The sequence below is a fragment of the Oncorhynchus nerka genome, linkage group LG4 (genome assembly GCF_034236695.1).
Source record: "Oncorhynchus nerka isolate Pitt River linkage group LG4, Oner_Uvic_2.0, whole genome shotgun sequence".
NCBI lineage: Eukaryota > Metazoa > Chordata > Actinopteri > Salmoniformes > Salmonidae > Oncorhynchus > Oncorhynchus nerka.
In genome coordinates, this window is record NC_088399.1 from 32,712,431 (window position 1) to 32,784,249 (window position 71,819).

The 71,819-nt window shown below is 43.0% G+C and overlaps 3 protein-coding genes across 3 annotated transcripts; all 3 read left to right on the forward strand.

Annotated features, from left to right (window-relative positions):
- The first annotated feature begins 950 nt into the window (after window positions 1-950).
- Window positions 951-9,550, forward strand: LOC115122348 (MAM domain-containing protein 2-like). Its single transcript, XM_029651557.2, has 14 exons — window positions 951-1,219; window positions 1,326-1,436; window positions 3,521-3,816; window positions 4,372-4,456; window positions 4,816-4,950; window positions 5,336-5,619; window positions 5,778-5,871; window positions 6,045-6,191; window positions 6,440-6,705; window positions 8,044-8,140; window positions 8,243-8,398; window positions 8,510-8,763; window positions 8,936-9,020; window positions 9,132-9,550. Exons 1-14 carry the CDS (start codon window positions 1,189-1,191, stop codon window positions 9,182-9,184), a joined length of 2,094 nt encoding a protein of 697 aa, XP_029507417.2. The 5' UTR covers window positions 951-1,188; the 3' UTR covers window positions 9,185-9,550.
- A 605-nt stretch (window positions 9,551-10,155) lies between these two features.
- On the forward strand, window positions 10,156-39,853 carry smc5 (structural maintenance of chromosomes 5). Its single transcript, XM_029651568.2, has 24 exons — window positions 10,156-10,380; window positions 21,963-22,104; window positions 22,247-22,299; window positions 22,391-22,553; window positions 22,674-22,808; window positions 22,939-23,079; window positions 23,557-23,718; window positions 24,128-24,199; window positions 24,319-24,574; window positions 24,708-24,862; window positions 25,665-25,778; window positions 25,953-26,047; window positions 26,134-26,266; window positions 26,415-26,588; window positions 26,891-27,060; window positions 28,917-29,040; window positions 29,154-29,276; window positions 29,359-29,487; window positions 29,588-29,683; window positions 29,768-29,872; window positions 30,175-30,294; window positions 38,546-38,725; window positions 38,825-38,920; window positions 38,990-39,853. Exons 1-24 carry the CDS (start codon window positions 10,226-10,228, stop codon window positions 39,119-39,121), a joined length of 3,225 nt encoding a protein of 1,074 aa, XP_029507428.1. The 5' UTR covers window positions 10,156-10,225; the 3' UTR covers window positions 39,122-39,853.
- Window positions 39,854-40,135: 282 nt separating this feature from the next.
- Window positions 40,136-47,815, forward strand: zfand5b (zinc finger, AN1-type domain 5b). Its single transcript, XM_029651579.2, has 6 exons — window positions 40,136-40,293; window positions 45,056-45,228; window positions 45,363-45,468; window positions 45,649-45,746; window positions 45,887-46,015; window positions 46,188-47,815. The coding sequence occupies exons 2-6, from the start codon at window positions 45,075-45,077 to the stop codon at window positions 46,334-46,336; spliced, it is 636 nt and encodes a 211-aa protein (XP_029507439.1). The 5' UTR covers window positions 40,136-40,293; window positions 45,056-45,074; the 3' UTR covers window positions 46,337-47,815.
- Window positions 47,816-71,819: the final 24,004 nt, after the last annotated feature.

Below are 71,819 nucleotides of genomic sequence, written 5' to 3' on the forward strand. Positions count from 1 at the left end.
CATCAATACAATTGCAGTAATGACCAGCATTATTAGAGACAAATAAAAATAGAAAATAAAAATAATTGCCATTATACTGAACAAAAATATAAACGCAACATGTAAAGTTTCATGAGCTGAAATTAAAGATCCCAGAAAGGTTCCATTCACACAAAAAGCTTATTTCTCTCAAATGTTGTGCACAAATTTGTTTACATTTCTCCTTTGCCAAGATAATCCAGCCACCTGACAGGTGTGGCATATCAAGAAGCTGATTAAACAGCATGATCATTGCACAGGTGCACCTTGTGCTTGGGACAATAAAAGGCCACACTAAAATGTGCATTTTTGACACAACACAATGCCACAGATGTCTCAAATCTTGAGGGAACATGCAACTGGCATGCTGACTGCAGGAATGTCCAACAGAGCTGGTGCCAGAGAATTAAATGTTAATTTCTCTACAATAAGCTGCCTCCAACATCGTTTTAGAGAATTTGCCAGAACATCCACCCGGCCTCACAACCACATACCACGTGTAACCATGCCAGCTCAGGATCTCCACATCCGGCTTCGCCTGCGGGATCCTCTGAGGAGGGGTGGTGCTGAGGAGTATTTCTGTCTGTAATAAAGCGCTTTTGTGGGGAAAAACACATTTTTATTGGCTGCGCTCCTGCCCAGTCATGTGAAATCAATAGATTAGGGCCTAATTAATTTATTTAAATTGATTAATTTGCTTCTATGAATTGTAAAAGTAAAATCTTTGAAAGTGTTGCATTTATGTTTTCGTTCAGTATAAATACAAAAGCAGTATACCTCAACGGCTACTTCCCACAATGTAAATTAAGACAAAATCTTGGGGAATCTGAGGTGAGGGAAGTGAGAGAGAGTTCTGGAGCTCTGTAAGAGTCTGGTTCAGATTATTACCAGAGTCTCCCTCCTTCCTTCCCTCCCTCTCTCTCTCCTCCTCACAGCACTGCTGTCTGGACAGAGTCTTCTTATCCGAGACTGTACAGTGTGCTGGCAGTTTGTGAGCTTGAGAGATTGATATTGATTGACAGACACAGACACAGACACACAGGACCAGACAGAGAAATACTGACAGTGTGGACCTTTGATTTTGGTTGGGATACACAATCGCTTGTGCATTAGTTTGAAGGTACTTCCGCTTGTCTCCTGTTTTTGGATTTTTTTAAATTTAAGACTGCAATGCTTCCATTCTACCTCTTCACCCTGTTTGGTGAGTATAGAAAACAAATCTACAGTGAATATGTGCATGTTTTTATACATGCGGTGGTGCTTGTTTTAGTGTCTGTATGATTCATCCATTTTCTCTCTTCTCCCAGCCACAGTCCAAGCCCAGATCCAGCACTTGCCAGGCTCCTGTAGCTTTGAGTCCAGCACCTGTGGATACACGTCAGACCCAAACTTTTTAAGCTGGACGCTCAACAAAGATGGTAGGAGACTTTGAAAAAGGTTGAAGACTATCCCCTTTAATAACACTGACAAGTGCCTATAATACAGTAGCTCCCCACTGCACACAGACATCAATTCAACGTCTATTCCACATTGGTTCAACTAAATTGGATTGAAATTACATGGAAACTACGTTGATTCAACCAGCATGTGCCCTGTGGGTCATCCCCCTTAAAGTGCTTGAAATACATGGCAACTTGTTGCTTGTTGAAAACATGAGAAGACTGTCCTCTCTTCTATACAGCAGAGATGATAGGGGCTTATTACAAGGATTTTAAGTTTCTAGTAGTGTCTGTAGTAGTGTCTGTAGTGGTGTCTGTGGTAGTGTCTGTAGTAGTGTCTGTAGTGGTGTCTGTGGTAGTGTCTGTAGTAGTGTCTGTAGTGGTGTCTGTATTGGTGTCTGTAGTGGTGTCTGTGGTAGTGTCTGTAGTGGTGTCTGTAGTGGTGTCTGTAGTGGTGTCTGTAGTAGTGTCTGTAGTAGTGTCTGTAGTGGTGTCTGTAGTGGTGTCTGTGGTAGTGTCTGTAGTAGTGTCTGTAGTAGAGTCTGTAGTAGTGTCTGCAGTGGTGTCTGTAGTGGTGTCTGTGGTAGTGTCTGTGGTAGTGTCTGTAGTAGTGTCTGTAGTGGTGTCTGTGGTAGTGTCTGTAGTAGTGTCTGTAGTGGTGTCTGTAGTGGTGTCTGTGGTAGTGTCTGTAGTAGTGTCTGTAGTGGTGTCTGTAGTGGTGTCTGTAGTGGTGTCTGTGGTAGTGTCTGTAATAGTGTCTGTAGTGGTGTCTGTGGTAGTGTCTGTAGTAGTGTCTGTAGTAGTGTCTGTAGTGGTGTCTGTAGTGGTGTCTGTAGTAGTGTCTGTAGTGGTGTCTGTAGTGGTGTCTGTAGTGGTGTCTGTGGTAGTGTCTGTAGTAGTGTCTGTAGTGGTGTCTGTAGTGGTGTCTGTAGTGGTGTCTGTAGTGGTGTCTGTAGTAGTGTCTGTAGTGGTGTCTGTAGTGGTGTCTGTGGTAGTGTCTGTAGTAGTGTCTGTAGTAGAGTCTGTAGTGGTGTCTGTAGTGGTGTCTGTAGTGGTGTCTGTAGTGGTGTCTGTAGTGGTGTCTGTGGTAGTGTCTGTAGTAGTGTCTGTAGTGGTGTCTGTGGTAGTGTCTGTAGTAGTGTCTGTAGTGGTGTCTGTAGTGGTGTCTGTGGTAGTGTCTGTAATAGTGTCTGTAGTGGTGTCTGTGGTAGTGTCTGTAGTAGTGTCTGTAGTAGTGTCTGTAGTGGTGTCTGTAGTGGTGTCTGTGGTAGTGTCTGTAGTGGTGTCTGTAGTGGTGTCTGTGGTAGTGTCTGTAGTAGTGTCTGTAGTGGTGTCTGTAGTAGTGTCTGTAGTGGTGTCTGTAGTAGTGTCTGCAGTAGTATATGTGGAAGTGTCTGTGGTAGTGTCTGTAGTAGTGTCTGTAGTAGTGTCTGTAGTAGTGCCTGTTGTAGTGTTTGTAGTAGTGTCTGTGGTAGTGTCTGTAGTAGTGTCTGTAGTAGTGCCTGTTGTAGTGTCTGTAGTAGTGTCTGTAGTGGTGTCTGTGGTAGGCCTAGCTGTACTAGTTGTTGTACTTGTTGATGTGGTTTATGCAGTTGTTGCTCTGATGGAGAGAAAGTGGGGAGAGAGAGAGCCATCTGGACTGCGTTTCCAGCACACATCTGGAAACAGTGAAATAACAGATTTAGGCATTCAAAGCTCTCAGATTTGGTACTTAGTAGTGCTATTATATCCCAGAATGATCAAAGGACACATAATAATGCAGATTTTATTTTTTATGACAACTACTATATGTAATCATTATGTTTGCCTTAAGACGGGGACTACTATATGTAAACTGTTTTTGTCTATTACTTGTGTCCTGTTGTGGCAGACCGTCCACCCTCCTTCCTCTTCATCATCTGTTTCCTCTCTTCCTTTTTTCATCCATCCTTCCCTGCCACTGTCACCCTAGGCATTCTTAGAAAAAAAGCCTAATGACAATGGATTAAGTAGGTCCTGTTATACCCTCTTCCTCTCTTGCTCTTTTCATAGAACCTCTATTCAAACTGTTTCTCTGTTCTCAGGGTCTTTCATCTCAGTGGACCCAGGCCTAGAGGACCAGGATGGACAGGAAGAGAGGTCGGAGGGAGAGGAGAGGTCAGAGGGGGAGGGCAGGGCAGTTCTGCTGGGCCCATCCATGGAGCAGGAGGACTGGAGCTGTCTGAGGCTGGTGTACCAACTTTCCGGGTCGGGCTTTCTACAGGTCCAACAGCGCAGAGAGGGCGAGAGCTTCGACCGGGCCCTGTGGAGCACCCAGACTGCCTCCGACAGCTGGCTCATCTCCAGCATTGACCTCCAGAACAGCACCGAGCCGTACAGGGTAAACAACACACCCTCAGGAACATGGGAGGCACATACACACTGTTAAAATGTATGGGCTAATATAAACACTGCCATACTTAGGTGGAGGAATGGGGCCTGGAAAATATTCTAAAGACCCCCCCTCAAAAGATAAACATTGATAATTCCAAACGTGAAATGACATGCATGTACTGTATCTGCTGTTCAATCTCAGGTCTGGTCTGATAACTGCTGCTATGTATTGCATGTGACATCTTAATGGTGCTGCACTCAACCTGACTGCTTTGATAGAAATAAGCGAGCATGATAGAAACATGCACTGCACACAGGCAGTCAGGCACGAGCATTACAGTAACTAACCATGCACTTGACCTTGAACCTGCCTGGGGGGACCTTCCTTGGCTACACTTATCTGAGAGCTGGGAACTGTACCATTAGCCTATGGTGGTATAGTCTATATGTCGTACATTCCCACCCAACATAATGGGGCACAGACATACTGTCCAAAACCTCCATATCCCCTCCTCATTCATTACCTATTGAGGGCTATTACTGAACATCTGTTTCCCATCAGATTGTCATTGACGGGAGACCTGGTGAGAGCAATGGTAGTAGTGTGGCCATCTTTGAGATACGCATCAACCCTGGATACTGCTTAGGTCAGTGAGTCACACCCATATCATATACTCTCGAGATTTGTAAGAATGCACACACACACACGCGTGCACGATGACAACACAATGACTGATTCCGTATCACTTTTCATCCAACAAAACATGTTCATTATGTGACAATAACATTTCAATAGTCACATTTATATTTTATCTAGTGTATATGAAATCTTAATGATATATAATGTATGTGCTTTCCTCTTTTACTCCTTTTATCATCTGCCTGTTTAACTTGCTCTATTTACTATAATAAAATATAACAAGAAGGTTTTAATGAGAGAAGCCCCTCGGTCCGCTTCCTCACAGTGAAGTGTTGTATTAATGGTTTACTGTCCTGTTGTCTCAAGAGTGTGACTACGAGGAGTCCCACCTTTGTGGCTACAGAAACCAGTGGAACACCAATGTCAACTGGTACAGGGGAGGAGGAGCTGCCCGGGACACTCAGAGCAACATACCTTACGTCCACACGTCCTCACGCACAGGTGAAGCCTTAGCAACTCACACATTTAAATGCTAGTAGATGTATAGCAGATATCGCAGCTCAACACTCAAAAAGAATATACCACTGCTCAACACAGGCCACAAGCAAATGACATAGTCAAAATGAACAAGAACCAAAACAAATAACTCAATAAAGTATTAACACTCAACAGAACAAGGGCATTTCGTACGTTCAGCAGGGGACACTCAACTGGCCTCCTGCTAAGTTCACAAAATCTTTTTTTTCATTTTTTTTTTCATATGGCAGCAGAATGCCAAAATATTGTAGCTTGAGGTAGTTCAATGGACAATAGAATCTAGGGAGTTTGGTTGGTATCATCCATAATGGCTTCAAGTTGAAAATCAAAGCTGCCATTACCTTCCCAGGTCACTACATGTATGTGGATTCTGTGCACGCCAAGACATTCCAGGAGGTAGCCAAACTGGTGTCCGCTATGACAACGGTGCCCATGTCGGGCTGCCTAAGCTTCCAGTACCAGCGGGGTGAGGAGCGAGGGAACCTGTTCTCTGTCTACACCAGGGACCAGGCAGGCCAGTACCAGGAGCTGTGGAGAGCAGACCCAGAGGACCAGAGCCTTAATGACTGGACTGCTACCACCTTGGAGTGGATACCTGTGCAGGTGGACATCAAGGCCCCTTTCCCTCTGCAGGTCAGTGGGGTGCAGATGTTTTCACAAGGAGTGCACATTGGATTTACATTCTGATTGAATACTGAGTACAGTGAGCAGCATGTTCACTTCTTCATGTGTTTGCCTGATCTGCGGATGTTCGATGAGTGTGATTGTATGTGTACACCGGCTCTCTACAGGTGGTGTTTGAAGTCACCTTCAACAGCCCCAGAGGGGGTCACGTGGCACTCGATGATATCGCCTTCTCTCCTGAGTTCTGTAGTGCAGAGACAGGTGGGTCTGTTTGGTCTCTCTCCTCCTGTTTCCATCACACAGTAGATTTACATTTGACTTTACATTAACTTTCATGACTGATATGGATGGAGTTGAAAGGTAAAAGAGGAGAAAAGCATTATGTTAAAGAGTATTGGGCTGCAGCGTCCTAATGTGTCCCATCTGTGCTACAGAGCCAACATTTGATCCCTCCATCGCCAACTGTGACTTTGAGGTGGGTTTCTGCCACTACACCCAGGATCAGATGGAAGGATCCCCATGGAAGAGAGTGTCAGTCAAGCCCAACATCTACAGGACTGGGGACCACACAACAGGGGCAGGTCAGAAATTATACAATGTTGATCACACAAAGATACAAGAAGCGCAATAAGTAAACAACAGATTGTTTCTCTAGCTGCTCCTGTTGACCATTTGCAATGCATTCAATTTGACTTTGGTAAAAAACTGAAGTGTTTTAAGTGTCAGAAAGACCAGTGCTTGGTGCAAAGTGAAAATGTTCCATGGCAAAACGATAGACAGGAAACAGAGCTGCCAAAGACAATATTGAGAGTTCTTTCTCTTCCCACAGGGTCCTTTCTTCTAGCTCACTCTCGGCTGAGTCCACGTGCTGGCTATATTAGCCGCCTGCTCGGGCCTCCTCTGCCCGGCAACATGAAGTACTGTCTGAGGTTCCACTACTCTCTCCGTGGATTCCTACAGACAGACCAGGCGCTCACCGTTTACCTTCAGGGTCAGAGTGGAATCATACAGGACAGGATATGGACCCAGAACGACAAGTCCAGAGGTGTCTGGATAGCAACGGACATCACCTTCCAGAGTCCACAGGCTGCAAAGGTAAAATGTATTAAAATATATTAACCCTCTAATGCACACATTTTGGTTTAAAATATATATATATATATATTCCATCTTATTTTTTGGGAAGATTTAGGCTTTCTGATAATGTATCAATAATAAGAATTTAAAAAAACTTTTACTCCTCCACACCCAGAAATGTATTTGTTGCCTCAGGGCAACGCTGTGCCGTAAGGGTACTAAAATACCAAGGAAAATCTGATATTTTCAGAACACTTACATTTCATTGCCTCTCGAACCTGATTCTGGGGTCCATTATTCCTTGCTGTCACTTAGGCGACATACACCCCCCCACCACCACCACCACTATCAGATGGTACGATTCTAACTCTTCGATTAGGCTACTTTCACTGATAGAATGTCCATGTGTCCATTGCCTGTGAATATCAGTAGATATGTTGGCAAAAACATTGACCAAGGTCATCATTTTACATTATTTTATTGAGCATGATATTGCCCTGAAAATTTGCCTAACTGCACAACGTTGCAAATGTTTTGAATATATATAAAAACAAAATATGTTCAAAAACTATCAAATATGCTAATTTAGAGGTCCCTACACAAGGACATATTTTTTTATTGTCAAGTTCTCTCTATTTAAACATGCAAAATAATGAAATAAATGTATTGCTCACACCATGCACTCACATCGCTCTGCTTCCTGAAAGAAGGCCCCTGCCCCAATTCATACATCATACCAACTTCTGCATCTCATTGGAACATTTGCAGACATGATATCACATATTGTCATGAATTTCAAAATAATGCCTGAGGGCAATGATGTGCCATAGAGGGTTAAGTAACCCCAGTAGAGGGTTAATCCCCTCTTTAGTTCGTCAGTTGTTTTCCTTCCTCGTCACAATTGATATCCTGTGTATGCCCTGCCTATAATGTTTTATATGTAACTGAAACTGTTGTGTTGGGGGCTTTGAAGTTTGTTCAGCCTTACATAGCTCATATCTTTGACATATTTTTTAAATTCTCAGTCCTTTGGTTTGGCTCCAGCTTTGTAAGCAGCAGCAGTTAGACGACCAGGTTTAATATGTTTGGCATAAAATGAAACAGGATGCCGAAGTCCGTAGTCAGAGATTCTCCTCACTGGGTTTTCTTTGTAAACTCTTTTGCCCTGATAAAACATGCATTATTTGTTCAAAATCTAAACATTACCCTATCACAGTTAATTACTATAAATAGGTGTAACTCTGTCTGCAAATGCATTATGCCGTTACATTTTTTCAGAAGCTATATCCTCTGAGAATATATGTTGTTGAAGGCTTTGCTCCTGCAAAAAAAATGCTAATTGCTCCTGCTGTCCAGGTGGTGTTTGTCAGCACATGTACAAACTTCTGGGACTGTGGTTCAGTTGCTCTGGATGACATCAGTGTGAGCCTCGGGGACTGTGATCTTACAGCAGGTAACTTCACCCTCACTGATGCCCACAGGATCTCTGGGAGTTATAGTGTCTCTATGATAAACACATTGTCCCTTGAGAGTCATTTTGTGTGTCCATCTGCAGGTTTACTCCTGTCTGTCCCTGGGCATTGTAACTTTGAGATGGGTCACTGTGGGTATATTCAAGACAAGGAGGATGATAAGGGTGACTGGGTACTGGTGAGAGGGCCTACCCCTACCTCCTACACCGGGCCGAAGGGGGATCACACCACAGGAGTCGGTGAGTATCCAATGCCCTATAACATTCCTTAAAAAGAGTAATTGTGACATTGTAGTCTGTTTTCATGTTATACTGTGATAGTTGGAATTTGACCCTGTGGAACTCTGTTAGGGTACTACATGCACATTGAGGCATCTAACATGCTGCCTGGTCAGAATGCCCGGTTACTCTCCAGTCCTCTGAGGGGGTCCAGTGGTCCTCAGTGCCTACGTTTCTTCTACCAGATGTACGGCTCAGGCACAGGTGAGCTTAGCATCCATCTGAGACAGGATGGAAAGGATGTGTTGCTATGGAAACACACTGGAGAGCAGAGCATCACCTGGCTGAAAGCAACTGTGGAATACCAGAGTGACCAACAGCATCAGGCAAGTGGTGAAAAATGTCACTTCTCCTCTACACACCACCCCCAAATTACAACAATATATTCAGGCAACGATTTGAAGAATTAAAGCACCCAGTCTTATTCACATGTGCTCAGGCTAAATACTGTTTTTACTGAGCATTAGATTTGTTGTCCTTTTTCTCCTATTGTTCTAGGTTGTTTTTGAGGCAATCAGGGGTTCCTCAATAAGGAGTGACATAGCCATCGATGACATTGTGTTTGAAAGTGGACCATGCCCAGGTATCTGTTGCCCGATTAATGTTATACAACCTCTACAAACAAGGATTGTGTTGAATTGTTTTGCTTTGTGCAATCTTTTAACTCATGGCTCATTTTATTTTTCATCCACAGATATTGAAGTCAAAATGACCCATTCCCCAGGAAACTCAAATGACATTGAGTGAAGGAGCAGAGGACAGGAAGAGTGCTGAATAAGATGCATGCATCAATACTATGTTGCACATACGGACAAAAATGTACACAAACATTTTATTTTATTTTTGCAACTGTACTAATAGCACTGAATCGTTTTGCACATATTGAGGTCAAACAAAAAATGCCTCGAATTGAGTAAAAGAGATTCTGCATTTACAACCAATCAAATTATATCACTGTACACGTTTTTAATTATCAGTCACACCTGACCCTACTTGCTCTTTGTAGAGAAATTGGTAGTAGTCAATCAACATTTTCCCAGTAATAGAGGCTGCGTTGTATTCAAAATAATATGCATTAGATTAATGCTGAAATAAAGAGGGATGCTTATTCAACATGTGTGTCCTTGTCTTGATCTTACTAATTAAATGTTTTATTTAACTAGGCAAGTCAGTTAAGAACAAATTCGGTATTACAATGATGGCCTGCAAAAAGGCAAAAGGACAGGGGCTAGGATAAAACATTTTTTAAAATAAAATATAAATATAGGACAAAACACACATCATGACAAAAGAGACAACACTACATAAAGAGAGACCTAATAAAACAACATAGCAAGGCAGCAACACATGACAACACAGCATGGTAGCAACACAACATGACAACAACATGGTAGCAACACAACATGAGCAGCAATAACAAAGCATGCCTTTGTCTTATGACTTTGTCTTCATTTTTAAAGGTCTACAAGAGTATTGGCACATAATATTCTCTGGAACTATAGCTAATATTTTAAGAATATTTGGTATTGGTGCACCTCTTACTGTATTCTGACTGACACTATTTGGCAGACAGAGATACTTCATTACTGTAATAAACTCTCTTTGCTGTAGGCATGAAACATAGGGCGTTACTGACACCTAGTGGACATGAGCTGCATGTTGTGTTGTTGGTGAACTACGCTACACGTGACCCACCTTCTCCAATCATCAATCGACAACCGTCCATACTGGGCGCGCGAATTCCACTGAAAGACTGCTAGCACATCTTCGAAGTTTTAAGTCAGCATCATGGCTTCTGCGGGCAAGAAAAAACGTATAAGTAACGTAACGAACACACAACCTTCAAATAATGGAGCAGGTTCGTCCTCTGGTACCGTTGGAGATGGCCAGGTGTCTGGATTTGTCGAAGGATCCATAATTCGCATCACAATGCAAAACTTCCTGTAAGTCAACTCAACTGTAACATGTTTCCAAACACGCTAGCTAGCTAGCTAGAAAAAAAGCTAGCTAGCTATTACGGCGTGATAGCAATGTACCTAACGTTAGATAGCATATAGCAGCGTCTATGAATGGGGATACTAACTAACGTTACCTTTAGCGCCAATTGACTCGTATCTTCTGGCGGTGAGAGTCGTAGAGCCCCGACGCCTGCGCTAATTAAACGCGTTGACATGCATTGCTTGCGGTGTGGTTTTGTAAACATTGGGGACGTATGTTTCATATCGTCGAGAAATAATTCCCCCCCCCCAAAAGTTACTACACACCTTTTAACATTACAGGGTTAGGGTTCCGACACGGCAATATTTCCATGTTATTAAAGCTCCTGTTTACGGAAAATAGGTCGGAAGATATTTGACAACCTGTTTGACGCGACGATGGTGTTGTCGAATTCACATCTCTAACGTTAATATCCTATCTAAACCGATATGACACCAATATCGATACATTCGTAAATCAACTTGTAGTGACACAACACACTTTTTCGCCATGAGCCATCCATTACCGAGAACCTCATACCGGATTTTAACAGGGTCGTTAACAGTTACATTTTTAAATCGGGTATTTGTTGCGCCTTCCTAGCTCAAATTCTAGACGTCCGATTAAAAGGAGTCTAGAGTAGGCTGGCCACATGACATTTTTAACAAAGCTTTTTTTTATACTAGTTAATTGCATCGGCCATGGAGCCCAGTTTCATAATATTGCCGTATGTTCCAACTGCTTGCCGTAGTTTCGAAGTAATCGCGAAAAAGCAGGCCTTATTTTATGATATTTTTAATCCTGTCAACAACTACTTAGTTATATTGAGCACGGTGGCACCAACACCGAAAATTCTATTCCGAGCAAATTGTTCTGTTTCGCTAATGCCGGTTTCGCTATTGTTAGCAATTAGATTTACCCACATAAACCTTGAATGTTTACCTCAGGTAAACTGACAGCGTTTTGCAGTTCTTAATCTTAAAATCTCTTCCCCCAGGAAGAATATTACACTTTAAAAAGCGACAGTCATTTTCATAAATTTTTGGAATGTTTGGTAAATATGTATACTAAGGCATTTGTGAAAATTCTATAGCAATATAGAGTGGGAAAGTGACCTTGAGTTTGGCCAATTAATAGACACTGCCATAAATACAAATGTCTGTCTTGACCAGGACCAGTCAGATCAGAGCTGCAGTAGGCCTTTATGCAAACAAGCTATTTGCCACACAGGCCTGCCATCATTCACTTTCAAGTGGACTGTGTGTTTACAGGCAGATGTGACTTTAGATCATTAGAAAGCAAACTACACCTCAATGGATTTCTGTCAATACCACGGGAGTCCTCTTACATTTGAACTTTAGTTATATTGATCAAACAACCATGAAAAGGTAGGCTCTCTCCCTTATTTATGCACATCAACAAGATAAGCAACTAATGCTAGCCAGAGCAAGATGAGATGATTAAATCTCATGAAGGAACATTAGAGAAACTTCTACATCTTTTGCAGCTAGTTGGCCATCAAAATTTCACTGATAAACGATGGGGAATTCTAGCCTACTCGTCCTGCAGCTTGCCTGCCAATGCATCCTTGTCCCAACCAACCACCGAAGCTGACTGGTTAAAGTTCAAGCTAGCCACTTCCAAACATAAATGAGCAAACCCCTCACTCTGACCATTTTACATTCCCTAGGAGAGCTTGTTAGCTAGGCTGTTTACAACTTATCTAGGGCATTCATGACTAACTTTTTTTTTGTGCCTACGTTTACTAACACCAGTAATATTCAGCGGGTGTTGCACGTTTGTAAATTCATCAGTTATTCTGCGCTCTGGCACAATGACGAGTGCTCTGAAATCGGAGTAGATAGCCAGAGTGAATTTGTGAAGGCAAGAGATATGCTAACTGGATAATGTTCAAGTTCTTGCTTGCTAACCAAATGACACCTGCATCTAGCTGTGTTTAGCCACCAAAAAATGAGGGGGGGAAATTCTGTCACTCACTCCACTCCTCCAATTACATGACATCCTCGTAGCAGCTAGCTATCTAGCTAACGTTAGGCTCTGTGTTTTTAGCTTGCTACATAAATGGATACGCTAGCCTATTAGCAACGTTATGACTGACTTGTGATCATTACCCTTGCTAGTTTGATTGTATTGACATTCCCAGCCTTAGTTATATTTATCAGTTGTTGTCCAAAATATTGAGTCATTGACACTGAAATCTGAAATGGTGCATCCCGAATGGAGGCAGTAAACAATGTACCAGGCCAGCTGTGATATACAACCTGTTAGTAATATTTTCTTTGACTACCAACAAATGTATTTGAGTTAAACTACATTGCAAACTGGATGCATGTTTTGGATAATAAAAAATTAATTGTGCCGGCTTCTCTTTTCACTCTGCCATTTAGGATAGTATTGTGGAGTAGCTACAATGTTGAGCCATCCTCAGTGTTGTTCTGTCACATCCATTGAACTCTGTAACTGTTTTAAAGCCACCATTGATCCCGTAGTGAAATCCCTGAACAGTTTCCTTCCTCTCTGGCAACTGAGTTAGGAACGATGCCTGTATCTTTGTAGTGACTGGGTGTATTGATACACCATCCAAAGTGTAATTAATAACTTTACCATGCTCAAAGGGATATTCAATGTCTGCTTTTATATTTATTTGACCCATCTACCAATAGGTATCCTTCCTTACGATGCTTTGGAAAACCTTCCTGGTCTTTGGTTTAATCTGTGTTTGTAATTCACTGCTCGGCGGAGGGACCTTACAGATATTTGTCTTTGTGGTACAGAGATGAGGTAGTCAGTCATGTCAAGCACTATTATTTCACACGCTTATGTGACTTGTTAAGCACATTTTCATTCCTGAAATTATTTAGGCTTGCCATAAAAGGGGTTGAATACTTATTGACTCAACATTTTGTTTTTAATTCATTAAAAACAATTCCACTTTGACATTATGGGGTTTTGTGTGTAGGCCAGTGACACTAAATCTACATTTGAAATTGGTTGAACACAACAAAATGTGTGAATACTTTCTGAATGCTGTGTGTGTGTGTGTACTTTTGGTCACGTAGTGTATGTGGACACCTGCTCATCGGACATCTTATTCTAAAATCATGGGCAATCATATGGAGTTGACCCCCCCACCCCTGCTGCTATAACAGTCTTCCAAGAAGAGTGGAGGCTTTCTTTCCACTGGATGTTGGAACATTGCTGCTTGGACTTGCTTCCATTCAGCCACAAGCATTAGTGAGGTTGGGTGATTAGGGACATTGTCATGTTGAAACAGGAAAGGGACTTCCCCAAACTGTTGCCACAGTTGGAAGCATAGAATTGTCTATAATGTCATTGTATGCTGTAGTGTTAAGATTTCACTTCACTGGAACTAAGGGGTCTATACCGAACCATGAAAAACAGTATTCGATCATTATTCCTCCTCCACCAAACTTTACAGTTGGCACTATGCATTGGGGCAGGTAGCGTTCTCCTGACATCCACCAAACCCAGATTAGTCCTTTGGACTGCCAGATGGTTAAGCGTGATTCATCATGCTAAAGAACGTGTTTCCACTGCTCCAGAGTCCAATGGCGGTGAGCTTTACACCACTCCAGCCGACGCTTAGCATTCCGCATGTTGGTCTTAGGCTTGTGTGCGGCTGCTCGGCAATGGAAACCCATTTCATGAAGCTCCCAACGAACAGTTCTTGTGCTGTTGTTGCTTCCAGAGAAAGGTTGGAACTCTGTAGTATGGGTGGTAACTAGTGGTGCAACGGATCACAGAACTCGTTAAGGATCGGATCCCGGTTTTGAGTCAACGATCTGATAATTTTTTCGGATCAGCATGAAACTGGGGGAGACAACTTTTGCATTCCAATTATTACTTAAAGAACACTTAACGCAAGGAACTTAAGTGTTTAAGTAAATACTTAAAATAAAATATTCAATACTCAATTGTTAAATTAAAGTGCAATATGAGGCACGATACCTTCTTCCGAACAATAATGAATGAAAAAATTGCCTGTCAACATCATTAAAAAAATAATTTTAAAAAGTAAAGTAAGCAAAGCAGACCTGAGCTTATAACTTCAAATTCTTTTTCAAAAAGATGAGGATGTCTACATTGTCTGGGGAGAGTGTAGAGCCCCTTTGCAGTCACTATGTCCCCTGCCCTCTCGCAAGTACCTGTAGTGCCAGGCTCAGCCAGGTAGCGTCTTGCCATCATGGCAATGTAAGGGTATTTACACTCATTGCTTTCCACCATGCCAGTGGATCACCATCCACTGGAATGCCGCTTGCTGCCTTGTAGGATGCCTCTGCATCTTTGATGGTGTTGGCAAATGTCTTGCCTGTGTCCTTGTTCGCAGAGGTCTCCCCGAAAAGCCCCTTCATCGCCAAATTATTTTGTGGATATTATTTGTCATATTTCATAGAACTATAATTGTGGCAATAACATTTAATAAAAAGCCATTCTTATTCCAAATAAAAAATGGATGATTCTAATACCAATAGCATAGACTAAGATTAGACTGCAGTATATTTATTAAGTAATTCACTTTTATTTATTTTTCCTCAGTGGCCACAATCTCAGTGGTGCGATCACTGTATGTCCTCTGGTGTAGGTTAGGGTCTAGGTGAGACAGGGACTTGAACCTTGGATCCAGTGCAGGTGATCTATGAAGGTAGTCCTGCACGTTAGGGGGTTATCTGGGGTTCAGGTCCTCTCTAATGGCAGCCTTGACATCTCTAATGTTGGTGCTGTCTTCCTCACTTGGGCCCATGGATTGTAGAATCCTTGTTTTCAGAGGTTAGGATCATGGACACAGACGGTGGTGCAGTTTCAGTGCTCAATTTGGATAATTTCCTGTTCATAAAGATCTGGCATGATCTTCATACTGAAGTGGATGTGCGATGGGATTTCCTAGCGTGGCTCAGCACTTTCACCATATTTTTAAACCCTTTGTTTTCCACAACAGAGTATTGCCTCATGTCTGCAGCGATAAACATCCCAATAGATTTGGAGATGGCTTTAGTCCGGTCTGATTTTGCAGCAAAGGGCTTCTTAAATTCCGCGGTGAGAAGTTGTCTCTTGGCGGAGTTGCCTCCCGTCACTGACACAACGGGGTGATGATTGTTTAAATGGGTGTCCATGCTCGATGTATTTCCATGATTTATACGGCTTTCTTGTGGCGCAATGCCTACACACCTTAATGGTGTTGTCTACCACCCTTCTGTCATGTTTGACAGGGAAGCCAAAATGCTCCCATACATGAGACTTAAATCAAGCAGGAGGCTTTTCCAGTTCTTCAGCTCCTCCTCCTTTTTTCCTTTGCTTTTTGCAGCGCGAGCATCCAGGATTGATTCGGTGGGATTCAACATGCCCCGTGAACAGTACACAACTGCTTTTTAAAAACAATCAAATCAGGCTTGGTATACTGGCCATATACCACACCTCCTTATTGCTTAATTATCCCTCTGAAGGGTATGAATTAGGCTGTTTTGAGAAGGGTTTGAATCCTAAGCAACTACACATAGTTAGAAGTCCAATACCAACATAGCTGTAGGGTTTGAATCCTAAGCAACTACACATAGTTAGAAGTCCAATACCAACTGTAGTAGGTCAAAGCTGTGTGCTGGAAAGTCTTGGTAGAGTATGGGTGGAATTGGCATGGTGGTGCTCATTGTTACTTAACATTAATCTGAAGACTTATCTAATCGACTAGGTTTAATTGTTACCCTTTAATTTATTTTTTAATTAATCAGGTAAAAAATTACCTCCATTAGAATCTGGGGCAACACGAGAGCGGATCTTTAGTTACCATCTCCCGAATTATTAAACTTTAAAAGGTATTTTACCTATCACATCTATAAACAGTCAACTTATTAATCATAACCTTGTATCATATCATTCTGAACAGTCGTTACCTCCTTGCATCTGTAAAAAACGTAGCCTTACGATTCAGCACTACACATTGGTTTATTTATTTATTAGCTAACTAAATGGAAACACAAGATTAACCTACACACTTAATACGTTAACAGGTCCCTAGCGGACTGATAACAATATAGCTGCTTGTTACAAAAGACAGGGGGCGAGACACTTAACGTTGGTACATTATAGAAACTATTCTCACTTACAGCACTCCTTTACTTTACACACAAACCGCCGCCCGCTTGGAGTAAGAAATCATGAATGTATTTACGTGAAAATGCCTTGGTTCGCTGTGTATCTCTGAACCGTGCCACCTCTCTGAACCGGGCCTTTTCACAGCATGCTTCATGCTTGTAAGGCTCTTGATTGTCCAAAAGGGGTCCCCACCAGTCTTCTACTGTTTTCCTCTGCAGTCGTCCGGTACCGGTGATTCGTCGTGTAGTCCTGAACAGAACTAGTTTATTCTACTTCCATTCGCTCCTGAAGCTTATTTTGAAGGTAGGCAAGCCAGCCGTGCCGATGGTTCCCAGTGGGCTGATGAGAGTAGCGGAAATACGATGGTTTGAAAAGAGTAGTAGAATGGTCCCCGTGGGTGAGGGGGTCTGGTTGAAGTTACTTATTGCAAAGCTGATCTGATCTATTTGGATCCTCACTGGACAGTCATGACATCGTGAATTTCCTTTTCTTGGCTTCAGACCAATTCCTATTCTCACTTTAGCTATCTGCCTGTGACTGTAAACGGAAGACTGACACAACAAACCTGTTGTCACTACAAAATCGGTCTGTGCTATCTGGAAACCCTTGACGTATATCCAATATAACTTTACCTTTGTGCAGAACTACTGGCTCTCTAAAGTCGGGTAAACAATAGTTTCCTGTTGATGTTTTGTCTAATTTCGAGCAGCTTATTCAACATTCGGACTTGTAAGGAACATATACACGATTTTGCAGACATTCGTTTCAGGCTGTATAAACAAATTCATTATATATTGCAGCCTGATTAATCAGACTACCGTAATTTCCGGACTATAAGCCGCTACTTTTTTCCCACGCTTTGAACCTCGCGGTTTATACAATGACGCGGCTAATTTATGGATTTTTTTTCCGCTTTCACAAGATTCATGCCGCCAAAAAACTGAGCACAGTCACATAATGTGACGTAAATCGAGCGCGCTCAAACTTCCCATCATTCTGATTACGGTAGTAATTTTGTCACCCTCATCATGGCAAAGACACGGAGAAATGCATATGATGCAGCTTTCAAGTTGAAGGCGATCGATCTGGCTGTTGGAAAAGGAAAGAGAGTTGCTGCACGGGAGCTTGGCCTTAATGAGTCGATGATAAGACGTTGGAAACAGCAGCGTGAGGAACTGACTCAGTGCAAAAAGACAAGAAAAGCTTTCAGAGGGAAGAAAAGCAGATGGCCCAAAGTATTTGCAGCCACTCGACATCAGTGTAAATCGTGCATTTAAGGTGGCGCTCCTTGTTCAGTGGGTGGATTGGATGACAAGTGGGGAGAAATCCTTCACTAAAACGGGCTGCATGCGAAGAGAAACTTATGGTCAAGTCTGCCAGTGGGTCCTGACAGCGTGGAGCATTGTCAAAAAATCCACTATCATCAACGGGTTTCGAAAGGCTGGTCTGCTGCGTGTTGAAGGGGCAGCATGAGCTCAGCGGGGTATTTGCCTTCTGATGAAAGTGACGAGAGCGACAATGAAAACGATCCAACATCGGATAAAGCAATTCTGAGGCTATTCAACTCCGACACCGAAGGAGATGACTTCAGTGGTTTCAGTGCACAGGAGGAGGAAGATAGTGACCAAGTTCATTTGTTTCAATGTACCGGTAGGCACCTGCGGCTTATAGACATGTGCGGCTTATTTATGTACAAAATACATATTTTTTTTAAATAATTCAGTGGGTGCGGTTTATATTCAGGTGCGCTTAATAGTCCAGCAATTACGGTAGCTAGCTGTGAGATGTTGCTGTTTTGCAGAGACGCCTGCTTGGACATGGACAACCGAGTCAAAGATTATAATAAATAATCTGTGACAGAGTCTTGTAACCATCTAGCTAGGTAGCTAAATGTTGCTGAATTTGCATGTGTCCGACAGAGGTTGTTTTATTGTAGCCAAGGCTAGTTAAAAATCTTGGTTGTGAGGTGTCCTGTTCTTTCGACCAATCGATTGGTCAAAATGTTTAACCTTATTCTCCATATATAGTTTGAATAAAATCAACTACAGATGCACTGAGTTTGTCTGATGCTTTAAGCACGCTGTTTGATTAAGTAATTACGACACAAAAATGACTAAAGAACCCGATGGTTACACTGTTTAAAATAAATGACAGCACGTGCCTGTGAGACTGGTGCAAGTTCTCTCCTCCCTACTGCAATGAAAAGGCACCACACCACAGCAAGTGTTTATTGCCGTGTTGAAGCAACATAATTTCAGCCATTTAGTTTCTTACTTATTTCTGACTAAAGTTCTCATACCGAAATCCCTATTTTGTTTAGGAAAACCTTCCCAGCCCTTGCTCTCTTTACATGAAACATGTGAGCATCGCATGCATGTGACCAATGGGGCCTGACCTATAGTCTATCATAATCACATCAATAAATTGGTTATAACAAACTCCGAAGACAGTAACACATGACAGCAAAATGGATACGGCGGATGTGGAAACTTGAAACTGGCAAATGTTTACTGGTTGCTCAAGAGGAAAAGGACAAGTCAGATCTGTAGAAGACATTTGCCTTAGTTGCGGAAACTACTGGAAACCAAGAAAAAGGAGAGTATTATGTGCCAAACAGTTGCTGTTAGATTACAGTATAATTTTTGGGGGGACTATTTGGAACAGTAAACAACACCAAATAAGTGTACCAGGGAGTCTGTTCTAACGGTGGAAAATATATAAAAATCCTTTATTACAGCAGACTAAAAACGGTTGCATGCATTTGTGAATTGCAGTTTATTTGTTTAGGCTAATTATTCAAAGTTACCTTTTAGTTAAAAAAACAAACACTTGATTGCATTTCAAAGCATGAATGTGTCGTATGCTGTGTGATGGCATGAACAAATGATTTATTGATATAGTAGCCTATATATATTGAAATATAGGCTTAAGACTAAACCGGTTGCGCTCTTAGTGGTTATACAAGGCTACAATACAAAGCCTACTGATGATAACATTACTTATTATAATCACGATCATAATTGTAATAATGAGCTCAAGAAAATGGAGGGTATAGGAGCGAGAGCTGTGGTACAATGTTTTTGGTATTTTATTAGAATCGCTGTTGCAAAAGCAGCAGCTACTTTTCCTCTGGTCCACATGTGACAAACAGGTGCTGTTAGATTACAGTATTTTTCTGCCTGTTTGGATCAGTGTAAACAACACTAAGTAATACCAGTCTGTTCGAATGAGAAATTGTGAAGCCTTTATCACAGCATAGCAAAGATTAAAAACAGACTAAAATGGCTTTATCCAACGTTTTGCCGTTGCATGAGGCTCGGCGCACATGGAATCAGTAGGTTATTCAACAGGCACTCAAAGCAAGATCTGTCTTATTTCTGTAGATACAGTACCAGTCAAAAGTTTGGACACCTACTCATTCGTGTTTTTCATTTTTACTACTTTCAACATTGTAGAATAATAGTGAAGACATCAAAACTATGAAATAACACACATGGAATCAGGTAGTAACCAAAAAATTGCTAAACAAATAAAATATTTTATATTTGAGATTCTTCACCCTTTGCCTTGATGACAGCTTTGCACACTCTTGGCATTCTATCAACCAGCTTCATGAGGTAGTCACTTGGAATCCATTTCAATTAACAGGTGTGCCTTGTTAATTTGTGGAATTTCTTTCCTTAATGTGTTTGAGCCAATCAGTAGTGTTGTGACAAGGTAGGGTTGGTATACAGAAGAAAGCCCTATTTGGTAAAATACCAAGTCCATGTTATGTCAAGAGCAGCTCAAATAAGCAAAGAGAAATGACAGTCCATCATTACTTGAAGGTCAGTCAATCCGGAAAATGTCAAGAACTTGGAACGTTTCTTCAAGTGCAGTCGCAAAAACCATCAAAAGCTATGATGAAACTGGCTGTCATGAGGACTGCCACAGGAAAGGAAGACCCAGAGTTACCTCTGCTGCAGAGGATAAGTTCATTTAGAGTTACCAGCCTCAGAAATTGCAGCCCAAATAAGTGCTTCAGAGTTCAAGTAGCACACATCTCAACATCAACTGTTCACAGTAGACTGCGTGAATCAGGCCACCGTGGTTGAATTGCTGCAAAAAAGGACACCAATAAGAAGAAGAAGAGACTTGCTTGGGCCAAGAAACACGAGCAATGGGTATTATACTGGTGGAAATCTGTCCTTTTGGTCCAATTCCAAATTTGAGATTTTGGGGTCTAACCGCCATGTCTTTGTGAGATGCAGAGTAGGTGAATGGATGATCTCTGCATGTGTGGTTCCCACTGTGAAGCATGGAGGTATGGGGGTGCTTTGCTGGTTACACTGTCAGTGATTTTATTTAGAATTCACGGCACACTTAACCAGCATGGCTACCACAGCATTCTGCAGCGATACGCCATCCCATCTGGTTTGCGCTCATTCCCACTATCATTTGTTTTTCAACAGGACAATAACCCAAGACACACCTCCAGGCTGTGTAAGGGTTATTTGACCAAGGAGAGTGATGTAGTGCTGCATCAGATGACCTGGCCTCCACAATCACCTGACTACAACCCAATTGAGATGGTTTGGGATGAGTTGGACCACAGAGTGAAGGAAAAGCAGCCAACAAGTGCTCGGCATATTTGGGAACTCCTTCAAGACTGTTGGAAAAGCATTCCAGGTGAAGCTGGTTGAGGGAATGCGAAGAGTGTGCAAAGCTGTCATCAAGGCAAAGAGTGGCTGCTTTGAAGAATCTATAAAATATTTTGATTTGTTTAATACTTTTTTAGTTACGACATGATTCCATATGTGTTTCATTGTTTTGATGTCTTCAATATTCTACAATGTAGAACATAGTAAAAATAAATAAATACCCTTGAATCAGTAGGTGTCTACTTTTGACTGGTACTGTATATGGATGATTTTATAAAGCCAGGCACATTAATAATAGTTTTGCTATTGATTATAGACCTAATTAAGGTGGTTTCCTCGTCTCTGCTGCTGTTGCACTACCCCATTGTTCTCAATCCCAATATGCTGGTTAACTTTGCTATTATGCACATAACAACATAGGGAAAGGCGCCAATTCTAAAGTGACCATATCCAATGTGAGAGCTTATTTGCTATAAAATAATATCTGATTGATTAGTGTTGTACCGTTATTTTTACATAATTTATATATACAATTTCTGTATCACATGTCTTAGTGATGGACTGTGCCATCCCCGTGGCCTCCGCAATAGATTAATCCACTGAGACGGGTGCGAAATATTGCGACTGCTCGACTAAAGAAATGCTGTTGGTCAACCGCGATATCGACCAGTCGACTAAATGGAGTCGGCCCTACTCTGCTAACTGAATGTGCTAACATTGGCTAATAAAGTTGCTGTACTTAAGTTAAACTGACACACTCCACTCTAATTCCCCCACAGGACCTATGACCACTCCATAGTTCACCCTGGACCAAACCTAAACATGATTGTGGGGGCCAATGGAACTGGCAAGTCCAGTATTGTCTGTGCCATATGTCTGGGTCTGGCAGGAAAGACTGCCATCCTGGGCAGAGGGGACAAGGTAGTTGGCTATTTATTATTAACTGTCCTAGCTAGCTACACTTAGGATATGTTGTCAAACTTTCCTTTGAATGATTTTTCATTATTGCATATATGACACTATTGACTTGTATTTTATTTTAACTTGGATATATTCTGACTAGGTTGGGCTGTATGTGAAGCGTGGGTGCAACAAAGGATCGGTTGAGATTGTACTGTAAGTTTGTTTTAGATTATTCAGAAATGCCAACATGGATTCCCTCTGTCTTTGTATAATAACATTGAGGGAACCCTACCTGTGTTTTCAGGCACAAGGCCAAGGGGAACCTGGTGATCAATAGAGAGATCCATGTGGAGAATAACCAGTCGACGTGGTTGCTTAATGGGAAACACTCCAGCCAGAAGACTGTGGAGGAGGAGGTGAAGGCTCTACAGATCCAAGTGAGCAACCTCTGCCAGTTTCTGCCACAGGTGAGTGTAAACTTGGAGGTTGTCTTTCTTGCTCATTTACTTGTTTTTTTTTTCTTACTCGATCCACTCATGTCAAACTTCAAATTCTCTGACCACCGTTTGTGCCCTGTGACTTTGCAGGAGAAGGTGGGTGAGTTTGCCAAGATGACCAAGATTGAGCTGCTAGAGGCCACAGAGAAGTCAGTGGGACCTCCAGAGATGTATGAGTTCCACTGCGAGCTCAAAACCTTCCGCACCAAAGAGAGGGAACTGGAGGTGAGAACAGTTTTAGTTCTAGCTCTGGATAAATGAAGATTAGTTGATTTTTCTTTTATAAAGAAGCTTTTGCTGCAGTGTGAATGGCTCAGGGAGAGTAAGTTCTACGGTAAGCTGTTTTGTTTGGTAGAATGTGTGCAAGGAGAAGGCCAGCGCCCTGGAGAAGTTCAAGCAGAGGAACGAACGGAACAAGCACGACGTGGAGCGCTACTACGAGAAGAAGAGACACCTGGACAACATAAAGATGCTGGAGAAGAAGAAACCCTGGGTGGTGAGTGGTCATAGAGAGATGTGACACCTGGGTCATATTTATTAGTTCACACCAACGTAAACAGTTTATTCACTCTACAACAGGGATATCAAACCCATTCCATGTAGGGCCTAGTGTCTGCAGGTTTTTAGTTTTTTGCTTTCAATTAAACCCTAGACAAACAGGTTAGGGGAGTTCCTTACTAATTAGTGACCTTAGTTCATCGATCAAGTACAAGGGAGGAGCGAAAACCTGCAGACACTCGGCCCTCCGTGGAATAAGTTTAACGCCTGTGCTTTACAATGTGGGGGAAACGGTTTATTGCAAAACATTTTGCTACAGTGTGCACTTACGAATACAACCCTATAGTCATTTATAGCTTGTTAAAAGAGCCTGGACATGGATAGATACTCCTCCATTTAAAAACAAAATGAATATGTAAGTATGTTATGTCAGCATTCATGTTAACAATCTTTGACAACCCTCTGTTCTTTCCAGGAGTATGAGACTGCCCGTAAGGAGCTGGAGGGGGTGAAGAAATCCAGGGAGGACGCCAAGAAGCAGCTGAAAACCGTGAGGGAGTCCCAGGCCCCCATGCTGAAGAAAATCCAGCACATCGACAGTCAGCTGAGGCCCATCGAGAACCAGATGAAGGACAAGGTCAGAGACTGGCTCCCTGGGCTTTGTAGCTGGGCTGGATGGAGGGAGAGGGAGGTCCATTTAGCTCCAGGCTCGCAGCTTATGCCTTTTGAGACTGGGCCTTGGGGAAAGCATGTGTTGTATTTACTTGGTGGGTGATACTGCAAAGACATTTGGGAACCACTGTGTTGTCTAGCCCATAGACAACACAGTGGGGTGGCAGGTAGCCTAGTGGTTAGTGTTGGGCCAGTAACCTAAAGGTTGCTGGATCGAGTCCCTGAGCTGACAAGGTAAAAATGTCTTGCCCCTGAACAAAGCAGTTAGCCTACCAGGGAACAGTGGGTTGTCATTGTAAAAAAATAATGTTCTTAACTGTCTTGCCTAGTTACATTTAGACTGGTGCTGGTGATGCATCCTTGTTGTGTTCCAGACGGTCAGCATCAGGGAGGCCTCTCAGAAGTGTAAACAGAAACAGGACCAGCTGGACCGGAAGCACAGAGAGGTCTGGCACTTCTTCTTCTTCTTTTTTCTTAAACACATTTTTATCTATTTCTGCCTTATTGATACCAATGGAAATAGAATGACGTTTTAAATAAGTTTGATCCTCCCCTATCCCTCTAGATTGAGGATATCAAGCAGGCCTTCAGCCTGAAGCAGACAGAGGCGGCGGACCGGCAGAAGCGAATCAGCAACACCCGGCGCATGATTGATGACTTGAGGGCGGAGCTGGCTAACGTAGGCGACCAATCAGACGTGACGCCGCGGATCAATGCAGTGAATGCGGAGCTGAGGCGCATCCAGGAAGAGAAAGCAAAGATGGAGGGAGAAAAGGCCGACATGCGTAGGGAGAAGGACAACTTGAACGGAGAGTGTAGACGTAAGACACACACACAGGGTCTGGGGAGTTCTGGGTCTCAAACTGTCTTGGCACAGAGGCTCACTGCACCATTTTAACCATGGTGGAGCGTTACACGTACCATTTGACTTGGTGTAACTCTTGTTTCCTGTAGTGTTGAAGAACAGGCTGAGGAGTCTGGATGACATGATGAAAATCAAGGAGGAGAAGCTGAGAGGGCGCTCCAAGGATACCTACGCTGCCGTCCAGTGGCTGAGGCAGAACAAACACATCTTCAGTGGCAATGTCTATGAACCTATGATGCTAGTGGTGAGGGCACGCTACAGGGATTGTTAAGGCTATATGGGCCTAATTCTCTCCATATACTTTGAAGTGTCATTGTCAAGCGCCCCTCCTACTTTTCATTGTTTGCTGTTTCGTGGAGACCTATCTGAACTTTGAAGTTTTCTTTGATATGTTATCAACTAACGCTTCATTCTACACCCCAATATCCTAAAATGGCCACAGTAGAGTACCACAGTATGAGTCATAATACCCATTAAACCTAGCAGTCCAAGGAAATGGTTCCAATTGTTTTTCCACAATAAAATCTTTCCCATAGGGTATTTTAGAAACACTTAAAATAAGGCCTGTGTTTCATGCAGGCTTAGCCTGGTGTGGTGTTTTGAAAACTGGAAATCTCTCTAGGACAAGGGGACTTGTCCTAATCAATATATTCACCAATATTTACACCCCCCGAAAATGAAATGCTAATGTGTCCATCATAAAGATCTACAAATGCCATGATGAGCTGGACAAGCCTGCCGAATCGAGGCAACTATAAGAATCTCTAGATGAAGTGTTTGTTGGCTAAATGTAGTAATTAATACATTGGCTACATTTCTTTTAAAATTCCCTAGGTGAAAAATGATTGGAACCATTCCCCATTTGACTGCATTTCTTTAAGGGTATTATGACACCTCCAATGTGGGGCTCAATTCCTGTTGCTCTTTTTAATTTTAAATTTAATGAAAAGACAACTTGGTTTGAAGAACAGCATGTATGGCTGATATGTAAACATAATTTGAAAGCCCATATGTAGCCTTTGAAAGAAATGTTCTGCTCTTTTCAGATTAGTGTCCGCAACCCTAACCATGCTAAATACGTGGAGAACCACATTCCATTCAATGACCTGCGAGCCTTTGTCTTCCAGAAGAGGGAAGACATGGAGAAGTTTATGATGGAGGTGAGGTGGACCTGTTGGTAAAGAATAGAAAAAGTAATACTCAGTCATTGCACTAATCTATGATATAGGACTCTTGAGTTTTTAATGTGACCCACCTAACCCGGCCATAGTTATAGGCTCTAATTAAAGTAATAAGTGCGTCAGTAAGAGTTCTGATGATGGATTTGTCCTCAGGTGCGTGACAGCCAGAACCTGAGGGTGAATTCAGTCTTCGCTCCTGAGGAATCCTGCGCCACCCGCGCTCCCTCCCGACCCATCGAGTCTCTGAAGTGAATAGTCTTCTCGTACTGTCCCAAGATGGAATGTAAAGGTATCAACCCTATACCTAACCCTTTTTGTCTTTTCTTGTCTGTAGGCGTTTTGGGTTCTTTGCGTACCTGCGGGAGCTCTTTGATGCTCCAGAAGAGGTTATGAGCTACCTCTGCAACCAGTACAAGGTGCACGATGTTCCTGTGGGAACGGACCAAACCAAAGCCATGATCAAGACGGTACGTTCCATACCCTAGAGTGCCTGAGAGGATTGAGAGTCCTAAATGTCAATGAATTACTTCATTTTCATAGCTTATTTAATTTCTGAACAGATTGGAATCGAAAGTAAGCTGATCCAAACTCTAATCCTTCGACCATATGTCTCAGGTGATTGAGGAGCCCTACCTGAAGGTGCTTTACACAGCTGAGGAGAAGTACTCCCTGAAGAAGTCCTTTTACTCAGGCAAGACCAGTACCAGTAACTCTGCCGTGCGGCCCTCCCAGTACCTCACCTTGGCAGTGGACGCCGAGGAGAAATGCCAGCTGGAGGAGCAGATCAGGGTGAGGCCAGAGACATCTGTCAAGCACCTCCCCCACTTGGATTTTTAAAAAATCCAATAAGTGATGAATTTGAAACGACACCTTTACACTAGCAATAAACTACACTTGGCCTTTTACACCAAAGAGGAACTTTTCAAGAGTTTGACTTAACACCTTAGAGATATCAGACACTCATAGATGCATAATGATGTAAGTTGACATGCATAACCTGCAGTGATGTTGTAGTAATAACCAGATGTTTAGCAAAGCACTGATATAGCACTACAGCTTGGAAATTAAGTGTAACTTTTGGCTATGCATAGACTGCTGAAAAGAGCATGCAGGCCATTGATGTCCAGATGAGCGCCATGCAGGAACGTACTGCCAAGCTGGATCACTGTGACAATGAGCTACGGGCCCAGAAAAAGGGGCTCTCGGAGATGAAGGGTAAAAAGAGACAGTTGGAACAGAAGATCAGTACCAAGCAGGACAGGTGGGTGGCACACACAGGCCGTGTCCGAATACCCATACTTGTGTCCTAAATAGTAGGTTGTTTGGGTATGGGGGGGGGTGTAACATTTAATTAACTTCTTAGGGATGAGATGGATGAAATCCCATTAACGGGATCGTGAAAGTGCAAGGCGCCAAATTCAAAATCTCATAATTCAAATTCTTCAAACATACAAGTGTTATACACCATTTTAAAGGTAGCCTTGTTGTTAATCCCACCACAGTGTCCAATTTCAAAAAGGCTTTACGACGAAAGCATACCATGCGATTATGTTAGGTCAGAGGCTCGTCACAGAAAAACACAGCCATTTTTCCAACCAAAGAGAGGAGTCACAAAAAGCAGAAATAGAGAAAATTAATCACTAACCTTTGATTTTCATCAGATGACACTCATAGGACTTCATGTTACACAATATATGTATGTTTTGTTCGATAAAGTTCATATTTATATCCAAAAATCTGTTTACATTGGCATGTTATGTTCAGTAATGTTTTGCTTCCAAAACATCCGGTGATTTTGCAGAGAGCCACATCAATTTAAAGAAATACTCATCATAAATGTTGATGAAAAGACAAGTGTTATACATGGAATTAAAGATATACTTCTCCTTAATGCAACCGCTGTGTCAGATTTCAAAAAAGCTTTACGGAAAAAGCACACTATGCAATAATCTGAACAGCGCTCAGGCACCAAAACAAGCCATACAGATACCCGCCATGTTGTGGAGTCAACAGAAGTCAGAAATAGCATTATAAATATTCACTTTGGTCTTCATCAGAATGCACTCCCAGGAATCCCAAGTTCCACATGAAATGTTTGTTTTGTTCGATAAAGTCCATTTGTGTCCAAATACCTCCTTTTTGTTTGCGCATTTAGTTCACAAATCCAAATTCATGAGGCGCAGAAACGCTTAGTCCAGACGAAAAGTTTAAAAAAGTTATATTACAGTTCGTAGAAACATGTGAAACGATGTGTAGAATCAATCTTTAGGATGTATTTAACGAATCTTCAATAATGTTTCAACCGGACAATTCCTTTGTCTTTAGCTGCGTTCCTTTTCATTTCTAACTCGTTTTTTTTTAGCTCATGGCATTCTGCCAGACCCCTTAGTCAAACAGCTCTTATTTGCTCCCTCTTCACAGTAGAAGCCTGAAACAAGTTTCTAAAGACTGTTGACATATAGTGGAAGCCTTAGTGTACATTTTGTCCGATTGCACTTCCTATCTTGGATAGGAAAAGACCTAACCTACAAACCTCAGATTTCCCACTTCCTGGTTGGATTCTTTCTCAGGTTTTTGCCTGCCATATGAGTTCTGTTATACTCAGACATCATTCAAACAGTTTCATAAACTTCAGAGTGTTTTCTATCCAAATCTATTAATAATATGCATATCTTAGCTTCTGGGCCTGAGTAGCAGGCAGTTTACTCTGGGCACCTTCATCCAAGCTACTAACATTTAATATACTGAACAAAAATATAAATTCAAACTGTCCAAATTTCAATGATTTGAGTTGCAGTTCATATAAGGAAATCAGTCAATTTAAATAAATGAGGCCCTAATGTATGGATTTCACATGACTGGCAGGTGCACAGCCATGGCTAGGCCTGGGAGAGCGTAGGCCCACTTGGGAGCCAGGCCCAGCCAATCATAATGATTGTTTCAGAATGATGTTTTATTAGACAGATACTCCCAGTTTCATCAGCTGTTGGGTGGCTTGTCTTAGCCAATCCCGCAGGTGAAGAAGCTGGATGTGGAAGTCCTGGGCTGGCGTGGTTACATGTGGTCTGCTGTTGTTTTCTCCTCTCACCCACCATTTCCTCTTGTGTGCGTGTGTAGTCTTCGGCAGATGGAGCAGGGGGGCATTGACCTACAGAAGGCTGAGGAGGAGACCAAGGCCCAGATCTCAGCAGTCAACTCCCAGAAGGTGGCCATTGTGGCTGAGTTCATGGCCCACATGAAGGTACAGTCACAGGTTAATGCTGAAGGCTCCAGATACACAGAACCTGGGTGGTGTATACTGACTGCCTTAAGTCTCTCTCTCTTTATCATTCTCTCTTTTCCCTCCGTCTCTAGCTGAGGGCTAAGTTGAGTATGGAGAAGGTGTACATGGCTCTTGAGACCGTGGGCATGACAGCAGAGAAGACCAAGCTGGAGACTGACTGCAGGGAGGGCTCGGCCGAGCTCAGGGTCCTAGAGGTCAGGTCACGCACTCATACAATTTCACACATTAAGTTGTCATCTGTACTCACTGTGTGTGTGTTTCCTCTTCTCCCCTCAGCAAGCGTGTGCCATGCTGGAGCAACGCAAGGCCCGTCTGTTGGAGATGTGTAAGGGCCTAATGAGGAGGGCCAGGGAGATCTGTAACATGGACCCTGGGGAGAGTGCTGTACCCCCAGACCTACACACGGTCAGTATAGTACTGCACAACTCCACACTGAGTCCTCCATTCATTCTACCAGTTTTAATGCATTCATTAATTTGTGAATTTCTTCATTTGTTTTCTGTAGGCCTTCAGCCAGCTGCCCGACACTATGGATGAGATAGACGCCATGTTGAATGAGGAGAGGTCCAGGGCAGAGTGCTTCACTGGCCTCAGTGAGAATGTAAGTCAGAAGGCTCCTCAAAGCGTGTGCACGTATTGATTCTGCCTCACCATGTAACAAACCCCCCCCCCCCCCCTTCCCCAGGTGGTGGATGAGTACAACAGGAGAGAGCAGGAGATCAAGAACCTGGAGAAAGAACTAGATGAGAAGAGCAATGCCCTGAAAACCTACAGACAAAACATATCAGAGGTACTCTAATGACAGATTAGTGAATCAGTCTGTGCCAATTCTATCATTTCAATGCTTTAAAAAAAATGTCCTTCTGAAAATGCCTAGCAAATCAGTGTTGGATAGTGCATGTTTGAATTCATTATGCCAATTCTGTTGCTAAATGGAACCAAGTGGGGAAGGACTTACCAGAATTTATCCAAAAGAAACTCTTGTTTTTAAAACTTTCCGTTTTGCAATTTTTTGGACTAATGATTACACCCTAGGTTTGATGTCATCTACAGAGATGTTTCCCTCCTGAAGACTTCTCTGTGTGTTGACAGGCAAAGGAGCGCTGGCTGAATCCTCTGAAGCAACTGGTAGAGCAGATCAATGACAAGTTCAGTGATTTCTTCCGCTCCATGCAGTGTGCCGGGGAGGTGGACCTGCATTCAGAGAACGAGGTAAGGCACGCCAAACACCTGCTGTATACTCTGTCTGGACTAAGGGGGAGGTGCCCGAGTGTCGTCTTAGATGTTTGTGGGAGCTCTAGTAGCAGTCACATAGGGTTGTCACCATACCAGTGTTAACTCGAAATGACACAACAACAAGGTTCCAGTTTAACAATGTTTACTAAAACGTATTAGCACACTACATGGTTGCGATTGCACTCAGGCCAGGTTCATCAACAACGAGAACCCTACGCAGGCGCACTAATTACAGAGTGATAGCCCCGTAATAACAGAAATATAGGGATACTTAAAACATCAACTTAACAATCTTCCACTTTTCTTTAAAGACAAAACATCAACAACATAATTAAATGTCCAAGTATTATTCAAGTCCCCCATTACAAATGGGTTGTGTGACAGTTTTTATTTGTATTACTCAAGCTGCCACTTTCCATTACTGAGTGCCTGTAGGAGCACAAGACTGCTGGATGTGCCCTTTTTAGTCAGTCAGCAAGCTGTTTCTTTTATGGTCGACCACAGAATCCACTGGATTCTCTGTTTGTGTAAATTCCTTGATGCGGCTAATCTCAAGACGAAGTCTTTTCTCTGTGACAGACTTGGTTGACTTCACAGCATCAACTAAGGAGTAGTTGTCAGTGACACAAACTACAGGTAGAATGTGCCATTTTTTTCTCACCAGTGGTGAGCTCTGAGAACAGAGTTGCAAGAAAGATCGCATTGTCAATTCCATCCGCAAGAGCAAGTGTTTCTCCAGCCAGTGTGCTTCGGACAACCCTTCTGATTCTTTTTGACTGCCAACGGATGGGTGAGAATCTTCCTCCTTCACCCATTAACACGATTAGATGTCCACCTTGTGTGCCTGCAGTGATGCTTCCCTAGGGCACCTTACAGATGAAGACAACTAGTTTCAGTGTTATCTTTTCCAACATGCTGAAACTTCAAATCAAATGTATTTATATAGCCCTTCGTACATCCGCTGATATCTCAAAGTGCTGTACAGAAACCCAGCCTAAAACCCCAAACAGCAAGCAATGCAGGTGTAGAAGCACGGTGGCTAGGAAAAACTCCCTAGAAAGGCCAAAACCTAGGAAGAAACCTAGAGAGGAACCAGGCTATGTGGGGTGGCCAGTCCTCTTCTGGCTGTGCCGGGTGGAGATTATAACAGAACATGGCCAAGATGTTCAAATGTTCATAAATGACCAGCATGGTCGAATAATAATAAGGCAGAACAGCTGAAACTGGAGCAGCAGCACGGCCAGGTAGTCCTGGGGCATGGTCCTAGGGCTCGGGTCCTCCGAGAGAGAGAAAGAAGGAGAGAATTAGAGAACGCACACTTCGATTCACACAGGACACCGAATAGGACAGGAGAAGTACTCCAGATATAACAAACTGACCCTAGCCCCCCGACACAAACTACTGCAGCATAAATACTGGAGGCTGAGACAGGAGGGGTCAGGAGACACTGTGGCCCCATCTGAGGACACCCCCGGACAGGGCCAAACAGGAAGGATATAACCCCACCCACTTTGCCAAAGCACAGCCCCCACACCACTAGAGGGATATCTTCAACCACCAACTTACCATCCTGAGACAAGGCTGAGTATAGCCCACAAAGATCTCCGCCATAGCACAACCCAAGGGGGGGCGCCAACCCAGACAGGATGACCACATCAGTGAATCAACCCACTCAGGTGACGCACCCCCTCCAGGGACATCATGAGAGAGCCCCAGCAAGCCAGTGACTCAGCCCCTATAATAGGGTTAGAGGCAGAGAATCACAGTGGAAAGAGGGGAACCGGCCAGGCAGAGACGGCAAGGGCGGTTCGTTGCTCCAGAGCCTTTCCGTTCACCTTCCCACTCCTGGGCCAGACAACACTCAATCATATGACCCACTGAAGAGATGTCTTCAGTAAAGACTTAAAGGTTGAGACCGAGTTTGCGTCTGACATGGGTAGGCAGACCGTTCCATAAAAATGGAGCTCTATAGGAGAAAACCCTGCCTCCAGCTATTTGCTAAGAAATTCTAGGGACAATTAGGAGGCCTGCGTCTTGTGACCGTAGCGTACGTGTAGGTATGTACGGCAGGACCAAATCAGAGAGGTAGGAGCAAGCCCATGTAATGCTTTGTAGGTTAGCAGTAAAACCTTGAAATCAGCCCTTGCTTTGACAGGAAGCCAGTGTAGAGGCTAGCACTGGAGTAATATGATCAAATTTTTGGGTTCTAGTCAGGATTCTAGCAGCCGTATTTAGCACTAACTGAAGTTTATTTAGTGCTTTATCCAGGTAGCCGGAAAGTAGAGCATTGCAGGTAGTCTAACCTAGAAGTGACAAAAGCATGGATAAATTTTTCTGTGTCATTTTTGGACAAAGTTTCTGATTTTTGCAATGTTACGTAGATGGAAAAAAGCTGTCCTTGAAATGGTCTTGATATGTTCTTCAAAAGAGAGATCAGGGTCCAGAGTAACGCCGAGGTCCTTCACAGTTTTATTTGAGACGACTGTACAACCATTAAGATTAATTGTCAGATTCAACAGAAGATCTCTTTGTTTCTTGGGACCTAGAACAAGCATCTCTGTTTTGTCCGAGTTTAAAAGTAGAACGTTTGCAGCCATCCACTTCCTCTTTCCGACAGATAAGATCTAAACCAGGCCAGAACTTGTCCATGTAGACCAATTTGGGTTTCCAATCTCCAAAAGAACGTGGTGATCGATGGTATCAAAAGCAGCACTAAGGTCTAGGAGCACGAGGACCGATGCAGAGCCTCGGTCCGATGCCATTAAAATGTAATTTACCACCTTCACAAGTGCAGTCTCAGTGCTATGATGGGGTATAAAACCAGACTGAAGCATTTCGTATACATTGTTTGTCTTCAGGAAGGCAGTGAGTTTCTGCGCAACCACCTTTTCTAAAAAAAAATTAAAAAATGAGAGGAATGGAAGATTCGATATAGGCCGATAGTTTTTTATATTTTCTGGGTCAAGGTTTGGCTTTTTCAAGAGGCTTTATTACTGCCACTTTTAGTGAGTTTGGTACACATCCGGTGGATAGAGAGCTGTTTATTATGTTCAACATAGGAGGGCCAAGCACAGGAAGCAGCTCTTTCAGTAGTTTAGTTGGAATAGGGTCCAGTATGCAGCTTGAAGGTTTAGAGGCCATGATTATTTTCATCGTTGTGTCAAGAGATATAGTACTAAAACACTTGAGCGTCTCTCTTGATCCTAGGTCCTGGGAGAGTTGTGCAGACTCAGGACAACTGAGCTTTGAAGGAATATGCAGATTTAAAGAGGACTCCGTAATTTCCTTTCTAATAATCATAATCTTTTCCTCAAAGAAGTTCATGAATTTATCACTGCTGAAGTGAAAGTAATCCTCTCTTGGGGAATGCTGCTTTTTAGTTAGCTTTGCGACAGTATCAAAAAGGAATTTCGGATTGTTCTTATTTTCCTCAATTAAGTTAGAAAAATAGGATGCTCGAGCAGCAGTAAGGGCTCTTCGGTACTGCATGGTACTGTCTTTCCAAGCTAGTCGGAAGACTTCCAGTTTGGTGTGGCGCCATTTCCGTTCCAATTTTCTGGCAGCTTGCTTCAGAGCTCGGGTATTTTCTGTGTACCAGGGAGCTAGTTTCTTATGACAAATGTTTTTAGGGGTGCAACTGCATCTAGGGTATTGCGCAAGGTTAAATTGAGTTCCTCAGTTAGGTGGTTAACTGATTTTTGTCCTCTGGCGTCCTTGGGTAGACAGAGGGAATCTGGAAGGCCATCAAGGAATCTTTGTGTTGTCTGTGAATTTATAGCACGACTTTTGATGTTCCTTGGTTGGGGTCTGAGCAGATTATTTGTTGCATTTGCAAACGTAATAAAATGGTGGTCCGATAGTCCAGGATTATGAGGAAAAACATTAAGATCCACAACATTTATTCCATGGGACAAAACTAGGTCCAGCGTATGACTGTGACAGTGAGTGGGTCCAGAGACATGTTGGACAAAACCCACTGAGTCGATGATGGCTCCGAAAGCCTTTTGGAGTGGGTCTGTGGACTTTTCCATGTGAATATTAAAGTCACCAAAGATTAGAATATTATCTGCTATGACTACAAGGTCCGATAGGAATTCAGGGAACTCAGTGAGGAACGCTGTATATGGCCCAGGAGGCCTGTAAACAGTAGCTATAAAAAGTGATTGAGTAGGCTGCGTAGATTTCATGACTAGAAGCTCAAAAGACGAAAACGTCATTATTTTTTATTTTTTTGTAAATTGAAATTTGCTATCGTAAATGTTAGCAACACCTCCGCCTTTGCGGGATGCACGGGGATATGGTCACTAGTGTAGCCAGGAGGTGAGGCCTCATTTAACACAGTAAATTCATTAGGCTTAAGCCATGTTTCTGTCAGGCCAATCACATCAAGATTATGATCAGTGATTAGCTCATTGACTATAATTGCCTTTGAAGTAAGGGATCTAACATTAAATAGCCCTATTTTGAGATGTGAGGTATCATGATCACTTTCAATAATGACAGGAATGGAGGTGGTCTTTATCCTAGTGAGATTGCTAAGGCGAACACCGCCATGTTTAGTTTTGCCCAACCTAGGTCGACACGGACACTGTCTCAATGGTGATAGCTGAGCTGACTACACTGACTGCTAGTGGCAGACTCCACTATGCTGGCAGGCTGGCTAACAGCCTGCTGCCTGGCCTGCACCCTATTTCATTATGGAGCTAGAGGAGTTAGAGCCCTGTCTATGTTAGTAGATAAGATGAGAGCACCCCTCCAGCTAGGATGGAGTCTGTCACTCCTCAGCAGGTCAGGCTTGGTCCTGTTTGTGGGTGAGTCCCAGAAAGAGGGCCAATTATCTACAAATTCTATCTTTTGGGAGGGGCAGAAAACAGTTTTCAACCAGCGATTGAGTTGTGAGACTCTGCTGTAGAGCTCATCACTCCCCCTAACTGGGAGGGGGCTAGAGACAATTACTCGATGCCGACACATGAGTTTGAAGTGAAACTTGAGTTACTTGTTGTGATTACAGTTTATGAACAACTTTGTTTGCTTCATGAATGATTTGTACAGTGGTGTGTTGTTGGATGCCAAGTTGCAGCCATCAAACATTACATCAGGTCTACTCTGTCTAGTAACCCATAGAATTTGACCTATCTTTGACCTCAATTGATCAGCTTCAATTCCACAGAGAGGGGAATTCCTTTGTACGGCTCTTGAAGAATCCATGTGGCTAGGTTGAAAATTCTTGATTTAGCTCTCCTGTTATATCAGTATTGTTCCATCAACTGTAATAAACTCTATGCCAACATAACAATTATCATGCTCCTCACGGCCGACCTGGAAAACAGCTTTGAGGTGTGGAATCACAGTTGTAGCAAAGGTCTTTGAGCCACCCCATATGAAGTCATCAACATGACAGGCAAGTACTGCAGTCACATTGCAGTCTTGATCAAGCCAATACAAGACTGCAGGATCCACTTGTGACATGTTTCCACCTGTACTCAGCATTGTTGCCTTGACTTTGTTGTACCGGTAGAGTGATGCATCTGCGAGACCATGCATACACTTTTCTAATTTCCACAATGTTCCTTTGCTCTTAGCTTCAGACGGCGGCCGGATGTGAATGTCCCCTGACAGCTGTTCCCTGCAAAAATGCAGATTTGATATCTATGGAATGACGGTTCCATTTTTTTTCTGGCAGATCACTGTCATCATCATGACTCTGAGGCAAATGTCTAAGTCTTCTGGGAGTTGTTTAGCCGCCAGCTCCTCAAAACCTCTAGCCACTAGCCATGCTTTTGGCACTATTCCAGTTAAGGACTCTTTTAAGGGTACACACCCACCTTGGTGAGACACATTTTTGGCCAATGTCTTTGACACATTTTTGTTCCTCCACTTACTGAGCTCATCAAGCTTAGCTGAGTCAAATGACACATCCTTTGTTTCAAGTACATCATTTTCAATGTCATTCTGTTTTTTGTGTTTTTTTTTCATCCATTGGTTCAATTCTGAGATGATCTACAAGTGACAGGTCAGCTGACCCTGTTGTACCAGAAAGTGTAGCTGGTTCAGAGTACTGCAAGTTGTACCAGTTCTGCTGTTTTCCTTTGGCTTATCCTGCTCGTCCAATGACGGTTGCTGTATGCGGAGTACCACTTTCTCTGTCCATGGATTTAAGTTTGTCCAGTTTTCAGATTGGAACAACCATGTTGTCTTAACACATGTGGCTGTTGAATGTTTTCCTCATTTGAACGCGCAACAATATTACCTGTGGCATGGTTGAAGGTGTCTGCTCCATTTCCTGTGTCAGTTTGTGTCCATATCATTGGATGTGACATCTGGTAGGTTTGTGTCTGTTAATGTGTCCTTTTTGTCATTTTTCATTAGCAGGCTGATTCTCAGCAACAGACCCTCCATCTTGTTGATCGTTTACTTTCCTTGAGTGACGCACCCTGACAATGGTGTCTCACAAATATCACCACACCATCTTGGCCAATGACTACTCCCGGTCCTTTCCACTCTTGACAGTCAACTCGTTTGTTGTACACTCCATGTGCTCTGTGTCCGTCAGAATCTCATTTTTACATGGACTCTGTCTTTTGTCTAAAATGTTTACACAATAGTTGCCTGAGGTAGTAAGTTCAAGGGTCACTGGTTGTTTAAACATCACTGCCTTGTCATTTTTTATTCCTAGTACATCCACTGCCTTCTTGAGGGAAGCTTTACTTAATAGTAAGGGGATATCTGTAGGGACCACCTCTGTTTCAATGTGACACTTAGTCTGACCAATTTTGCTGGTATTTGACTCTCTTGGTAGAATGGACGATTCTCCCATCTCCAAATTTGAAAGCTCTGTAGCTTAGTGTGCCAATCATGTTTTGTACTACTTTCATGTTTAGTTCACTGACATGGCGATCAAGCCATTTTGCACCACACACTATGTGTGTGCACATGTAGTATCAATCACAACAGATCGTAAGGATTCAACTATAAAGATCTCCGTATCAGAAGCAGATTTGTTTGAAAACAGTGTGTTACACTGCTCTCTCTGTTTACATTTTCCTGTTAGTTTAAATTGTTCATTTTTTTAGGACAGTCTTTAACCCAATGGTAAGTGCTTTGACAAATAGCACATTTTGATCTCCTTCCATATTTGTCTAGTGGATTTGTGCCTGGAAATGGCGCCCTCTTCTGGTTGTCTTGAGTATGTGACTTGTTGGTGTCTTTACTCTGCTGCTCAGTGTAATATTCTGTGTCACTCACTTGCATTCCATCTGTTATTGGTGTGACAGACGTCTTTTCACCAAAAATTATTTTTAGTGCCGACTTCATTGACTCAAGTCAGCACAGTACAAGCAGTCAAAGCCAACTGTTTCTCCCTACCATCCAGTCAGGCAGTATCTAGCAACTTGAAAGCGAACACTGCATCCGGGAGAACCATCTCGTACTTGCGCATCCTATTGTACCTCTGTTCAAAATCAATGAGGTAGTCCGTCATTGCAAACAAAATATCTCTAACACACTGTCCGTTTGAATATGCCTCGTAGGCACGGTCTTTCTCTTTAAGAAACACCTAATCCAGTGCTCTAATCAAAGTTTGCATACAGTCATCCTTGTTCAAATCCTCAAGGGATATTTCCAGTTCTGTCTCTCTCGCTCTTCCATCGAGCGATAATACCACAAGTGCTGCCTTTTCCCGTCCAGATTAGTAACCCGTGTCTAGATTCAACGTTCATTTTTATTCTTGTCGAACCGAGGTGGCAATCGAAATGACACAACGACAAGGTTCCAGTTTAACAATGTTTACTAAACCGTATTAGCACACTATGTGGTTGCCATTGCACTCAGGCCAGGTTCATCAACCACAAGACTCCTGCGCAGGTGCACTAATTAACAGAGCGATAGCCCCGTAATAACAGAAATAGAAGGATACTTAACATGAACTTTAACAACCAGTATCGTGATATTCAGGGGTATTGTGGCAAAGAAACAACATGAAGTGGCTTGAATTTCCTGAGGAAAACAGTCCTAATGTTGGAAACAAAAAGCCTTATGTTGTCACCCAGAATCACGTATTTTTTTCCAAGCTATAGCACACAATATTTTACATACAGTAGTTTTTTTTTTTTTTAAGGGCCAAATAGTTTAGTCTCCTTTCTTTCCCTTTTTGCCAAGGAAAATCCAGTATCGTGACAACCCTAAATGTAGTAAGTCTGTCTGTCTTACTGGTGTCTGCTCCCTGCAGGAGGAGTATGATAAATACGGGATCCGTATCCGGGTGAAGTTCCGTAGCAGCACGCAGCTCCACGAGCTCACAGCACACCACCAGAGTGGAGGGGAGCGCAGTGTCTCCACAATGCTCTACCTCATGGCCCTGCAAGAGCTCAACCGCTGTCCCTTCCGAGTGGTGGATGAGATCAACCAGGTATGTAACAGACACCAACTGCTGCCTGCTTAAGTGGTAAAATCACTTGCACATCCAGACTGTATTCACACAGGCTTTGTTTCTTCCTATTCTACCCAGGGTATGGACCCAGTCAATGAAAGGAGAGTCTTTGACATTGTTGTACGGACAGCCTGCAAGGAGACAACCTCCCAGTACTTCTTCATCACACCCAAGGTAAGTGTCACTGCAGAGGTGGTGACTTACTAGTGATTGTTGTGAATTAATGTTTGTGTTTTTCTCCAGCTCCTTCAGAACCTCCAGTATGCAGATGAGATGACTGTCCTGTGTGTCCATAACGGACCTCACATGCTGCCCCCCAACAAGTGGGACGAGAAGGCCTTCACGAGACGCTGCCTCCGCCGCAAGGGCAAATAGTGAAATGACCAGTTCATGATTTTCTGAGCTCTCATTTTTGGTTTGACAGAAAATATTTGTTGACACAATCATTTTTTTTTTTATATACACTGTTTAAATAGATACTTTGTAAATACTGTTCGATATGCATTGTTCAAATGTTATCTTTGAGATTGGAATGACTCCTTTTCGCGGAGTCATTCCAATCTCAAAGATAACATGCTAATTGTAAAGATGCAAGTGCTGTTCTATTTTGGGTTGAGCAAATTAATAGTGGATTAAATGTTCTTGATGTGAAGCAGTCAGCTGGGCATGAGATTTGTTTTTTTTTAATCTAATGGTCTTTGCCTAGTTCTTAGGACATCATCAGTGTGAAATCAACAAGTTTCACCCCCCTTCCCTCCCATTCTATCAATGGTCCTTTGATCAAATTAAAGACCATTGAGGGCAACAAAATACTTTTTCACTCATCACCTCAAAATGTGATCACACAATTGTACTAGAGTTGACAACTTCCGATGCAAATGGACCACGGTGTAACAGAGTACCATTTGATTTGTTTAACCCTTATCTTTAATATTGTAATGTTTCTGTGCTTTTTTTTGTTCAACATGTTCAGAATAATGATCAATGACAGGAGTGATATTCAGTCTGCATAGATGACACTTTTTTATGCTACCCAAGATTACTTCTATTATTTAAGGGTGTTCTAGTAAGCTATTGTGCAAAGTAAACAAGTTATTACTCAAGTGACTTAATTTACTCCTGTTGTGTGTTGTTGGGGCACCATGTCCAAGCCTACGAATGATGACAGTTGTTTGTTTGAGGTGTTTACTACTCAAATTCACAGCTTTCCAAAACATCCGCAATAATTATTCAAAATGGTTACATTGTAGCTAATACTTAGGGTATGTGTTGCATACTGGTTACATATCAGCGACGACCGAAAGTAGGTGCCCCCTACACTCCTGTCTTCCAATCAGAGGGTCGCCATTTTCCATGACGTGTGTTACCACTCGTACTAAAGAAGTCAAAAAAAAAACAGAAGCGGAAAACAGTCAGTAGCTTCTCTAGCGGGCGTACTTTTAGACGGAGCCCTTAGTATCTCAGGAAGGGGAACGGAGAGTCTGCCAGGACTTTTTGTACAGCGAACGACCAACCAACGTTACAGTGTAAAAACACTAGTTCTGACGGTAAGTTAAACTCCTTTACAAAATATTTTCCAGCGAACTAGCTTGCGCGTTATGAAAAGCAAAGTATTGTTGATGTTTAACGAACGTTACTGGCTGTTGAGTGTCTTTGAAAGGGTATCGATAACGGTAGCTAACGAGCTAGTTTTACCGTTAAAATACAACTTACATTTGTTTAACTAGCTATTTAAACCTAGTTTCATTACTTTACGATTACACAATGAGGGTCAATATCTAACTAAATACAGATGTGTACTTTTTTCCCAATAAATGAGGGGTTAAGTTACGCTAGTTAACGTTAGCTGGCTGTTTATTTGGAGGGTCAAACAATTGTATCTTTTTTTAAATTATTTTTATTACACCGCGGAAAACAATTGTTAGCAAGTAGGACTTATCGTCCAAAGGCTTCTCATGAGCCAGCGCCGACCTAAAACGGCAACTATCTGAATCCGTATTCGTCGTCGTTAGCTAAGCTAGCTTGACTGATGTGGATCAACTCGATGCCACCTGCTCAACCTTCGAATATTTTACATGATTAACGTCCCTAAAGTCTGTTTAAATTGACATCCGTTTTATTTGACTGTCGCTACAGATATTTTGGTATACATCAATTACTGGAAGAACTACATTTGTTCATGTTGAATTGACAAAACGGGAACAAAAGGAAAAGACAAAGCGCTAACCTTCGCTAGCTAACGGTAATCGTCGTGATTTGGATGAACCACATTTCACTAGTTATCTTGCTGGATCATAGTAATTACTGCTGTATGATCATTTGTAGTTAGCTGAACATCTATCACGACGTTGTTTGGTAGTACAGTGATGGTAGGCTAACTTAGTTAGATGTCGGAATTACAATCTTCACTAGCTACGTAGCCTAGCGTGACTCAGTGGATTTAAAGAGCAATCGAGGCCTTTATTCTAGCTGTACTGGTATTGCACCGTCTGATTCGTTCCCCGGAACTGTTGTCCCAACTAGCTTGCCAGTCTGTGTGGGGGATTTATTAAATGGATAATGATAGATCCATTGTAGTTTTGTATAACATTGTTAGTTGATTAATGGGGGGGCTCATCGGTATTGCAGACATCAAAATCATATGTGCTAAGAGATGGGACTGTTGGTGTTGGCTTGTAGTGTAGCTACCTAGGAACACACGGGTTATTATATATGTGTAAGGCAAAGCCACCGCTCTTGTCAATACAATTCAAGGCGTGTGTGTGTGGCATTGCAGCTTGTATGTAAACATTTACCATATCTCAGTCAAACCGTGAGCGCCCTCCACACGTTTCTGTAGAAACAAATTACGAACGGACCCGTCTCTCTGTGAGCAGGCGCTACGGTTTGGTGACGTAACCAAACTTTAGTGGGGCTTCCAGGGTTACCTATAAATAGCGTAGCGAGGTCGTGTGGGTGCGCCTTTGAGATCAGCCTGTCACATTGCACCCTTGTGACAGACGAAAGCTAATACCCCGTCCTTGCGAGTTTGGGGCAGCAAAGAGCACTGCAGTCAGCAGGCATACACGTGATGCGGCGATTGAAGTGCCTTTCTGGGGGAAACCTCTGACGCATTTCGCTAGAAAGCGTGGCATGGGCTTGTGAGTCTCCACCCCTGCGCGGCACTCCTCGGTTCCTAGAAGACTGATACAAGTGCCTCAACTTGCTTTTCGTTTTCTTCCATGAACAGACTAGTTGGCTACGGTTACGCTAATGGAAACTGGCTACTTAATTTGGAGTATTTATCAACCTGCCTTAAGACTGTTACTGTACCACTATCCCAGTTGTTTGTAGCTGATCAGAACGCTCTGGGTTGGGGAAAGGTTCACATACCACTCTGTTCATCTCTGGACATGATAGTGAGTGATGCAACCAGAAGGACTGGTTGCTTCTTGCCAATGATTGAACACTGTTTTCACATCCCGCCATCTGTTTAGACCCCTGTCTTGTCTGTTGACGATAACCAGGCAGGCAGCCACACATTTACTGTGATGAACTCACCTGTGGTGCTATCAAGGTTTAAATTCTAACTGGGTCTAAACCCCAACTGATAAACATAGTGCTGAAAGAGTGACTGACAGATGGTGCTGAAATGAATGTTGTAAAAAAATATATATATATATGTATAAATAAAAAAACTACCTACAGACAGCGAGGCTATTAAAACCCTGGGATTATCAAATCTCTGTTTAGGGAACATTCAATGTGCCTCCAAATAAACCCACTGTGAGCGAGTTGAGTTGAACCCGTAGATAGAGGACCCTAGTGCCCAGAAGCCTGCTTTAGCATGGGCAGCGCCATTGAGGACTTTCACCATTTTAAGTAGTTAAAGAAACCTTCCATAACTACAGATTGCGGTAAATCGCCATCCTTTACTTAATAAGGGTTGGGCGATACTACAATGTAATTGGAGATCAACAATGTTTGACGTCGTGATGTGATGGAAGCAAGTAGAATTTTTAACAAGACGCTAGTTTAGCTTGTTTTAACTTGGCTGGCACAGCTGGAGTCGGGCAGCACTCATCAGGAAACATACCAAAAGACCTACCTATTCTTATTTGCCATAGTCTATTTTAATGAATGTATATGGTGCCAAAAGCTGTGCAGAATGTCTGAACATTTCTCTCACCTCTTCAATGTCGGATGATCATGGGCCTTTTGCAGCGGACTCTCTCCATTGTCTGGCTTGTTTTAAAAGCTTACTTTCCCTTTTCCCCCCCAATCATCATTCTATTTGAATGTGACCTGTTGGCTTAAACATTTTTTTAAATATTTTTTTTTTTAAACTTTATTTTACTAGGCAAGTCAGTTAAGAACAAATTCTTATTTACAATGACGGCCTAGGAACAGTGGGTTAAATGCCTGTTCAGGGGCAGAACAACCTTGTCAGCTTGGAGGTTTGAACTTGCAACCTTCCGGTTACTAGTCCAACGCTCTAACCACTAGGCCGCCCTGCTGCCCCATATAGCCTACTCTTTCATGACCAACCTTCAAATGAATGTAAGAAGCCATTAACTGAGTCTCTCAGTTTTATGTTTGTGAATAGCCTAAATAAAAACATGGTACAAGTAGTATTGACAGAGCGAGAACCATCTAGTACAAAATGGATTAATCAAATGAGAAGTTTAAGCAAACATATGCATTTCTGGCCTTCACCTGACCAAAGCTTTAGGATAAACTAATTGTGTGCTGCTGGAAAATCCCTCCTTGCAAACCAAACAGTCAATTATATAGGCCTACACCAGGCTGTCAATAGCACTTCCAGTGCACGTTACTTGTACATGTTAAACATATAAACAAATGTTTATAATATTGTTGAAGGGTTTATTCATAGCCTTGAATTGAGCAAAGGGCATTGCATAAGCTTCTACAGCAGCGCTTTCGATAAGTGGCAATAAAACCCTTCTGCCTATTATTTTAGCCATATCTTACAAAAAGGTTTCTGACAAGGAACACAAGCATTTTATATTTTTCTGGCTTTAACCACCTAGAGTCGATTGACGCACCGGTGCGGACTACCAAATTCTCTGAAATTACATTGGCGGCAGCTTATGGTAGAGAAATGGACATTCAATTCTCTGGCAACAGCTCTGGTTGACATTCCTGCAGTCAGCATCCCAATTGCCCGTTCCCTCAACTTGAGACATCGGTGGCATTGTGTTGTGACACAACTGCACATTTTAGTGTGGCCTTTAATTGTCCCCAGCAAAAGGTGCACCTGTGTAATGATCATGCTGTTTAATCAGCATCTTGATATGCCACACCTGTCAAGTGGATGGATTATCTTGAAACAAGGGACCAACACTTTACATGTTGCATTTTATATTTTTGTTCAGTGTGTCTCTGTCTAGAACTTTCTTGTATCTCCTAGATGTAAGCTAAACATTTAAACCTGGTTTCTTATGATTTGTTTTTGACTGTTTTGCCATTTATGAATGTGTCATTCGATGCATTTCTCTGGGCTATAGTAGTAGGCCAAATTCAATATTTTATTTATACCCAAAGGGGTCCTAAAAATCGAATTGCCAAACGATCCATAATATGACAATCTTAAAACAATAATTAATAGTTTGATTGGGTAGTGTTGAGTGAGTCTGAGCTCATCACGCAGTTCTCTTCTCGGCTAGCTTTTCGGAGAACACACCATTGATAGCTCGACGGACACCAAATGCTATGTCAGTGTTGGCCTTTTCCTGCTTCAGAGAATTGTTTGTAACATTGAGATTGTGGCCGAAACAGTTCAGCCATGGCCATTCCAACAAGTGTTAGCGCCATTATCAGTTGTGATGCAGGATTCCAGACATCGCCCAACCCTACTTTATATCTGTTCAAACAAGACTCTAGGTGGCAGTGTGCATGCACCCTTTCAGGTTGTTTGCCAACTTAGTCTTAGTAGTGGTCGTAGTAGTAGTCTTAGTTCAAAGTCAAAAGGAAGATGGCCTCACTGGCGACGCTGTGCTCTGACGCCGTAATGGGACAATGGTTGGGTATCTATGGTTACCTGAATTAAGGGGCAGGGATTTTTTTTAATGGTGGCAAGCAGCTCAATGCTGCAGTGATTACAGGACTGTCCTGAGAATGCTGGAGTAGGCATGTTGCTTCTTAGGTTGTGGGTTCAGTATCTTCTATTGGCAGAGGTCACATTAGCGTTCAGAAATCTGCATTTTCAAAACTCAAAACCATAACTTTTGACCAGTGTTTTATATTGAAAGTGTTATTTAAAAAATGTATTCCCATTTTCTAAGGAATCTCTATTTTAATTATGTCCAGGACAATTCAATCAGCAAAGATGGCACAGGAGACCAATCAGAGCCAAGCGCCCATGCTTTGTGCCACCGGCTGTGGTTTCTTTGGAAACCCCAGGACCAGTGGCATGTGCTCTGTCTGCTATAAGGACCACCTGACCAGACAGAACAATGGAGTGAGCCCCCTGAGTGCAATGGGTAAGATCTGCCTTTCCTCCATAATTGGTTTTGTTCATCTTTATCTGTTTGAGAAGCAGATGCCTTACAACGCCATGTTTTTGCAGTCAGTGCATTTTCTCTTTGTTAATCTAATCATGTATTGTTTCATTTAGGTGGCAGTGTGTCCAGTAGCCCCACAATGGAGACCTCGACCATCCAGAGAATTGAGGCATCCTTGAATAATGCTGCTGCTGCTGAAGCGGAGGCCGAAGCTGCCAGGTGAGGGTCTGTTGCTACTCTGAAATGACCATGGAAACCATTCTTTAAGACCAAGTATCACCAAATGACTCACTTCTCTCGCACCATGTTTGTTATATTGTTACATCTGAATGAGATTGCTAGTATGAAGTGGATGATTATTTTTAGCCTATAGCACCTGTTCTCTTTCTCTCACTGTAGTGGGGCAGCAGCTCTTCCTGTTACCCAACAGATGACCGAGATGAGCATTTCCTGTGAAGAGGAAGGAGCGTCGCCTAAAGCAGAGCTTGCAGAACCTGGTGCGTGTCTGATTCATATGGGTGTTCAGTGCCTCATTGGGTGGGGGTCACGTGAGTGGTTACAGGCCTGTGATGGGAGGTGGTTGTGAATAGTCTCTGGGCTCTGTTGTTTTGATGTCTTATTTTTCTGGTCTTTCCAGTGGTCACTCAGCCCACCGCCTCAGCTTCCCCTCCTAGTGCTGCCGGCAGTGATGAATCCAAATCACCCGACTCTGCCAAACCGAAAAAGAACAGGTGCTTCATGTGCCGCAAGAAGGTTGGCCTTACAGGTGAGGACAAACAATCCAGTACTGCCTAACATTGTTGCTTATTCAGTCAGACCTCAGTCAAGACTATGGCTTATGTGCCTCTCTATGATTGTGTATAGGATACACTGCGCAGAGGTGATATGAGCTGGGTCTATTAGTGTGACTGACTCACTGTGCCTTTTTGCTCTGTCAGGTTTTGACTGCCGCTGTGGGAACCTGTTCTGTGGACTCCACCGTTATTCAGACAAGCACAACTGCCCGTATGACTACAAAGCCGATGCCGCCGCCAAGATCCGCAAGGAGAACCCTGTAGTGGTGGCTGACAAGATCCAGAGAATATAAGACCTTCTCTCACTTTGACCTTGAACACTTGGAGTGATTGGCAAAAAAAGGACTCGCGCTTGACCTGCGTTCTAAAGGACTAGTTTTTTTTTTTTTTTTTTTACAGTATGGGGGGAATCCAGTTATCTGCAATGCATGAACGATCACATTTTTCTTCTGTTTTCTGTCTGAGCTTACGATTTTACAAAAAATTAAAGACAAAAGAAGAACAAAAAAAAAAATCAGCAGACTAGGACACTCTTTTTCCAGGGACGCCTGGACCTGGCTTAATTCTTAGTGTTTTTTGGGAATCTGATTGTTGTCAAGTAGGCGGTCTGATGTGTTGTGGTTGTCATGAGTTTACTACTTTGACTCTGTATTTATGAGATTTTTCTGAGGAGAGGGGGGACTTTGTAGCCTATGAGACTGTTACAGCCCCGACCGGATCAGTCCATTTATATGTACTACCAGACATGTTTGTGTCTGTGCTGTATGGGGCCTCAATTCAGGGGAGACCCCCAAGCACATTCTCTATTGTGAGATCAGATGTGAAGAAGTGACTTTAACAAATGAAGTCTTTTATTTTTTTTATCACCTAAAGAACAACCTGTTCAAGATGCTTATGAAATGATCATCCAGTATGAATGGTGAAAGCGGCACTGACACTTGGAGGATGGATGTGTTCTGTTCCAGCCCTATAGGTTCTCATCAGATTCATCTGAATCAAACAGAATATCAGTGTACTCATACAAGCCTGCTCCACTGGTTCATTCTTCCTGCAATGTGTGCTGCACTAAAAACCATTGCTTAGGTTTACTTGTATCCGTTAAAGATGGGGTTTCTAAAAAGTATTTAGGTCTGATGCTGTGATGTAATGTGTATTTGAAGGGGAAACTTGGCGCTGCCTTTGTCTGGCTGGATGGGAGACTGGCGGAAGACCGTTCACTTCCTGCAATTGAGATCGGGTCATGTGACCCCAAACTGTTGTCATGTGACAGTGCTGATGCACATTCTGTGATCTTATTTGAGGATATGGGATGTTTTGCTTGGGTTGTTGTATCAATGACAAATAGCCTAAATTAACCAGATTGCTGAGGTTGGAAGGGTTAGGTCCACTAATCTTTTGATCAATATTTCCCAGAAAATGTGTGATATATTTCTGATTTATATTGTGTAGTGCAAATCACATGCTATGTATTAAACACATGTCTAATGTATGCCATTTGATGGATGGATGGATGGTGGCTGAGTATTGTGTGCAAGTACCTGTGTTCCTCAGTAGTCAGAACTGATCCAGTGGACTTTTTTTTTTGTGTCTGGCTGCTCAGCTCTAGTCTCTCGGTAGGGCTGTGAGATTTCACCTTTTTCATTTTAACCCTTTTTAGTTATGCAAGTTTGTACAAACCATCTTTATATTTATGTACCGCACATATAATCTTGTTACCCAACATTACAGCAAAATTGTACCATGTAAATAAAATTATGTACAGAGATATAGAATCATGTACTCTGTGGCAATTTATTTCACTGATCGTGGCTTGAGAGTTACCTGTCTAACAGAACGCAGGGTGTTCTTTTAACTTCCTGTTGAATTGAGGGAAAGCTCGTTTGTTTTGAGTCTCAACTGTTCTATTGAAAAAGTTACTAGCTAGCTACCTTTTTTGGGGTCCTGCGATGCGGTTTGTGTCAGCAGCGGTCTCAGCAACTAACTGTCCATGGATCCTGCCAATCAAGGATCTGGGGAACTGCTTGGCATAGCAGCTGGCCTAGCTGCCTATCAAGCTAGAGGGGTTTTCTTGACTTGAATGCCGCCTGCGACGGGATTATCCCTTGTAGCTGGGATAACTGATTGTCCCGGGTTTGTGTCTGTCTAGATCCCTGCTGTTTCAATCTTCCTTGTGACCTGCCCTTTCTGGAACTGCGAGGAGTAACAACGTAGCCTGCGTTGCTACTATGACAAAGACCAAAGCCAGTGGGAGTACAGTTGAGGACTGTGATGTCTATCACCGGTGAGTGATCTTTTAAACTAACAAAAATTGTTCTACAATCAGTTGTTACAACAAGAAAATGGCTTCAAGTGTTGTCTAAATACTGGTGGATTCAACTAATAAAATAATGAACTACCTGAGGGGTACAGGACCCGAAGAGCAGTTTGCAGTTCTCCCAGGGTCAGCTCGATGAGTTTAAACAAAACTGCAAGGTGACAGCAATCTAAGTCATTGAGAGAGGACATTTCTGTATGTGAATCCATGATTACAATGACTGAGAAATCAGATTCTCGAGGGACAATCAAGGTGGAACAACATTGTTGGGGAAGGAATTGCAGAATCTCCACATAAGACCTGAATGGGGTCTAAAGACAAAGTGAGGGAAGTTATCTCAAAGAAACTGAAGATTGATCACAGGAAGATTTGAGGTGGAGCGCACCCACAGGACTGGAAAACCCATCACCAGCCCAGGTGACGGGCCCAGGTTGATAGTGGTCAAGTTCCTGAGGTTAAAGGACAAGACAGCTGTTCTGGAAAGTGCCAAGAACTTGAGAGGAACTTATATCTTCCTCAACGAGGACTATCCTGCAGCTGTGCGCCAGAAGAGGAAAGAACTTATCCCAGCCATGAAAGCTGCTAGAGCACTTGGTGACATGGCTTACATCTGCTATGACAGGCTCATTGTCCTCCCTCCCAAAAGCCTGGAATGGATGAGGGAGCCAAGCCTATAGGTTAGTAGCTTCAACCCAGCAGCACACGAACAAACTTACCAACACCAACTGATTAATCGACTGCTGAATGTTTCATTGCTTTGCTCTTTTCCATGTTATGTCTATCACTGGTAAGCTACCCAGGAAAGGGCTGAAAATAGCCCATATTGACAATATATGTAGCCTTAGAAATAAGGTTCATGAAATCAATAACTTGCTAACATCAGATAACATTCATATATTAGCCATTTCTGAGATTAATTTAGATAATTCCTTTGTAGCAATCACTACAAGGATATAACATATATAGAAGATACAGGAATTCCTATGGGGAAGGCGTTGGTGTATATATTCAGAGCCATATCCCTGTAATGCTTACAGTATATCTCATGTCAAGTGTTTTTGAAGTGTTGTGGTTGCAGGTTCACTTGCCTCATCTAAAGCTTATTCTTTTGGGGTCTTGCTATAGACCACAAAGTGCTAACAGTCAGTATATAAATCATGTGTGTGAAATGCTTGATGGTGTATGTGATGTAAACAGAGAGGTCTACTTTCTTGGGGAGCTGAATATTGACAGGTTTTCATCATGATGTCTACTCAAGTGGAAGCTTTTCACTGTAACCAGTGACTGTAATCTGGTTCCGGTTATTAATCAGCCTACCAGGGTGTTTACAAACACTACAGGAACAAGATCATCCACATGTATTGATCACATTTTTACTAATACTGTAGAACTTTGTTCTAAAACTGTATCCGTACCCATTGGATGCAGTGATCACGATATAGTGGCTATGTCCGGGAAAGCCAAAGTTCCAAAAGCCATGCATAAAATAGTGTGTAAGAGATCATACAAAATATTTTGCTGTGACTCTTATGTGATGATGTTAAAATATTTGTAGGTCTGATGTGATTAATAAGGAGCATCCAGACACTGCACTTGAAGAATTTATGAAATTACTTCTTCCAATTATTGATAAACATGCACCTGTTAAGAAACTGACTGTTAAAATTGTTAAGGCTGAAAGACGTGGCCAACGGAGTGGCTAATACGTCTGGCTGCACATCTGACTGGCTGACTTACTGCAAATTGACAAATCATGTGACTAAAGTCAACAAAAAGAAGAAGAAAATGTATTGAGAAGCCAAGATATATGATATAAAGAATGATGGAAAAACACTTTGGAATACTTTAAATTACATTATGGGCAGAAAGAGAAATTCAGCTCTGACTTTCATCAAATCAGTTGGCTTATTTATCACAAACAAACTTGATGTTGCCAATTATTTGAATGATTACTTAATTGGCAAAGTGGGCCAACTTAGGTAGGAAATGCCACCAACGAATAGTGTGCCATCGTACTCATGCATAAATAAACAAATAATGAAATAAAAACATTGTAAGTTAGAATTTTTTAAGTTAGTGTGGTAAAGGTGGAAAAATTGTTATCGATCAATCATGACAAACCTCCGGGCATTGACAACTTAGGTGGAAAACTACCGAGGAGGGAAGCTGACTCTATAGCCACTCCTCTCTGTCATTCTTTAATCTGAGAAGGAAGTCGAATTCATTCCGCTACCCAAGAGTGGTAAAGCTGCCTTTGTTGGTTCTAAAAGCAGACCTATCAGCTTGCTGCCAACTCTTAGCAAACTGTTAGGGGAAAAATGGTGTTTAACCAAATACAATGCTATTTCTCTAAACAAATTAACAATAGACTTTCAGCATGCTTATAGAAAAGGGCATTCAACATGTACTGCACTGACACAAATGACATGATTGATTGAAAGAAATTGCTGAGAGGATTTCAGTGCAGCCTTTGATATTATTGACCACAACCTGTTGTTGAGGAAATGTATGTGTTATGGCTTTTCAACCTGGATTCAGAGCTATCTCATAGAACTGAGGGTTTTCTTTAATGGAAGCTTCTCTAATGTCAAACATGTAAAGTGTGGTGTACTGAAGAGCAGCACTCTAGGTACTCTACTCTTTTCTATTTTTACCAATGACCTGCCACTAGAATTAAACAAAGCATGTGTGTCCTGAGGATTCAACCATATACACGTCAGCAACCACAGCTAACGAAGTCACTGAAACCCGTAACAAGGAGTTACAGTCCATTTTGGAATGGGTGGCCAGTAATAAACTCATTGTGCACATATCTCAAATTAAAAGCATTGTAGTTGGTACAAACAGTTCTAGACCTCAGCTGAATCTGGTAATGAATGGTTGAACAAGTTGACGAGACAAAATTCATTGGTATTACCTTAGATTGTAAACTGTCATGGTCAGAACGTATAGATTCAATAGCTGTAAACATGGGGAGAGGTCTGACACCACACTCCACAAAGCAAGTCCTGTAGGCTCTAGTTTTTATCTTATCTTGATTATTGTCCAGTCATATAGTCAAGTGCTGCAATGAAAGACCTAGTTAAAATGCAGCTGGCCCAGAACAGGATTTATTTTTTAATTTCCTAGGCAAGTCAGTTAAGAATTCTTATTTACAATGACGGCCTAGGAACAGTGGGTTAACTACCTTGTTCAGAGGCAGAACGACAGATTTTTACTTTGTCAGCTCAGGGATTCAATCTAGCAACCTTTCGGGTTACAGGCCCAACGCTCTAACCACTAGGCCGCCCCAAATTGTTCTCGCTCTTCACTGTAATCAGAGGGCTAATATTAATACTATGCATGCCCCCCCCCCCCCCCCACCACCACCACCAGACATGCCACCAGGGGTCTTTTCAGTCCCCAAGTCCAGAACAAATTTAAGGAAACATACAGTATTATATAGAGCCATGAGTGCATGGGACTCCCATCGCATATAGCGCCACTGAACAGCAAACCTGGTTTTAAAAAAACAATTAAAGCAACACCGCAAGGCACAAAGGCTCTGCCCCATGTGACCTGCTTGTTGTGTGTACATACTGACATGTTATGTGTAACTGATAGATGCGTGCACACATGCTGACACTACATGTTAATGTTTTAAATTGTAAAGTCTTTTATCTGTAAAATCTTTTTCGTTATGTGTCGGACCCCAGTAAGACTAGCTTTCGCCATTAGCGTCGGCTACTGGGGATGCAGAAAATATAATTGAAGGTGATTTATTTCCCTATGTCTCAGACTCCAATGTCTTATATTTGCTAGTATCACTATATAATTGCAGTGGCTTGCTACACTGCCATGCTATTTTAATATGACCAGAGGGACAAAACCTAAATGACTGTGATGTTCTTCCTCAGTGCTATGACAACTGTGGCGGTTCTGCTTTTTTATAGTCTGTGTCTCTGCCTATGGGTAAATATAAAGACTGGCAACCTTCAGCTCCATGGCCTTCTCTCACGTGAAATACTCACCCCCAACTTCCACCAGTACAGGACCCCGTTTCCCAAAGCCATTTTAAGGCTAAGTTCATCGTTGGAATCTTGGTAGGAGCATCATTAAATATCTTCGCTATTTCCCAAAACCTTTGTTACTAAAGTTGCACTTGAAAACGCTCGTTCAGACCACTCGTATAACAATGAAGTGTGCCGTTATTTTTTTCCTTTCACTGTACTGATTACACAGGTCTCTGCTGAACATAATCAAGATGTTTATCTGTCACAGACCACAGATAACTTCACAACAAAGTTGACTACAAATAATTGTCATCTCTTTGCAAATGTTACAGTCAAGGGAATGATACAAAATATTATTGAAATTAAAATTGTATCGGTCTATATAATTCAATAATATTGAAATCAATTTCCTATTTTGCTTAATTGTAGGCAACTCTATTTTGTCTCAATATATTTCATGATGTGTATCGCGCGCAATGTGAATACCTTTGATTTAGTGCATTATTGTAAGGTAAGCATTAGAATAAGCCTCATCAATATTTGCAGCCATAGGTGATAGGCTATTATCTTTCTAGAAGCTGATCTGTTGTCAGTGTTGTGGAATAATTAAGGTCGGATTTGAGAAAGCTGATCCAAGATCAGCGCTGCCTTTCTTTCGATCCTATTAGTATCGACACATGCTCTAACGATGACGTTCTCCCTACATGGAGTTTTCAGGAAACACTTTTTAAGTCTTAGCCGTTGTAGGAAATATTCATCTTTAAAACACTTGTAATCCTAAATTCCATCGCTATTGGGGAAGCAGGCCCAGTATGCTATGTTTAGATGCACACTGTCAGTCGGGCAGGCATACTCAGCCTAAAACAAGCAGCACGTGTTCAGCTACAGAACAATCCACGGTTCACAGTCACATCTGGCACCCAGTGGATTACTATAAAAGGCCCCCAAATACCACGTGTGGGAGAAAGAAATCTCTGGGCAACAAGTTGAACCTCATGTTATTGCCAGCTCTCTGACAGATGTCAACACATACCTACATGTACTTATATTAGTCCAATAACAGGCTTATTTGTCTACTGGCTTGTAGGCGTAGTTCCTAAGTAATATGCTTAATATAACATTGGTGAGAAACACTGTTAGGGCTTGTTATGTGACAGTCATGTCAAGGCTAGGAATAACATGCTGTAGAGGGAGGCATGAGACACAGCAAGATACATTTCTTTGGGACATCGTTCAATTGAATTTCCTCACACCTTCATTTTATGGGACATTATTTTCTTTGATTGTGAAACCATCTGATGTTAAATGTTCACCACTCATTGGTCCTTACTGTATGGATTATGCTCAAGCAAAACACCCCTTTATTCACAATACCAATGCTAATATCCCTATTGTCCAGTAGGTGACAAGCTGGAGACTGCTTTGACTGGATCCTTTGTTTTTGTCGCCCCCTTATCAGATCAAGGTTCAATGTGGATTTGTGCACAAAATGTACCCACATTGAAAGACATGTTTGACTAGGTTATTATAGCCTACATGATTGTAGTGGGGTTTTTTTCCCAGGTTGTACGTGAAGTGGTATTACTTCACATTTAATTACACATGCATAATTCATGGAGAAAATGCAATAAATAGATTTACAATCATCTGAGAAATGTTTAAACAGGAATGTGTTCAGAATTGTATGATGACTATATTTGCATGAAAGCTGTTGATCATGATCTGGGGTTTACTTTTATCATTGAAGGTGGAATAATTTCAGGAATATTATTGGTTGGAATAATGTGATTGTAATAACATGATTGCACAGTTTAACAAAAAATATGTATACTGGTGATAGATGCAATGTCTTATACATGTGTGTTTTCTACTTGACAGGGCTGATGACCGTAGTTTATGCTGTGGAAGATGAGCTCCCCTCCATTATTTAATGGGGACCAACAGGTGTGTGTGTTCTATATCTTTGTGAACAGGTTCAGAGGTGTGTGTTCTATATCTTTGTGTGTGTACTGTATGTGTTGCTACATATATTCTTACTCATTCATTAAACTATTTATGGACAATATAGTCCTCCAATATTCTGCATGTAGTGTATCAATTGCACATTGAATATGTAAAATGTGCATAATGTGTTTGTTTTACCTAATGGGTCTTGAAAAGGAAACCTAAACTTTCATTAAATCTTTAAGGCTGTTTGTCTTGGTCCGTGTGTGGTCATGGTGTCTGGTGTCCAGATGAGTGAGAGTGTCTCTGTTTGAACAGATGAGTGAGAGTGTCTCTAACTGTTTAAATGTCCTGGGCCCGGTTTCCCGATAGCGATGGAACTTAAGCTTACAAGTGTTTTAACGATGCATCGTTCCTATAACGGCCGAAGAACTCACATGCATTTCCCAAAATACCACATAGGGAGAACTTTGTTGTTGGAGCATGTGTCGATACTGATAGGATCGAAAGAAATGCAGTGCTGAATTCAGATCAGCTTTCTCCAGTCAAATCTTACCTTAACATTAGAATTATACTGAATACGGATCAGCGCCTATTATCACCTACATGGATATTTGTTATGACAAAAGGGGTAGGCAAAAGGCAGGTTGGATACAGGCGAGAGTTCATAAACCAGGTCAGAGTCCAACGATACAAGACTATGTTGTCCTACCTGGGCGCATACCTGGCAATGAGGGCTGGATTCAGGATGTCTCTAGCGGGAACCCAGCACCTCTCCTCTGGACTGTAGCCTTCCAAGAACTAAGGACTCTAGAGATGGGTAAAGGACCAATGAAATGGGGGGACAGTTTGCGGGACTCCACCCGAAGGGGCAGGTCCCATGTGGAAAGCCATACCCTCTGCCCAATGCGGTAGCGGGGAGCTGGAGTCCGGTGGCGATCCGCTTGTGAACGATACCTGGACTTGGTCTTGAGAAGTGCTGCCTGAGTTCTTCTCCAGGTACGTCGACAGCGGCGGACGAACATCTAGGTCGTGGGTACGTTGACTTCCTGCTCTTGTTCTGGGAAGAGTGTAGGCTGATTCCCCTTTTGAGTGCTCCATGGGGTGAGTCCCGTAGCTGAACAGGGAAGGGTGTTCCGGAAATACTCCACCCAGACCAGTTGCCGGCTCCAGGGAGTGGAGTTAGTTGAGAGCAGGCATCGTAGGGTGGTTTCCAGGTCCTGGTTAGCTCGTTCTGACTGGCCGTTGGATTGGGTATGGAATCCGGAGGATAGACTGGCTCGACGACCCAATAAGAGTGCAGTACGCCTTCCAGAACTGAGACAAGAACTGAGGATGGACCCCGGTTGGAGACAATGTCCACTGGGAGTCCATGGATCCGGAAGACGTGCTGCACCATGTGCTGGGCCATCTCCTTGGCAGAGGGTAGTTTGGGGACAGGGATGAAATGGGTGGCCTTGGAGAACCGATCCACTACCGTCAGAATGACGTTGTTGCCATCAGACGGAGGGAGCCCAGTGACAAAGTCCAGAGAGATATGGGACCAGGGACGATGAGGGACAGGTTGTGGCTGAAGGAGGCCAGAAGGAGCTTGCCGTGGAGTCTTGTTCTGAGCACACACAGTGCATGTGGAGACAAAGGCAGAGACGTCAGGAACCATTGTGGGCTACTAGAAACGTTGTCGGAGAAAGGCTAGGGTTCTATGTGAACCTGGAGGAATGGAGGAATGAGCCCATTCCAGGACCCGGGACCGGGCCGAGTTTGGGACAAACAACCGGTCAGCTGGGCCCCTTTCAGGTTCAGGCTGGGAATGTTGTGCCTTGCGAACCAGGGTTTCAATACCCGAACCCAATGAGGCCGCAAGGCATGGAGGTAGGGAGAATGGTTTCAGAGACTGGGGGGGTGGCAGAGGAACTGTATAGATGGGAGAGGGCATTAGGCTTCATGATTTTGGACCCTGGGTGGTAGGAAATGGTGAAGTTGAATCTTGTAAAATAACAAAGCCCACCGGGCCTGCCTGGAGATAAGGCACTTGGCTGTACGGAGTTATTACACATTTTTATGGTCGGTCCAAACAAAAAATGTCTGTTTTGCTCCTTCCAGCCAGTGCTTCCACTCTTCCAGTGCCATCTTGGGATATATTGGGATGTATGCTCTGACCTAGGCCTTCTATCATGTTCCGGCGCCGACAGAGATGGCCGCCTCGCTTCGCGTTCCTAGGAAACTATGCAGTTTTTTTACGTGTTATTTCTTACATTAGTACCCCAGGTCATCTTAGGTTTCATTACATACAGTCGAGAAGAACTACTGAATATAAGATTAGCGTCAACTCACCATCAGTACGACCAAGAATATGTTTTCCGCGACGCGGATCCTGTGTTCTGCCTTACAAACAGGACAACGGAATGGATCGCATGCAGCGACCCAAGGAAACGACTCCGAAAAAGAGGGAAACGTAGCGGTCTTCTGGTCAGACTCCGAAAAAGGGCACATCGCGCACCACTCCCCAGCATTCTTCTTGCCAATGTCCAGTCTCTTGACAACAAGGTTGATGAAATCCGAGCAAGGGTAGCATTCCAGAGGGACATCAGAGACTGCAACGTTCTCTGCTTCACGGAAACATGGCTTACTGGGAAGACGCTATCCGATGCGGTGCAGCCAACGGGTTTCTCCACGCATCGCGCCGACAGAAACAAACATCTTTCTGGTAAGAAGAGTGGCGGGGCGTATGCCTCATGACTAACGAGACATGGTGTGATGAAGGAAACATACAGGAACTCAAATCCTTCTGTTCACCTGATTTAGAATTCCTCACAATCAAATGTAGACCGCATTATCTTCCAAGAGAATTCTCTTCGATTATAATCACAGCCGTATATATCCCCCAAGCAGACACGTCGATGGCTCTGAACGAACTTTATTTAACTCTTTGCAAACTGGAAACCATTTATCCGGAGGCTGCATTCATTGTAGCTGGGGATTTTAACAAAGCTAATCTGAAAACAAGACTCCCTAAATTTTATCAGCATATCGATTGCGCAACCAGGGGTGGTAAAACCTTGGATCACTGTTACTCTAACTTCCGCGACGCATATAAGGCCCTGCCCCGCCCCCCTTTCGGAAAAGCTGACCACGACTCCATTTTGTTGATCCCTGCCTACAGGCAGAAACTGAAACAAGAGGCTCCCACACTGAGGTCTGTCCAACGCTGGTCAGACCAAGCTGACTCCACACTCCAAGACTGCTTCCATCACGTGGACTGGGACATGTTTCGTATTGCGTCAGATAAAAATATTGACGAATACGCTGATTCGGTGTGCGAGTTCATTAGAACGTGCGTTGAAGATGTCGTTCCCATAGCAACGATAAAAACATTCCCTGACCAGAAACCGTGGATTGATGGCAGCATTCGCGTGAAACTGAAAGCGCGAACCACTGCTTTTAATCAGGGCAAGGTGTCTGGCAACATGACCGAATACAAACAGTGCAGCTATTCCCTCCGCAAGGCTATTAAACAAGCTAAGCGTCAGTACAGAGACAAAGTAGAATCTCAATTCAACGGCTCAGACACAAGAGGCATGTGGCAGGGTCTACAGTCAATCACGGACTACAAGAAGAAACCCAGCCCAGTCACGGACCAGGATGTCTTGCTCCCAGGCAGACTAAATAACTTTTTTGCCCGCTTTGAGGACAATACAGTGCCACTGACACGGCCTGCAACAAAAACATGCGGTCTCTCCTTCACTGCAGCCGAGGTGAGTAAGACATTTAAACGTGTTAACCCTCGCAAGGCTGCAGGCCCAGACGGCATCCCCAGCCGCGCCCTCAGAGCATGCGCAGACCAGCTGGCCGGTGTGTTTACGGACATATTCAATCAATCCCTATACCAGTCTGCTGTTCCCACATGCTTCAAGAGGGCCACCATTGTTCCTGTTCCCAAGAAAGCTAAGGTAACTGAGCTAAACGACTACCGCCCGTAGCACTCACTTCCGTCATCATGAAGTGCTTTGAGAGACTAGTCAAGGACCATATCACCTCCACCCTACCTGACACCCTAGACCCACTCCAATTTGCTTACCGCCCAAATAGGTCCACAGACGATGCAATCTCAACCACACTGCACACTGCCCTAACCCACCTGGACAAGAGGAATACCTATGTGAGAATGCTGTTCATCGACTACAGCTCGGCATTCAACATCATAGTACCCTCCAAGCTCGTCATCAAGCTCGAGACCCTGGGTCTCGACCCCGCCCTGTGCAACTGGGTACTGGACTTCCTGACGGGCCGCCCCCAGGTGGTGAGGGTAGGCAACAACATCTCCTCCCCGCTGATCCTCAACACGGGGCCCCACAAGGGTGCGTTCTGAGCCCTCTCCTGTACTCCCTGTTCACCCACGACTGCGTGGCCACGCACGCCTCCAACTCAATCATCAAGTTTGCGGACGACACAACAGTGGTAGGCTTGATTACCAACAACGACGAGACGGCCTACAGGGAGGAGGTGAGGGCCCTCGGAGTGTGGTGTCAGGAAAATAACCTCACACTCAACGTCAACAAAACTAAGGAGATGATTGTGGACTTCAGGAAACAGCAGAGGGAACACCCCCCTATCCACATCGATGGAACAGTAGTAGAGAGGGTAGCAAGTTTTAAGTTCCTCGGCATACACATCACAGACAAACTGAATTGGTCCACTCACACTGACAGCGTCGTGAAGAAGGCGCAGCAGCGCCTCTTCAACCTCAGGAGGCTGAAGAAATTCGGCTTGTCACCAAAAGCACTCACAAACTTCTACAGATGCACAATCGAGAGCATCCTGGCGGGCTGTATCACCGCCTGGTACGGCAACTGCTCCGCCCTCAACCATAAGGCTCTCCAGAGGGTAGTGAGGTCTGCACAACGCATCACCGGGGCAAACTACCTGCCCTCCAGGACACCTACACCACCCGATGTTACAGGAAGGCCATAAAGATCATCAAGGACATCAACCACCCGAACCACTGCCTGTTCACCCCGCTATCATCCAGAAGGCGAGGTCAGTACAGGTGCATCAAAGCTGGGACCGAGAGACTGAAAAACAGCTTCTATCTCAAGGCCATCAGACTGTTAAACAGCCACCACTAACATTGAGTGGCTGTTGCCAACACACTGTCATTGACACTGACCCAACTCCAGCCACTTTAATAATGGGAATTGATGGGAAATGATGTAAATATATCACTAGCCACTTTAAACAATGCTACCTTATATAATGTTACTTACCCTACATTATTCATCTCATATGCATACGTATATACTGTACTCTACATCATCGACTGCATCCTTATGTAATACATGTATCACTAGCCACTTTAACTATGCCACTTTGTTTACTTTGTCTACATACTCATCTCATATGTATATACTGTACTCGATACCATCTACTGTATGCTGCTCTGTACCATCACTCATTCATATATCCTTATGTACATATTCTTTATCCCCTTACACTGTGTATAAGAGAGTAGTTTTGGAATTGTTAGTTAGATTACTTGTTGGTTATCACTGCATTGTCGGAACTAGAAGCACAAGCATTTCGCTACACTCGCATTAACATCTGCTAACCATGTGTATGTGACAAATAAAATTTGATTTGATTTGATCTTGACAGCCGGATGTTCTCGGTTACCAACATCGTAGTTCCTTTCAGCAGGATTGAGACAATGAGACAGGAAGGCACAGGGATGGAGCTTTTGGGCAGATCGCTGGGACAGGATGACCCCCACTCCAACATCTGAAGCATCAACCTCTACCACAAATTGGTGAGACAGGTCCGGATGGATGAGAATGGGTGCTGTGGTGAACCGATGCTTCAGGTCCACAAAGGCTCTGTCAACAGCTGGAGACCATGTGAACGGTACTTTGGGAGAGGTGAGTGCAGAGAGTGGGGGGCGTCGGTTGAGGCCAATCTGGACGTAGGTTGAGGCCAATCTACCACTGCTTTCACCTTTTCAGAATCCATTTGGACATTTCCATCAGCGGTGACATATCCCAGAAAGGAGATTGTCAAGCGGTGTAAACTCACACATCTCGGCTTTCACAACCAACTGGTTCTCCAGGAGGCACTGAAGGACTTATCTGACACGGAGAACATGTTCTTGGACAGACCGGGAAAAAAAACAGGATGTCGTCAAGGTAAACGAACACAAAACAATTTAGCATGTCTCGGAGCACATCGTTTACCAGGGCCTGGAAGACAGCGAGTGAGTCCAAACGGCATGACCTGGTACTCATAATGTCCGCTGGCTGTGTTAAATGCTGTCTTCCACTCATCTCCTTCGCATATCCGAACCAGGTGGTAGGCATTCCGAAGGTCCAGCTTGGAAAAAATGGTGGCCCCCTGGAGAGGTTTGAAAGCTGAGGAGAGGAGTGGTAGGGGGGGTAACGATTCTTGATCGTTGTATCATTAAGACCCCGGTAGTCAAAGCACGGACACAGGGTCTTGTCCGTCTTCTCCACAAAGAAAAACCCTGCGCCGGCAGGAGATGCAGACGGACGGATGCCTCCAGTAGTGTCACACCCTGACAATAGTTTGCTTTGTATGTTTCTATGTTTTGTTTGGTCAGGGTGTGATCTGAGTGGGCATTCTATGTTGTGTGTCTAGTTTGTCTATTTCTATGTTTGGCCTGATATGGTTCTCAATCAGAGGCAGGTGTTAGTCATTGTCTCTGATTGGGAACCATATTTAGCTAGCCTGTTTTGTGTTGGGTTTTGTGGGTGGTTGTCTCCTGTGTCAGTGTTTGTACCACAAGGGACTGTTTCGGGTTTTCACGTTTCTTGTTTTGTAGTTTATTCATGTATAGTTTCATTATTAAAGAACCATGAATTATAACCAGGCTGCATTTTGGTCCGCCTCTCCTTCCCAGGAGGAATCCCGTTACAAGTTGCCAGAAAATCCTCAATGTACTCCTCCATGGCCTTGGTCTCCGGGCCGGATAGGGAATATAGCCGACCACGAGGTGGTGTGGTGCCGGGGAGGAGATCAATGGCATAAGGACAGTGCAGGGAAAGAGAAGTAGCATGTGCCTTACTGAATACCTCCAGGAGGTCATAGTACTCAGTGGGAATGGAAGAGACATCCGAGGCTTTGTTTACTCCCTGAGGAGGACTTGAAGGCAGTGGGAATGACAAAACGGGCTCCAACCCAAGATGGAGCTTGTGGTTCAGTCAATAACTGGGTTGTGTTTTTGGAGCTAATAAAATCCCCGAACAACAGGAACATGGGGTGAATCGATGAGGAGGAACTGTATGGTCTCACTGAAATCTGAATGTGCACTGTTCTATGGGTGACTCTTCCAATTGAGCACCTGTCCAGTGCCCTTGTGTCCATGGGGACAAAGAGAGGTTGAGTGGGAATATCTCATTCAGAAACCATGGTAGCATCCATAAAACTTTCATCAGTCCCAGAGTCAATGAGCACCCTGGGAGACTTAGACTGGTCTCCCCACAGCAGAAACACAAAAAAAGGTGTACGGGTGATTGGAATTAGGGAACTCCCAGTCTGGCTCACCAGAGTACTTGAACTCACTAGAGAAAAGGGTTTCTTGACAGGGCAGGTGGCTATATAATGTCCTACACCTCCACAGTACAGACAACATTTAGAACTCAGCCTACATGAGCGTTCCCCAACCGATAACATAGCTCTTCCCAGTTGCATGGGCTCTGCACTAACTAACTCACCCGTCGCCGATGATTCTCAAGGAACCTGTTTTCGGCTCTCCTTGGAAATACACACTTCGGGGATTTCCTGATTCCTTAGGGCGTGTGCCAGCATCAACAGATGAACGAGTGTTCCCATGGTCTGACTGACCTCTCACACCGGCGTTCTCGTAGGCGCCCATCGATCCTAATCGAAAGGGCAATGAGGGAATCGAGGTCCAGTGGTATTTCCTGAGCATGGAACTCATCCTTTATCCCCTCCAACAGTCCGTGGAGGAAGGTGTCGAACAGAGCCTCCGGATTCCAGGAACTATCGGTGTCCAATGTGCGAAAATCTACTGCGTAGTCTGCCACACTATGAGAGTTCTGACGTACCTGCAGTATTTTGAGCCGCCTCCCTCCCGGGCACTGGAGAATCTAAAACCTCTCTCACCTCTGCCATAAATTCCTCCAGGCTATGGCACACCGCAGATTGCTGCTCCCACACAGCCGTTGCACAGGAGAGTGCCCTTCCAAACATGAGTGTGATTAAATATGCTATCTTCGATCGGTCCGACGGGAACGAAGAGGGCTGGAGTTTGAAAATGAGGGAGCACTGGGAAAGGAATGCCCGGCAGGTGCCAGGATCAACTGCATAACGCTCCTGAAGAGGTAAGCAGGATTCTCGGGGAGCCAGGATAGGTTGAACCAGTCCACAACTAGAAGAAAGGTTACTGAGTGGTTGGGAGGTCTGTGATGTGGCATGCTGCCTATGAGCTACTTCATGGATTTGCGCCATTATCGCCTTAAACCCTTGGTCGTGGCGTTCGGTCAGGGAATGAAGCCCTTCTAAAAGGTCCCGATGTAGCTCCCAATGGTGGTTCCCTGCAGGGAGACAACGTGATGGAGCTGGTCCAAGCCTGCTGGGTCTGTCATGGCCAGCTCGTACTAAATGCAGCAAAAAATGAACCGTCCTCTCACTGTTAACTGCGTTTATTTTCAGCAAACTTAACATGTGTAAATATTTGTATGAACATAAGATTCAACGACATAAACTGAACACGTTCCATAAACATGTGACTAACAGAAATTGAATAATGTGTACCTGAACAAAGGAGGGTATTAAGTACTGCAGTGCATTTCATCCTCACGGACTGCACCAGATTTTCCAGTTCTTGCTGGGAGATGTTACCCCACTCTTCCACCAAGGCACCTGCAAGTTCCCGGACATTTCTGGGGGGAATGGCCCTAGCCCTCACCCTCCGATCCAACAGGTCCCAGACGTGCTCAATGAGATTGAGATCTGGGCTCTTCGCTGGCCATGGCAGAACACTGACATTCCGGACTTGCAGGAAATCACGCATAGAACAAGCAGCGTGGCTGGTGGCATTGTCATGCTGGAGGGTCATGTCAGGATGAGCCTGCAAGAAGGGTAACACATGAGGGAGGAGGAAGTTTCCCTGTAACGCACAGCGTTGAGGTTGCCTGCAATGACAACAAGCTCAGTCCGATGATGCTGTGACACAACGTCCCAGACCATGACGGACCCTCCACCTCCAGATCGATCCCACTCTAGAGTACAGGCCCCGGTGTAACGCTCATTCCTTCAACGATAAAGGCGAATCTGACCATCACCCCCGGTGAGACAAAACAGCGACTTGTCAGTGAAGAGCACTTTTTGCCAGTCCTGTCTGGGCCAGCGACGGTGGGTTTGTGCCCATAGGCAACGTTTTTGCCGGTGCTGTCTGGTGAGGACCTGCCTTACAACAGGCCAACAAGCCCTCAGTCCATCCTCTCTCAGCCTATTGTGGACAGTCTGAGCACTGATAGAGGGATTGTGCGTTTCTGGTGTAACGGCAGTCGTTGTTGCCATCCTGTACCTGTCCCGCAGGTGTGCTGTTCGGATGTACCGATCCTGTGCAGGTGTTGATACACGTGGTCTGCCACTGCGAGGACGATCAGCTGTCCATCCTGTGTCCCTGTATTGTTGTCTTAGGCATCGCACAGTACGGATGTTGCAATTTATTGCCCTGGCTACATCTGCAGTCCTCATGCCTCCTTGCAGCATGCCTAAGGCAAGTTCAAGCAGATGAGCAGGGACCCTGGGCATCTTTCTTTTAGTGTTTTTCAGAGTCAATCGAAAGGCCTCTTTAGTGTCCTAAGTTTTCATAACTGTGACCTTAATTGCCTACTGTCTGTAAGCTGTTAGTGTTTTAATGACCGTTCCACAGGTGCATGTTCATTAATTGTTTATGGTTCATTGAACAAGCATGGGAAACAGTGTTTTAACCCTATACAATTAAGATCTGTGAAGTTATTTGGATTTTTACAAATTATCTTTGAAAGGCAAGGTCCTGAGAAAGTGATGTTTCTTTTTTTGGTGAGTTTATAAAGGGCACAAGGTGAGAACCAAATGCAGACACAGGAGGCAGATGGTTGAGCGACGATATTTATTATGACAAAAGGGGTAGGCAAAAGGCAGGTTGGGTACAGGCGAGAGTTTATAAACCAGGTCAGAGTCCAAATGGTACAAAACGATAGGTAGGCTCGAGGTCAGGGGTAGGCAGAGTGGTCAGGCAGGCAGGCTCAGAGTCAGGACAGGCAAGGGTCAAAACCAGGAGGTTGAGAAAAGAAAATACAAAATCATTTAAAAAATAAGTTAAACGCAAAGAAAAAAAAGGAAAAAACACAATTGTAAAACGTCAGCCTTCTTCTCCGGCGCCATTTTAACTGTATGGAGCCACTAACTAAAATGAGGGGTTCTACTTACCTAACATTGTGAATTGTTTTAAGATGGTCATACCATGGATCATTTAGCTATTTAATTTGGAATTTTAAGACCCCTCTATGTGTAAAAAAAAATCTTTACAAAATCTTTGATATATGGAAAACAGATAGTCCCAAAAAATCATAAGGAATAATGTTTTGAAGTGTCTGTCTTATAAAGTGTCTGAGATAAAAGAAAACTCAGGAAATTGTGTTTTTTGGACACATTTTTTAACCCCTTTTTTTTGGGCACAAAAAGTCCATTCATTTACCGGTACCGGGTTACCTTAAGACGAGGCCCGTGGCAGTTGTGGGTGTGATAGAACAATACGGAGAAAGTCTTGTTTTCGTGATAGTCTCCCCATTCCATAGAGTGGTCATGTTAGTTTGTAGGCCAAACCATTCTAACACCACTTTTGTGAGAAGATTTTCGGGATGTCTCCTGGTCTGACAAACAGTGCTGTAGCTCTGCCACTTTACACCGCAGGTGCGGAAGGCGGATGTAGGCGGATTGAGATATCTATCTCTAGAGTAGCCCAAAATTCAAAAGGCACTCGCACATCTGAGCAATCTTATTTGCAGGTGCATGGCAACAATTGAACAAGATGAAGGAAAAAGGAAACCGCACGCTGCTGTTGATAATATCACTGAGATTTGATAAGCTTTAAGTATGGGCCACACGGCCTTCGTCAGAGCATTTGTGATTTTTTAAAAATGTGCACCCTTATGTAGACCTGGCCCCACCCACATCCGTTCTACACATCGAAGGGGGGTTGGAGGCAAAGGAAAAACAAATAAGTGCTACCAAATATAATAATAATCATTTAATAAATATTACAAAAGTGTATAAATAAGGCGTATTGAACACGTCTGTAAAATCTCAATGAGGAAGTTTTCATTAGTCACTGGGTACATCGTTCGAAAACCGTCAGAATAATCTACAAGAGACACATATTTCATGTTCAAATTCACAACATAACATACATAGGCATTTCATAATTAAGTAATTTAGGAAATAATGTCTGGAGGGTGAAAATCCCAAAACATTCTCTTTTACTCAGAGTATTATTAGTATCTCCTCCCCTGTCTGATTTCTTAACTTTCTCTATGCCACAAAATCTAAAAAAGTGGAAATGTCATGCTTCAGGTCATTGAAATGTACAGCGACTGGATAATCCCTGTCATTTCCCCTGATTGAATTTATGTCCACTAATTCTCTGTTTGAGAGAGTGGGTGGTTTTCCCGACATAACAGAGCCCACATGGGCATTTAATAATGTAAATAACATGGGTGGTGGAACACGTAATAATGTAATTTATTTGGAACCGTTTTCCTGTTTGTGGGTGGCAGAAATATTCACACTTCATATTGTTGCACTGTGCGCATCCTCTGCATTTATAGCTACCATTTGGTAGAGGGCGTAAAAGAGCCTGGCTAATTTTATTTTGTGGCTGGCAGTTGGCATGAACCAATTTATCGCGTAAATTGCGACCTCTCCTATACACAATACGTGGTGGATATTTAAATTCAGCCGGCAAAGCTGGGTCCGATGATAAAATATGCCAGTCATAGACCAAAAGGGCACTCTTTGGCCTCATGGGTGGAATGTTATGAATATTTTTCAGAATTTCATAATTAATAAATATTTTTAGAAAATCTGGTGTTTCTATGTGAAACAGTTTTGTTATATTTCTGTCTTCTGTGATGTATAGAAATTGTAATATTGGGATGCAAACTCGAAATTGAATACATTTCAACTCTATATCTGACATGGTACAGGTGTCATATTTTTTTTAAAGCCCATAACCATGTGTGTAAGGTGTATACTTTTGTTTCAAAGTAGATTTGTTTGAGATGATCTAGAATCACAATGTGTGATCCTGATTTAGCCCACTGCTGTAAAAGGTTAAACTGACCGATTTCAATTTTTTTATTACATTGATGCACACGCCTATAGACTCTTAAGGATTTTACACTTTGTAACTGTTTTAAAGTCACCATTGGCCTCATAGTGAAATCCCTGAGTGGTTTCCTTCCTCTCCGGCAACTGAGTTAGCAAGTGCGCCTGTATCTTTGCAGTGACTGCATGTGTATTGAAACATCTTCCGAAGTGTAATTAATAACTTCACCATGTTCAAAGGGATATTTTCACATCTGCTTTTTTTTACCCATCTACCAATTGGTGCCTTTCCTTGCCAAGCATTGGAAAACCTTCCTGGTCTTTGTGGTTGAATCTGTGTTTGAAATTCACTGCTCGACGGAGGGACCTTACAGATAATTATATGTTTGGGGTACAGAGATGAGGTAGTCATTCAAAAATCATGTTATTATGTGATTTGTTCAGTAAAGTTTTACTCCTGAACTTATTTAGGTTTGCTATAACAAAGGGGTTGAATGTTTATTGACTAAAGATATTTCAGCTTATCATTAGAAAAACACGAGTTGACTTTGATATCTTATTAGGGCTAGCGGAACCCCTCGACAACATCCGCTGAAAAGGCATAGCGAAATTCAAAAATATTTTTTTGAAATATTTAACTTTCATACATTCACAAGTGCAAAACACCAAATTAAAGCTTAACTTCTTGTTAACTTCTTTGAGATAGGGGGCGATCTTTTAATTTTTGGATAAAAAACGTTCCCGTTTTAAACAAGATATTTTGTCACGAAAAGATGTCCGACTATGCATGTAATTGACAGCTTTGGAAAGAAAAACTCTGACGTTTCCAAAACTGCAAAGATATTATCTGTGAGTGCCCCAGAACTAATGCTACAGGCGAAACCAAGATGAAGTTTCATACAGGAAATGCCCCAGATTCTGAAGGCGCTGTGTTCCAATGTCTCCTTATATTTACATTTAACATTACATTTAAGTCATTTAGCAGACGCTCTTATCCAGAGCAACTTATATGGCTGTGAATGCGCCAGGAATGAGCCTGCCCTTTCTGTCGTTTCCCCAAGGTGTCTGCAGCATTGTGACGTATTTGTAGGCATATCATTGGAAGATTGACCATAAGAGACTACATTTACCAGGTGTCCGCCCGGTGTCCTGTGTCGAAATTATTGCGTAATCTCTAGGTCCATGCGCGTTCCATTTCTTCAGAAGAGAAAGTCAACTGCCACGAAGGATTTATCATCGATAGATATGTGAAAAACACCTTGAGGATTGATTCTAAACATCGTTTGCCATGTTTCTGTCAATATTATGGAGTTAATTTGGAAAAAAGTTTGCGTTTTAATGACTTAATTTTCGTTTTTTTTCTTACCCAAACGTGATGAAGAAAACGGAGCGATTTGTCAACACAAATAATATTTTTGTAAAAACTGAACTTTTGCTATCTAACTGAGTCTCCTCATTGAAAACATCTGAAGTTCTTCAAAGGTTAATGATTTTATTTGAATGCTTTTCTGGTTTTTGTGAAAATGTTGCATGCTGAATGCCAGGCATAATCCTATGCTAGGCTATCAATACTGTTACACAAATTCTTGTTTAGCTATGGTTCAAAAGCATATTTTGAAAATCTGAGATGACAGTGTTGTTAACAAAAGGCTAAGCTTGAGAGCAAATAGATTTCATTTCATTTGCGATTTTCATGAATAGTTAACATTGCGTTATGCTAATGAGCTTGCGGATAGATTTACACAATCCTGGATACAGGTTTTTTTCGTAGCTAAACGTGACGCAGAAAACGGAGCGATTTGTCCTAAACAAATCATCTTTCAGGAAAAACTGAACATTTGCTATCTAACTGAGTCTCCTCATTGAAAACATCCGAAGTTCTTCAAAGGTAAATTATTTTATTTGAATGCTTTTCTGGTTTTTGTCAAAATGTTGCCTGCTGAATGCTAACGCTAAATGCTACGCTAGCTATCAATAGCTATCAATACTGTTACACAAATGCTTGTTTTGCTATGATTGAGAAGCATATTTTTGAAAATCTGAGATGACAGTGTTGTTAACAAAAGGCTAAGCTTGAGAGCTAGCATATTGATTTCATTTCATTTGCGATTTTCATGAATAGTTAACGTTGCGTTATGGTAATGGACTTGAGGCTGTAGTCACGATCCCGGATCCGGGATGGCTCAACGCAAGAAGTTAATCTACCCATCGTGTGCAATTTCAAAAAGGCTTTACAGCGAAAGCTGAGACCTGTTAGGTCAGAGCCTAGTCACAAAAACACATACAGCCCTTTTCCAGCCAAAGAGAGTCACAAAAAGCAGAAATAGAGATAAAATGAATCACTAACCTTTGATGATCTTCATCAGATGACACTCATAGGACTTCATGTTACACAATACATGTATGTTTTGTTTGATAAAGTTCATATTTATATCCAAAAATTTCAGTTTACATAGGTGCTTTATGGTCAGTAATGTTGTGCCTCGAAAACATCCGGCAAATCTTCAGAGAGCCACATCAATTTACAGAAATACTCATAATAAAAAACTTTGATAAAAGATACAAGTATAATGCACAGAATTATAGATATACTTCTCTTTAATGCAACTGCTGTGTCAGATTTCAATAAAGCTTTACGGGAAAAGCAAACCATGCAATAATCTGAGTACGGCGCTCAGACACAAAAACAAGCCATGCAGATACCCGCCATGTTGTGGAGTCAGTAAAAGTCAGAAATAGCATTATAAATATTCACTTACCTTTGATGATCTTCATCAGAATGCACTCCCAGGAATCCCAGTTCCACAATAAATGTTTGTTTTGTTCGATAAAGTCCATCATTTATGTCCAAATGCCTCGTTTTGTTAGTGCGTTTAGTAAAACAATCCAAACTCACGAGGCGCTTGCAAAGTCCAGGCAAAAGTTCAGACAAAAAGTTCAAAAAGTTATATTACAGTTTGTAGAAACATGTCAAACGATGTATAGAATCAATCTTCAGGATGTTTTTAACATAAATCTTCAATAATGTTCCAACCGGAGAATTCCTTTGAAATGCAATGCAACGCAGGTCGCTCTCACGGGTGCGCGCGTGATCAGCTCATGCCACTCTGCCAGACCTCTTAATCAGCTCTCATTCGCCCACACAGTAGAAGCCTCAAACAACATTCTAAAGACTGTTGACATCTAGTGGGAGCCTTAGGAAGTGCAATATTACCCCATAGACACTTTATATTCGATAGGCAATGAGTTGAAAAACTACAAACCTCAGATTTCCCACTTCCTGGTTGGATTTTTCTCAGGTTTTTGCCTGCCATATGAGTTCTGTTATACTCACAGAAATCATTCAAACAGTGTTAGAAGCTTCAGAGTGTTTTCTATGCAATACTACTAACAATATGCATATATTAGCTTCTGGGCCTGAGTAGCAGGAAGTTTACTCTGGGCACGCTTTTCATCCGAACGTGAAAATGCTGCCCCCTATCCCAAACAGGATATGGTGTGGTATTGTGTGTATGCCAGTGACAAAAAATAAAAAAAATTCAGGCGGTAACACAACAAAATGTGGAAGAAGTCAAAGGGTGGGAATACTTTCTGAAGGCACTGTAAAACTAGCTGAAACGAGCCACCTACGATTCCCTACAGGGCAGCTTCTTGTTATTATTTCTAGCTATTTGGCCATCCAGAATCATAACATGGACTTTTACTCCATTGAAGCGTGCGCATCGTTTTCGTGACGTTGTCAGTTAAGCCATATATTAAACCGTTCGGACTTTACATATGTTTTTGTGAGATGAACCGTTTTCTGCTATGTGGACTACAGAGAAGAGTCCACTCCCTTTTTTCTGACACAGAGGCTGTCCTTTGAATTGCTCAATTGCTCCCTATTGCTGTCCCCACATGCTTCAAGATGGCCACCATTGTTCCTGTATCCAAGAAGGCAAAGATAACTGAACTAAATTACTATATTCCCGTAGCACTCACTTCTGTCTTTATGAAGTGCTTTGAGAGACTAGTCAAGTATCATATCACCTCCACCTTACCTGCCACCCTAGACCCACTTCAATTTACTTACCGCCCCAATAGGTCCACAGACGATGCAATCGCCATCACACTGCACATTGCCCTATCCCATCTGGACAAGAGGAATACCTATTAGGTATTCCTCTTGTCCAGATGGGATAGGGCAATGTAAGAACGATGTTCATCGACTACAGCTCAGCATTCAACACTATAGTACCCTCCAAGCTCATCATTAAGCTTGAGGCCCTGGGACTCAACCCCGCCCTGTGCAATTGGGTCCTGAATATTCTGACGGGCCCCCAGGTGGTGAAGGTAGGAAATGACATCTCCACTTCGCTGATCTTCAACACTGGGGCCCCACAAGGGTGCGTGCTCAGCCCCATCCTGTACTCCCTGTTCACCCATGACTGCGTGGCCATGCATGACTCCAACTCAATCATCACATTTTCAGACGACACAACAGTAGTGGGCTTGATTACCAACAACGATGAGACAGCCTACAGGGAGGAGGTGAGGGCACTCGGAGTGTGGTGTCAGGAAAACAACTTCTCACTCAACATCAAATCAAATGTATTTATACAGCCCTTCTTACATCAGCTGATATATCAAAGTGCTGTACAGAAACCCAGCCTAAAACCCCAAACAGCAAGCAATGCAGGTGTAGAAGCACGGTGGCTAGGAAAAACTCCCTAGAAAGGCCAAAACCTAGGAAGAAACCTAGAGAGGAACCAGGCTATGAGGGGCGGCCAGTCCTCTTCTGGCTGTGCCGGGTGGAGATTATAACAGAACATGGCCAAGATGTTCAAATGTTCATAAATGACCAGCATGGTCAAATAATAATAATCACAGTAGTTGTCGAGGGTGCAACAAGTCAGCACCTCAGGAGTAAATGTCAGTTGGCTTTGCATAGCCGATCATTGAGAGTATCTCTACCGCTCCTGCTGTCCCCTGAGAGTTGAAGACAGCAGGTCTGGGACAGGTAGCACATCCGGTGAACAGGTCACGGTTCCATAGCTGCAGGCAGAACAGTTGAAACTGGAGCAGCAGCACGGCCAGGTGGACTGGGGACAGCAAGGAGTCATCATGCCAGGTAGCCCTGAGGCATGGTCCTAGGACTCAGGTCCTCAGAAAGGGAGAGAAAGAAAGAAAGAAAGAAAGAAA

Bases quoted from the DNA above. Each gene is read 5' to 3' on its own strand.
- LOC115122348 (XM_029651557.2), top strand. From the start codon at position 1,189: ATGCTTCCATTCTACCTCTTCACCCTGTTTG. The intron at 1,437-3,520 runs GTAGGAGACTTT...CTCTGTTCTCAG, and splicing joins CTGGACGCTCAACAAAGATG to GGTCTTTCATCTCAGTGGAC. The intron at 5,620-5,777 runs GTCAGTGGGGTG...GGCTCTCTACAG, and splicing joins AGGCCCCTTTCCCTCTGCAG to GTGGTGTTTGAAGTCACCTT.
- smc5 (XM_029651568.2), top strand. From the start codon at position 10,226: ATGGCTTCTGCGGGCAAGAAAAAACGTATAAGTAACGTAACGAACACA. The intron at 22,809-22,938 runs GTGAGAACAGTT...TTTGTTTGGTAG, and splicing joins CCAAAGAGAGGGAACTGGAG to AATGTGTGCAAGGAGAAGGC. The intron at 25,779-25,952 runs GTGAGGTGGACC...ATTTGTCCTCAG, and splicing joins TGGAGAAGTTTATGATGGAG to GTGCGTGACAGCCAGAACCT.
- zfand5b (XM_029651579.2), top strand. From the start codon at position 45,075: ATGGCACAGGAGACCAATCAGAGCCAAGCGCCCATGCTTTGTGCCACC. The intron at 45,469-45,648 runs GTGAGGGTCTGT...CTCTCACTGTAG, and splicing joins GCGGAGGCCGAAGCTGCCAG to TGGGGCAGCAGCTCTTCCTG. The intron at 45,747-45,886 runs GTGCGTGTCTGA...TGGTCTTTCCAG, and splicing joins AGCAGAGCTTGCAGAACCTG to TGGTCACTCAGCCCACCGCC.